Raw genomic sequence first — 72,089 nt, forward strand, 5'->3', positions numbered from 1 at the left:
TGGAGGTGACTTCAAATGTGGTAAACAAGCCACTGTGCAAAATGTCCTGGTTTCTGCCACAGACAGAATCTTGCCTAAAAATGAGCAAACTTGGATACAGACAAAATCAATGGCCAAACTCTGCCAAGACAGAGTAAGAAATTCCTCAATATTTCCTGTCTTGCCAATAATTCTGTCAGAGATATTGGGATAAAAGGCTGAAGATGATTTTTCAACATGATAGAGAGTGTTGGGTGACTGTTCAGGCAGTAAACTGTCTCTGTCATCTTTTCATTTTGGAAGCTGCTAACTTGTACTTCCTGTTCAGTCAAGTATTTAAGTTTTATCACTTTTCAAGTCTCTGATGTGATTGAAGACCAGATAGTCTTACAATTAACCTTATTTGGGTAGGGGATAAGATGGTTTTAGATCAAGATAGGTGTTTTAAGTTAATAGAGATGAGATATGATAGATATTGATTTTCATTCAGATATTGAGACCTGACAAGTTAGGAAAGATGCTTTCTTCCAGTTTGAAAAATACAAATAAGCAAATCATATGAATGTAACATTTATATAACCCTGGATTGTCACATTGTTCTTCCTCCTGTTTGTAGTTTCTTTTATTCGTGTGTAATAATATAAATGTATATTTTAAAATTAATAAAAACAAAAATAAAATAAAATTTTTGGAGCTCATTGGAGAGAGAAAGAAAGAAAGAGATGTCCAATATTCCAATTCATCAAAGAAATGCAAATCAAAATGACTCTGAGATTCCATCTTACACTTATCTGAATGGCTAACATCAAAAATTCAAGTAACAGCACATGCTAGCGAGGATGCGGAGAATGGGGAACACTCCACCATGGATGGTGAAAGTGCAAACTTGTACAACTACTTTCAAAATCAATCTGGCACTTTCTCAGGATATTGGGAATAAGTCTACCTCAAGACCCAGGCCATATACCCTAAGGAGGGTCCACCATTTAAAAAGGAAATTTGCTCAACTATGCTCATAGCACCCTTGTTTGTAATAGTCAGAATCTGGAAAAAACCAAGATGTCCCTGCACTGAAGAATGGATAAAAAAAACTGTGGTACATTTACACAATGCAATACTATTCAGCTATCAAAAACAAAGCATGAAATTTGCAGACAAATGGATGGAACTAGAGACAATCATTATGAGTGAGGTAGCTCAGACCTAGAAAGACATATGGGACATATACTCACTCGTAAGTGGATGTTAGCTATTTATTTCAGGATAACCACATTATAATACAGAGACTGATATGCCAAACAAGGTCCATGTTGGATGTGGACCTAGACTTTGTGCCAAAATGTAGTAGTTAGGCAGCACAGTCTCCTTTTGGGTCCAACAATAATGAGAGTAGGAACTACTTCTGACATGGACTCAGGCCTCCTAATATTAAATACTACCCCCCCCCCACTGGCAGGGTAGCCTTACCAGGCCACAGAGGAAGACATTACCAGTAGTACAGATGACACTGGATGAGCTGAGATCTGATGTTTGGGGAGGAGGCCTCCCTCTTTCTAATGACTAGGGGAGGGAGGGAAAGGGAATGAGGAAGGGGGTGGGATTGGGAGGTAATGAGGGACGGGACAACAATTGGGATGTAAATAATTCAAGTTGCAGAACAAGCAGGTAATTTATATTGCTAATCTCACTACATGGCAACAGTTGAGACTGGATAAGATACTAATGTCTTTGCATAGATAAGGCTTCCTGTTGGTCACAGATTACCTGTAACTTATTATTAGATGACATTCTTTGAATGGAATGTATGAATGTTTGCAGATGTCTTACTTCTGCTCATACAAAAAGTAGAGTACCAGCCTTAATTGTTCTGTGCATCCCACACACCTCATACAGTTATAATTTTGGAATTGCATAATACTTGTGAGAACCTATGTCTTCAGAATAAACAGGATCCAGATAATGATGCTGGATCAGACCGGACAAGAGTCATTCCTCTCACCTTATGGGATCCCTCATGTTCCTGCCCTAGGCACCTTGTTGCTGTTACCCATCAGAACAGGACAGCATTGTAGAAAGTTTCTGATCCCAATTGGTCCAGCATTTCAGACTTTCCCACACAGGATACCTGCCGCGCCTCGCTTGACCTGCAAGAAAGACATGACCACTGGTTCTTCTCCTAAGCAGCTTTTATTTATTTATTTATTTATTTATTTTTGTTTTTTTTTTCGAGACAGGGTTTCTCTGTGTAACCTTAGCTGTCCTGGACTCTCTTTGTGGACCAGGCTGGCCTCGAACTCACAGCGATCCACCCGCCTCTGCCTCCTGAGTGCTGGGATTAAAGGCCTGTGCCACCAAGCCTGGCCCCTCCTAAGCAGCTTTATTCAGGCTTTTCTTCTTTTTTGGAGAATCCCCCAAGCCACTCCCCTCATGCTCATTTATACCACCCAAACAGCCTATTACACTAAGCCACGTCTCACGCGCTGATAGCAGTGGGCCTTTTTCAAATAAGGCGTTGTTTATTAAATCGAGGTGGCTCCAGCTGCATGCCAGGCGCCATGTGGAGGCGGGGGTTCACAAAGGGCTCTGTGGCTCCCCACAGATACCTAAGCCTGGAATTTCTCAACATTTAGAAACTGGACCACAAATGCTATCCCTGGCTTACTTAACCATTTAGCCTCATTTTTATTTGGGCCCCCTTAAAGTTATTATTTTTCCTTAAATGAGCCTGAAGAAACCTTAAGAGAACAATGTTCCAGTTCCTCTGTTGGGGATTGTGTAAGTTTCTGTTTACTCCTTTGGTTTTCAGATGCTTACTTTCATCAACAGTTGTTTATAAGATATTATTGGCCTTATATATAGAGAAAACTCGGTTAGATTCAGGTAAGGATATAGGTATTGAAAAGAAAGAAAGATTATATAGAAATAAGGTGGGAAGTTAAAACAAAAGGTAGACTATTGAATATACTCTCTAATTCAAGGCCTTAATGGTTATCCACAAATAAGGTTGTTTTTGATTCATTGATATTGGATTTCATATTTGGATGCAAAATAGGTGTGATTTTCATACATTGGTGTGGCGTTCGTGTCTAGGATTATTCTTCATATACAATGTCTATACCTATATCATCTATATCTATATCTAATCCCTATCTAATCTATATCTATATCATCTATATCTATATCTATTTCTGCTCTGATATGAGGTCTTGTGCCAATCCATCTCAATTATATTTCAAGGTTTGCTTCCAAACTTGGTGGTGGTGCTGCAGGATATTTGAGATATTTGGGTAGTTCAAGCTGATTGTTATTTGAACAAATTATAGTCATGTCAAAAATTAGTCTATTTTTATCACAAGATTATACATCCTAAACCTAATAGATAGATATGATTCTATAGATACAAAAGGTAAAATAGTTAAATAAGGTCTTCAAAAGCCTCAGAGATGTACAGAATATGGCATTTAAACATGTTTTTATTATTCTAAAAATTCCTTGACAACAAGATAGGTTAACTCCTGGCAACACCAAGCCTACCTCAAAGAATATGATGAGTATCAAGGAACCTCATTATGGATATGGCTTCAAATGGGGCAAACCACCCACTGGGCAAATTGTCCTGGTTTCTGACACAGACAGAATTCTGCATAATAATGGGCAAGCTTGGATGCAGGCAGAGTTGATGGCCAATCTCTGCGAAGATGGGGTAGGCAAGTCCTCAATAGTTCCTGTCTTGTAGGTGTATCTGTCAGATATATTGGACTAGAAGGCTGGATTTGATGCACCAATATTATAGATAATGCTGGGTGACTGTTCAGGCAGTAAACTGTCTCTGTCATTTTTTTCATTTTTGAAGCTGCTAACTTTCATTTCTGGTTCACTCAGGTAATTAAGTTTTGTTCCTTTTCAAGTCTCTGATGGAATCGAATACCAGATAGTTTATTCTTACAATTAAGCTTAGTTGGTTAGTGCTTAAGGTGTTTTTAAATCAAGATAGATGATTTAAGTTAATAGAGATGAAATATGAGAGATTTTGATTATGTTTTAGAATTTTAGATTTCACAAGATATTAAAGATGTTTACTTCAAGTCTGCTAAATATGGATAGCCAAATCATTATGAATTTAACATTTATATGATTCCAGATTGTTTTGTGGTTATTCCTGCTGTATGTAGTTTATTTTATTCATCTGTATTAATAGAAATGTATATGTTAAAAAGAAACATAATGTAACAAATGGAAAAGTGTTAACAGCTGTAATTATCACCATTATGCAGTATGCTCAATGTACAATCAATATAATTGCCAAATGGAAATCATATAATAAATATGATTTCTATTTCAAAAAGAGTTCTTCAGAATAGTATGTTTATTTTAGAATATCTACAGATTCTAAATGACATTTGACGGGAAGGACAAAGAAATATATCGGAGTAAGGGCCATAGTAGCACATAGTTCCTATGAAAAAACATGGAAGAAATATACACACACTTAAATTATTACGATTTCCCTGAACAGGGTATTATGCTCAGCACTGAAACCATAGGTTACCAACTATATCCCATAGAGAGGTATATAATTATATATATGTCTGTGTTTATGTTTATTAAGGTATATCACAAAGATGACTTCACAGACTATGAAAAATACAAAATTGATGAGTGCATGGTAATGATACTGAAAGAAGTATCAAAAGTTAATTTTACTATATTAGTTACTTTTATGTTTCTGAGGTGAAAGGTAATGACAAAAGCAAATAAAAAACAGCTTATTTTGGATAATTGTAACTTATGAAAGTTAAGTGCTATCAGGGAAAGCATTTTGACAAGAGCAGGAAAATGATCATATTTTAATTCATACACATCATGCAAAGAAGAAGGTTAAGAAGTGGGGCAAAGCTCCACGCTCTCAAAGTTTGGTTTAACCCTCCTAAATAGTGTCAACAACTGGAGACCAAGTGGTTAAGAACATAAACCTATGGGGGACATTTGTCAATCAAAGCACCATAGATTGTTTCCACATATCCTTTAAAAATTCCTAGAGCCTTAATTATAAAGTGGTTGGTGACACCTGCAATTAATTCATTAGACATACAAATTATTTCTATAAGCCAAAGAGGGCAACTATCTTACCAGAAGCGTAAGAAAATTCTATTGGAACTGTAATTGACATCTTAGTTTACCTGGTTCAAAAGTATGCCAAGCACATATTTACTTTTTTATTTGGTCATGATCTCACAAAATTTCTGGCAAGCCATCAGTTGAGAAGCAAATTTTTCTAGTGTTTGCAAGGTTATTTCAAATTTCTGTGATGTTTGTTCACATTTTATACTTAATCTATAAGTTACTTATTAATGATATTCACATTTTTCACATAGTGAAACTATCAATTAAAAGTTAAGGCATCCATATTTAAATCTTTTAGGAAAGAAGCTATTATAAAAATAGTATTACAGATGTCTGGCATCCTACCATATAGGACATTTCATATTGCCATCTCCATTTCATAAAATATTGTTTATTCATGACAAAAGAGGGTGATGACTTAGTAAGTCTCCATTATGCGTATTAGATATTTATAATATAAAAGTTTGATTGGAATATCTATGTTTTCCTTTATATCAATAATCAATCTGTCTATATCTGGGTTATAATATGATCCACTTGTTTCTAAAATACTGACTTGGTGACTACAACATTCCATTTGTAGGTGATATCATTTATCAAATCAATCACATTTATTCCAAATTCATATTGGTTTATAAAATACTAAACAGTTAACAGTAATGCAAAAAAAATAAAGATTTGTATAAAGGTAAACTAAAATTAAAGACATTCTTTACTGGAGTCATGATACATATTTTCAGGTACTTTCCAAAAATATTCCTTTTTATACTTAAGATCCTTGAAAATAATAAATTTTGTCTGGAACCTTAATTTAAGTTTCATCTATAGGAAAGAGAAGTATAAGTTTCTATGCAATGTAGATTAGGTTAAGTTTATAATGTTCTTTTTTCTAAAATATTTACTGTAATATCAGACACAAAAATTCAGCTAGCAGAAGACATGGATGGACAACACAGCAGTAGCCATTTATTTGAGGGAGAAAGATTGCACCTCAAGGTTTCTCTTGTCAGACTCCCTGATATGCTCTCCACAAAATTTAAAGATACTTGTTCTTTGAAATGGCCAGTGAATTGCTTTTCAACTTTCTGCTGGGAACTGCATTCTTAAGAATTACTTTACATACCATCCAAATTCTATCTTTGATTAAACAATATCACTTTCCAGATTGTATCATACTGTTCTTTCTGTTTGTAGTTTATTATAAATAAATAAAATCTGTATGCATTTGGAAAATATAAAGTCTCAAAATCTATAATTGAGAAATAAAATGATTATGTATTCGTGATTATATCTCATTTTCTATTGGTAACAACAATCAACCCATATTTCATGTACTAACTTTATTTCTGTGATTATATGGAAAAGCTTCTTATTATATGTAAATTTATTTTTATTATATGCCTCTTGTCAATCTTGACCTACATTTAGGTATCTGTTCATTCTTATTAAGGATTCTATATTTTTCTATCATTTCCAGTAGTAAGATTTTAAAGTACAATTAAATGAGAAAGTAAGATATTTTCATTTTAGATTAAATTGAAGGACCTTAATCTTGAAGGGCCTTATAATGTTGGTGAGTTTATGAATTTCTTATGGTAGGAGGGAAAATACTCAGATTTCTAGGATGGATCTGCAATACTCTAAAACCAACACACACATAGCAAGCACAGCACATATTTTGATATTCATACTAGATGAATGAGATGCTGATGATTAATAGAGCACATGGTGAAACAAAATGGAAAGGTTTGTCTTGGAAATTTATTTCTTTTTTACTTAAAATTTTATCTATAATCTAACTTCTTCCTAGTTTTAAATAAGAGATTCATTAAAATTTCATTCTTTTGTCACTTATTTTAATTTTATTGCTGACATTAGAATAAGACAACAATATCCAGAGCACTATAGTCCAAATTTGATGATGATTAGAAAATTTTTAAATTTTGTTTTTCTTTTAAATTAATTTAATTTTTAAAATTTATTGAATTTTGAAAGTATATGCATTAATGTATGTGTGCACCATTAAATGGAGTTAAACACAATCCTACTCATTTCCCTTTCTCATTCTTCTCTCATTCCTAATAATGTCTTTGACAGTGTGTGTTCAGATCCTTCGTTTATACATAAATGTTGAATTAAGTATTTCCACAATATCATAATTAAAATGAAAGAATGAACAGGGAAGAACAAAATTATCAAGTAAATTAAAAAACTAAAGTTAGTTTAAAAAATGAGAAATTTTGTCCAAAATTCCTCCTATGAGATGTTCTAGATTTTCCTATACATGGATTTATATGATAGCAAACCAAATACAGGTCATCTATCAACATAATGTATTAAAGATAATCTATTTAATATATTTGAGAGAATAAATACCTATACTATTAGCCTGATTTCAACAAGAAACACACTTAATCAATAATGGAAATTTGCAATTAGAATTGCTTTAGTAGTGACTATTTCAGTATTGAAATAAAATAAAAGAAACATAAATAATGGACATTGAAGTGTGAGAATAAATATAAACCAGATTCTGAAGTGTTTGAGCCACATAATTTAATATCTGGGGTACTTGCTAGTATATATTACAATGAATGAAAATTATTTGGAAAATAACACTATTTCTCTAGACATTGAATATTCCTAATCATTATTTTCCCAATTAATTTTATCTCCTAGCATTTAAAAATATTCACCAAATTAAAAGTGAAATGAAATTATTTTTTAAGTGTGCTAAATAATAAAATTACTCACATGTAAACAAGTTCATAAAACTTAAGATATTTATTTATTTGATATAAAATTGAAATGGTTTACATTAGTATCCTGAATATCTGTGCCCCAAATATTAGGACACCTGCATTCACAAAAGAAATACTTTTAAAGTTTAAATCACTCATCAATCCCAACAAAATGATAGTGGGAGACCTCAACACCTGACTCTCACCAATGGACAGACCCTCAAGGCAGAAATTAAATACATAAATAATCAAGCTAACAAAGGTTATGAATCAAATGGTCCTAAGAGACATCCACAGAACTTTTTACCCAAACAGAAAAGAATATACCTTCCTCTCTGTGCCACATGGAACATTCTCCAAAATAGACCATCCAACTGATCACAAAACAAGCCTCAATAGGTACAAAAAATTCAAATAATCCTCTGCCTCTTATCAAACCACCATGGACAAAAGCTGAAAACCAACAATAATGGAATTAACAAAAAGCCTATAAACACATGGAAACTGAACAATATTCTATTCAGTGACAACTGGGTCATCGATACAATAAAGAGAGAAATTAAAAGACTTCCTAGAACTCAATGAAATTAAAGGCACAACATATACAAACCTTTGGGACAAAATGAAGGAAGTACTAAGAGTAACTTTCATAGCACTACGTGCCTTCATAAAGGAATTGGAGACATTGCATACAAAAAACTTAATGGAACACCTGAAAACTCTTTTTAAAAAGACATACTCAAGAGGAGTAGATGGCTGGAACTAATCAAACTCAGGGATGAAATCAATAAATTAGAAACAAAGAAAACAATTCAAAAAATAAATGAAATCAAGAGCTGGTTCTTTGAGAAAATCAACAAGATAGACAAACCCTTAGCCAAATTAACTAAAAGACAATGAGAGAGTACTCAAATCAACAAAATAAGAAAAGAGAAGGGAGAAATATACTGAGGAAATCCAAAAAAATTCTTAGGTCTTACTTCAAAAGGCTATATGCCACAAAATTTGAAAATCTAAATGTTATAGACAATTTCCTTGATAAATTCCAGCACAGAAATCTACCAGTCCTTGAAAGAAGAACTAATACCAATATTCCTCAAACTATTCCACAAAATAGAAACAGAAGGAATATTACCAAACTCATTCTATGAAGCCAGCCACCATAATACCTAAGCCACACAGAGACCCAACAGAGATAGAAAATTTTAAACCAATTTCCCTTATGAACATAGATGCAAAAAATACTCAATAAAATTCAGGAAAACCGAATCCAAGATCACATCAAAAATCTCATCCATCATGATCAAGTAGGCTTCATACCAGGCATGCAGGAGTGGATCAATATATAGAAATACATCAATGTAATCAATCATATAAACAAACTGAAAGTAATAAAATCTGCATGATCATTTCTTTAGAAGAAAAAAAACCATTCTATAAAATTCAACATCCTTAAATGTTAAAAGTCTTAGAGAGTTCAGGGATACAAGGCACATATCAAAACATAGTAAAGGCAACATACAGTGAGCCTATAGCCAGCATCAAGCTAAATGGAGAAAAACTTCAAACAATCCCAGTGAAATCAGTGACATGACCAGGCTATCCACTCCATTTCTCTTCAATAAAGTACTTGAAGTCCTAGCTAGAGCAATAAGACAACAAAAGGAGATCAAGGGGATACAAATAGGAAAGGAAGAAGTTAAAGTTTCACTTTTTGCAGATGATAGGATAGTATACATCAATGACCCTCAAAATTCTACCAAAGAACTCCCACAGCTAATAAACAACTTCAGTAAAGTGGCAAAAAGCAAAATTTAATACAAAACACTCAGTAGCCCTCCTGTATACAAATGGTAAGTGGGTGGAGAAAAAAATAAGGGAAACCACTACATTCACAATACCCTCAAACAATATAAAGTATCTTGGTATAAATAAAACCAATCAGTGAAATAATTATAAGAAAAAAAAAACATGTCTCTACAGAAGAAAATTGAAGAGGATATCAGAAAATAGAACGATCTCTCATGCTCATGGATTGGGAGAATCAACATAGTAAAAATGGCCATTCTACCAAAATCAATCCATTGATTATGGATTAATGCAATACATATCAAAATACCAACATAATATTTTTTAGAACTGAAAAGATAAATTTTTAAGTTAAAATGGAAAAACAAAAAATCCAGGAGATATAAAATAATCCTGTACAATAAAATATCTTCTGGAGAAATCTCCACCCTGGTCTCAAGCTGTACTATAGAGCAACAGTAGTAAAAATGGCATTGTACTGGCATAAAAATAGGCCAGTTTACCAATGGAATTGAGATGAAGTGCCAGAAATAAATCCACACCTAAGTCCATTTAATTTTTTACAAAGAAACCAAAAGTATACAATGGAAAAAAGATAGCATCTTCAACAAACGGTGCTGGTCTAACTGTATGACTACTTGTAAAAAATTCAAATATTTCCATATTTATCACCCTTTACAAAACTAAAGCCCAAGTGGATTAAAGACCTCAACATAAAACCAGATACAATAAATTTGTTAGTAGAAAAAGTGGCCCAGTGCTGGTGGCATATGCCTTTAATTCCAGCACTTGGGAGGAAGAGACAGGTGCATAGCTATGAGTTCAAGGCCAGCCTGGTCTACAAAGTGTGTCCAGGACAGTCCTGGCTACAGAGAGAAACCCTGTCTTGAAGAACCAAAAGAAAAAGTGAGAAAGAGCCTAGAACTTACTGGCACAGCAGACAACTTCCTGAACAGAACACCAACAGCTCAGGCTCTAAGATCAACAATTAAGGAATGGGACCTTATGACAGTGAAAAGCTTGTATAAGGCAAAAGACACTGTTAAGAGAACAAAGAGACAGCCCACAGATTGGGAAAAGATCTTTACTAGTCCTACATCTGACAGGGCTGATAACCAAAATATATAAAGAACTCAAAAAATTAAACACCACCAAACCAAATAATCCAATTAAAAATGGGGTACAGAACTAAACAGGGAATTCTCAATAGAGAAAGATAGAATGGCAGAGAAACACTTAAGGAAATGCTCAACATTCCTAGTCATCGGGGAAATGCGAATAAAAATGATCTTGAGAATCCATTTCACACCTATCCAAATGGCGAAGATCAGTAACTCAAGTGACAACATATGCTGGCAAGGATGTGGAGAAAAGGTAACACTCCTCTACTGCTGGCAAGAGTGCAAACTTGTACAACCACTCTTGAAATCAATTTGGTGCTTTCTCAGAAAATTGGGAATAGTTCTACCCCAAGATCCAGCTATACCACTCCTAGGTATATATCTGAAAGATGCTCCACCATACAACAAGGACATTTTCTCAACTATCTTCATAGTAGCCTTATTCATAATAGCCAGAACCTGGAAAAAAACAAGATGTCCCTCAACTGAAGAATGGATAATGAAACAATGGTACAACTACACAATGGAATACTGCTCAGTTATTAAAGACAAGGAAAATTTTAAACTTGCATGCAAACTTGATAGAACCAGAAATGATCATCCTAAGTGAGATAAGCCAGACACAAAAAGACAGTCATGATATATACTCCATTTTTTGTAGACTATAGCCCAACGTAGACATCCTCTGAGAGTCTCCACCCAGCAGGGGATAGGGACAGTTATGGAGACTCAAAGCTAATCACTGACCAGAGTTCTGAGAGTATACAGTTGCCCTGCCAGGCTACAGAGAAAGAGGTTATATGTAGTACAGGGGACACTAAATAAGCTGAGGTCATATGTTAGGGTAAGAGGGCTCCTTTCTAAGGACAAGGGGAGGAAGTGAAAAGGCATGAGGGAAGGGATGAGATTGAGAGTCGATTAAGGAGTGGTTTGGGATTGTGAGGTGTTGAGGGAGGGGGCTACATTTGAGATGTAAAGAATTCAAACTACAGAACAAGCAAGTAACTTATATTGCTAATCCCATTTTATGGTAATAGATCTGAAACTGGCAGAGAAACAAATGTAAATACATAGAGAGGCTTCATGTTGGCCACAGATTCTCTGCACCTTATTATTAGAGGCCATTCTTAGTATGACATGAAGGAAGATTTGCAGATGTCTTTCTTCTGCTCATACAATGAGCAGAGAATTAGTCTTAATTGCTGTATACATCTTGCATACCTCATACAATTATAATGTTACAACTCGATAATGCTTATGAGAAATTATGTTTTCAGAACAAAAGAACTGGACACTGATGCTGGATCAAACCTGACAGGATTCATTCCTCTCAGCATGCTGGACACTGGCATCCTGCATCCTCCTTGTTCCAGCCCCAGACATCTCAATCGCTGTTTCCCATCAGAATTGGACAGATTCCCGGACAGTTTTTTAGAAAGCGTCTGTTCTCATTTGGTCCAGCATTTCAATCTCATATCAAGTCTGGAATCTCTCAACATTTAGAAACTGGACCACAAATGCAATCCCTGGCTTGATTAACCATTTTCCCCAATTTTTGGTGGGCCCCTTCTAAGGTATTATTTATCCCAATTCATCCTGAAGAAACCTTAAAAGAACATGTCCCATTCTCTCTAAGGAGGGTCGGGTAGTTTCTGTTTGCTCTCTTTGTCTACAAATACTTATTTTCATTGGGATGTGGTTATAAGTTATTATTGGTCTTATACAGAGAGAAAACTAGACTGGACTCAGGAACGTCTCTCTCTCTCTCCCTTTAGCTTTCTTCCATAGGTAAGGATATAAAAGTTGAAAAAGAAGGAAAGGGGGATATAGAAATATAGAGGGAAAATAGAACAAAAGGTAGATGATTGAACGTACTCCTTAACTCAAGGCCATAATTGTTACTCACAATGAAGCTTATTTATAAGTCATTGGTATAGAATTTTGTATATCGATGCAAAGCATTGGTATGTCAAATACTAGTCAGATTTTAGCACAAGGATACATATCCTAAGTCTAACAGATAGATATGATTCTATAGATATATGAGTTAAAATAGTTAAATAATGTTTTTAAAAGCCTCAGAGACTCACAGAATATGACATTTAAAGAAGTTTTTCTTATTCTAAAGTTTCTTTGACAACAAGACAAGTCAAAGCCTCACAACACCCAGCCGATCTCAAAGAAGATGATGAGCATCAAAGAACCTCTTTATGGAGTTGGCTTCCAATGTGGCAAACCAGCCACTGGGCAAAATGTCCTTGTTTCTGCAACAAACAGAATTCTGCTTAAAAATGGCAGATTAGATGCAGGCAGAATCAATGGCCAAACTCTGACAAGACAGGGTAAGCAAGTCCTTAATAGTTCCTGCCTTGCTAATAATACTGGCAAAGTTATTGTGCTATAAGTCTGAAGATGAGGCTCCAATGTTATAGAGAGTGTTGGGTGACTGTTCAGGTAGTAACTTTCTCAGTCTTTTTTTCTTTCATTTTAGAAACTTCCAACCTGTACTACTGTTTCACTCATGCATTTGAGTTTTATTCCTTGTCAAGTCTCTGAGGGGGGTTGAAGGCCAGGTAGTTTAGTTTCTGAATCAAGTTTAGTTGGTTAGGGGATAAGATCTTTTTAGATCAAGTGAAAGGATTTAATTCAATAGAGATGAGATATGATAGATACTAGATTTCATTCAGAAATTTAGACCCAATAAGATAGGAAAGATGTTTATTTCATGTTTGACAAATACAAATAACCAAATAACTATGAATGTAACATTCATATAGCTCATGATTGTCACATGGTTCTCCCTGCTGTATGTATTTTGTTTTAAGCATAAGTAATAAAAATACCTCAGCACAATGAAAATAAGCCAAACTCAAAATTAGTAGATAGAAAGGCATAATAGAAATACTTTTCTAAGAATTAAGGTCAATAATTGATAAGCTATATTTCATAAGACTTATAAACTTATGTATAGATAAAGGAATGATTAACTGAGTTAAGAGGAAGACAAGAGAATTGAAAAGATTTTTGACAGTTATGCATATAACACATTACTGCCCAACATATAGAAGGAACTCAATAATTAAAACACAAATAACCCATTCAAAGGTGATCATGAGATCTAACAAAATAGATAAAATGTTCATCATCCATGATAATTAGAAAAATAAAAATCAAAGCAATTTTGATATTTCATCCCAGAATGAATGGCAATATTGAAACAAACAAACTTTAGTATCAACTCTCTTAGAGACTGCTAACAAGAAATACTCTATTACATTTATGTAGAACTTCTTTTATAAGCTATGTAGACCTGGGAAATGTTAGTTTCTATTACTGTTTGTGTTAATACTTTGTTTTTTCTATATCTGCCTTTTTTTCCACACACACAATTTCTCTAGTGTACATGCACCAAAGTACACATGATTGTTTTTGCAGATCTGGCAAACAGTGAATTAGAATATAAAACAGAATAAAAGCTGCAACTGAAATTTAGAGAGGAAAATATGAAATCAGAAAATCATGAGTAATATGCAATGTCCAATTTAATATTAATCATGGTTTTAAAGAAAATTGAAAATTGAGAAAGGCCTACATTTAACTGAGTACAGCTGAACCTTTTGCAGATATTCTGAAAACATCTCACTCATAGTTTTTAGCATCCCAGTGAACCCACAGTTATTCAGCATTGTGAAAACTCAGAGTTTCCAGGACAAAACTATAAAAAAAGTTAAGTGAATTATCTCAAAGGGACATAATTTAGACTATTTTATTTTTTATCAATAATAATAGACCCCTGTAAATACAGGAAGCCTTTCCCATTTTTGAAAAATAATTTCAAGAAAATGGAAGCTTATTGTCAGTAATTGAAAATTAAATCATATGACAAAGTATAGCCTTTATTCATAAACAAACTATTCCCAAGCTAATTTGGGTCTCAAATTTGAGAAGCAATGAACACACAAGAAAATTAATATATGGGTATAATTGAAATTCAGTAATTGTATTCATACTAAAAAATTGTTAGATTCTGGACAGATACTTCATATAAGAGAGAAAATAATTCTTCAAAACACTTTGTACCATCTCATAGGACAGAAGAGATAATTAATACTTGTTATATTCTGCTATTTAAATGTCAGGTAGTGACCTAAACATTGTAAGTGAAGAAAATAAATAGAATAATATAAACATAGAATCAGTACAAAGTGAGGTTAATAAGACAAAATGTGGATAGGGAAATTGAATGCAGAACACAAAATACAGTGGTAAATAGACAAAATATATTAAAGATATAAAAACAATCAAGATGAATACAAAATATTAACAAAATGAAAATTACATTTGAAAATAAGGACTAGATCAGTATTACTTTGTTGGGAACCAGATTAGAGATGAAAGTAAGAGTAAGTGTCTGTGTGACTCATTGTAAATTCTTTTTTCTTTTTTTATATTTTATTAATTGATTCATATTACATTTAAGTTGTTATCCCATCCCTTGTATCCTCCCATTCCTCCCTCCCTCCGATTTTTCCTTACTTCCGTCCCCTATGTCTGTCATTGTATATTCTTAACATCATTCAAAGTTTGTTGATTTTAAAATGTTTACCTTAGCTTTACCTTTTTAAAAATCATACTAATATAGCTTTTGCAGATTATTAAGATTTTTGTTTTCATCTTAAAATTTGATCTCAGAGCCTCTCTAAAATTCCTGATTTGCTGAAACCAAATTCCTAGACATTAAAGAATTGTATTAAGTCTATATGCTATGCTTGGCAGCATAAAGAGCAGAATAAGAAGAAAAAAATTTCTCTTTTGTCTCCACCCAAATATTACATCAGTGTGTCTGCTTGGCTGAATCTAAATTCAGTTCAGAGGATTTTTAAGGAAGTCTCACGAATGCATGATTTTACTTTCTAGGATCTTCTCAGGAGTAAGACACCCCAGAGAGAAGGCAGAATATATACTGACTTCCAATATACTATATCTGATACAAATAATTTAGTATTTTATGCTTTCTTTCAATATGCCCTGTATTTCTTCTCTGTATTGAACCCTATTATAGTTTGTTAAAATATGTGTTAAATCATATTTAACTTTAATTTTAAGTATCTTGATTTCATTAATTTTCTTATTATTTTCTATTGAGTTATTTTTATCAGTAATGTTTTTCAACTTTTTATTAAAATTAAATTTACCTTAGCAATACATATATGTATACACATGTACACACACACATATACACCTACAGATGTATCTACACATTTATGTATGTATGCATATTATGTGGCATTTCTGATTACATTAAAGTAATCAGAGTTAATAAAATGAGCTCATTATTCTTGTGATTACATTACTAATTGATTAACTCTTTTGCTTTGGAGAGACTGGGAAAGATGAAATATGTATGTCATAATAGAGACCATGGTAGGAAAATTGAAAAACAGATTGAGTGAATGAGAGGGAGAGAGAGAGAGAGAGAGAGAGAGAGAGAGAGAGAGAGAGAGAGAGAGAGAGAGTTACTTGATTCTAAGATAAATTGACACTACATAAACATTTCTATTCCACAATGTAGAATTAGGAATAGAGAGCCAAATGAACAGTTCAAATCAAGACTAAAGCCATCAATCAAAATGTTATATCCTAACTGTCCATGTTTAGTATCTTGGGTACAATATGGCAGAATGTGGGCTTCTAAGGAGTTATGAAGTTCTCACATTGTAAGTTTGCTGGTTCCAGTCCACATAGCCACTTTAAAATGGTACGATGCCTCTAGTTGTTGTTTAAAACTCTACTTTGAAAATATTTTACAATTTTAGCATCTCTAATTTTATAGGTCCCAATTTAAACTTTGAATTTATTTTTATAGATTTACATTTCATGATCTTCCAGAAATGTCTTGGTGCTTTCCTACTGTGATAAAAATGCGGCATGGGGAAAAGAAAGTCCTTATTTGCTACCTATTTTACAATTACAGTCCATCACCAAAGTACATTAAGGCAGGAAATCAAGGAAGGAACTTGGAGGCAGAAAATAAAGTAGAGACAGTGGAGGCCTGTTGTTTTACTGACTTACTCCTACAGTTTGTTCAGTCTGTGTTAACAGCAACCCAATATATTCTGCTCAGAAGCAACACTGCTCACAGTGATATGGGCCCTTCTACAATAATTATTCATCAAAATTATGCTTCCGCAGATTTCCTATAAGCGAATCTGAAGTATATATTATCTCAGTTGAGGTTACATAATCCCAGTTGACCCTAGCTTATGTCATGTTAGAAAACAACAACAGCAATAAGAAAAAAAAAAAAAAAACCTCTAATAGGCACAAAAACTTCATTCCCATCACACACTTCCTGTGTTCTGCGATTTTTCCTTTGAAATCTAAATATAAGCCTATAGGACCACATAATATGCAACTCTACAAAACTTATGTAGGCATATAAAAAGATTTTTTTCCAGTCGGGCATGGTGGTGCACACGAAGGTGAGTTCGAGGCAAGCCTGGTCTACAAAGAGAGTCCAGGACAGCCAAGGCTACACAGAGAAATTCTGTCTTAAAAAAACAAAAAAAAAGTTTTTTTTTTCCTGGCTGTAGTGGCCTCCTTACAGCTTGAAATGTATCTAAGAGGAATGATATTTTAAGTGCTCTTAAGATGGGAAGGATTTTCTACATCATTCCCCAAAAGACTATGTCTTGAAAAGTCTTTAAAACAAATTTTGCCTTTACCACTTTGAGATTATTTTAGGTAGGTCATGTCAATTTTTGAGTTATCTTTGAGTCATATTTGCTGTTTTGTATAAACCACTTAGTTTTTCATTAAGGTCCCCAGGTTAATATCCTTCTTGATAACACTTGTAATAGTATTGACAAACATTAATCCAGAAACATTTCTGCTTTGATCATACCCAAAGACCTTCTAGGTCTATGGGCTATGGCTGCAATGCAACATGCCCCTAGTACACACCTTTAATCTCAAACAAAGAAGGTAAAGTTAGTTAATAAAAGGAAGCATGCACATTTGAAAATGTCTGAATGAGAGGGAGAGAAAGATTTGACAGATGAGGGTATGCTCAACTCTCAGGAGCACAAAGAGGAAAGAAAAGTTATTTCAGAGAGCAGCAAGCACAGGCCTGTGCACCCAAACACACACACACACACACACACACACACACACACACACACACGGGGGGAGAGAGAGAGAGAGAGAGAGAGGAGAGAGAGAGAGAAACAGACAGACAGACAGACACAGACAGACAGACAGACACAGACATAGAGAGATACAGAGAGACAGAGACAGGGCCAGATACAGACAAAGAAAGTGGGGGGGGGGCAGTTTTACCAGGAGAATTTTAGAAACAGGTTGAAGAGAGGACAAGCTAGACATGGGTGAAGGCAGAATGGCCCAGAGAAGGAGAAGGATCCAGAAGATTAGAACAGATGCTAGAATTATTCTGAGGTCAAGCACAGCAATTAAGTCAGAAGGTGAGAGAAGCCAGTTTAAATCCTTCAGCTTACTGAAGAGTTTTGAGCCAGAACAGCTGAACTGAACCAGCTAGTGAGAGATTAGAAAGAACTAGAAAATATGAGTTTATTCAGCAGTGAATAAAAGAGTTTGAAAACAATGCAGGCCTGGAATAGATTGTATGGAGGCTAGAAGCTTCCAGGACTAAGCCTACATTAGCAGACAGAGGCAGTAAGCTGCAGAGATGATAATTACATCAGGTGGATAAAAGATATTTTTACAATAAAAACAAAAAAACATAAATGGAGAAGAAAACTTAACAATTTTACAGAGAACAGAACACATCTGATATAAACATCAGAGAGAAAAAAAGACAGCTGACCGAAAGCTAGAGAGGAGAAATTTACCTTGTATTGTTTTCATAGGAAGCATCAGTCCTCAAGTTTGGCTGGATGTCCAGAGAGATTCTGGAGATTCTGAAGCCACAGGAGCTTCAAGTCCAGATCAAGGAACAATATAGGAGCCTCTGAGACAGCAAAACACACCAAAAGACAATATTAGTTATATAGACAGAATTTTCTTGCATTAAAAAAGAAGTGGAAATCATCATTTTGAATCCCTTAATCCATGGATAGGAGTTGAGGGGATAGAAATGATACTTGAAAAAGCCATCGTCCTGGTGGCACTCAGAGGAAGGATAGCAGGTCACCAAGAAGAGACTTGATACCCTATGGAGCATAAAAAGGGGGAGGAAGTCCCCCTCAGTCACAGTCATAGGGGAGGGGAGTAAGGGGAAAATGGGAGGAAGGGAAGAATGGGAGGCTACAAGGGATGGGATAACCATTGAGATGTAATAAGACTAAATTAATAAAATAAAATTTAAAAAAAGAAAAAAAAATGTAAAAGCCATCGCAGTATTCATTATAATTGTGATCACCAGAGTGAATTACTTTGTACTTTCAACTTCAGTCTTTATACAATTCCTCTCAAAAAAGGTTGGAAAATGTAGCTATAAAAGAAAAAATATTTATGATAATATAAAGGCTTGAGAGACTAAAGACAGAGGAAGTAAGCAAACCGGAAATTCTTAATTGTCTAAAGACCAAATAGCCCATGTACAATGAGTAGAAACCTGGCTTCTCAGGGTGGAGCCTGCCTATTGTGCCTAAATGTCTAGTTTATATGTGGATTAAAAAAAGATCTAATTGCAGCTTATTAAAAAGAAAAGGGAAATAAGAATTCCCATAAATAGACTGAAAACACTTTATTTATTTTAAATTCTTTCCAATGCCAATGAAACAAGAACAACAGCTTTTGAAAGACAGTGGATAGTAGAAAAACTGCTGAATTGGATCAACCTGTATACACTTAAAATGTTTTAACATCACAATGGAAGTCAGGGAATGTGTTAAATTGGGAAAGAGGTGTTGCTGATATTTCCACAGGTGATGAAAAACTACGGGTTCCATCAAAAGATATTATCAAGCCGGGCGTGGTGGTGCACACCTTTAATCCCAGCACTTGGGAGGCAGAGGCAGGCGTATCGCTGTGAATTCAAGGACAGCCTGGTCTACAAAGGGAGTCCAGAATAGCCAAGACTACACAGAGAAACCCTATCTCAAAAAACCAGGAAAAAAAAAGATATTATCAAGTTCTACATGAAAGGATTGACTCAAGGAAGGGACAGAGAAAATTGATCTCCCCTGTAAATAGACAACTCATCAAATCAGATGAAGGACAGATTAGACTGTCAGATTAGAAAACAATGATGCTGAAATGTACTGTTACTGAAGACCGAGGATCTGGACTGCAGTTATGAAGGATTATCACGTCAACTGATCTCCATAAAGACATTCAGTCAATTATATTTTGGATATTGTTTTTTATGATATAACAGTTAAACTGTGTACAATTTTTTGCTTAAACTGAAAGGGAGAAAATGTTGAGAAATCTTAATCCAGAGACAGAGCTGCTCTAATCACGTCCAATGATCTTTTAGGTCTGTGTGATCCAGCTGGAATGCAACACATCATTAATATACATTTTTAATCCAAAACAATAAACATAAAGTTAGTTTACCAATAATTACATCAGGTGAATAAAAGATACCTTTATATAATAGTTTTCTTTTATTTTCAGTAGTTTTGGTTCTTGTTTTCAGAGATGACAGTCCATAGCAACTTGGTTACATTGTTTCTTGGCCTTTGGTACCACAGAAAATCATGGAGGAAGGATATCAGAAAAGGAAAAATAAAGGCTTTTTACTTACTAGAAGCCCAGCAAGAAAAACAAAAATTAGAAGGAGTGATAGGTGATATCCTTCACAAGCACATTACCAGTCACTCATTTCTTCAAGTCAGGAACAACTTCAAAAATTCCTGTGATTTCTTAGCAGTCTAACTTTTAAATTTAATTTATTTTTATTTTGTATCAAGTCTTTATGTTTTGGTATGGAATATGGAATATGTGCATGTGAGTGTATATGCCTTCAGAGGATGAAGCATTGTGTACCCCTGGAGTTGAGGTTACAAGTTAGGTAATTCACATGGTTACAGGGAACCTTACTCAATTCTTCTTAAGATGGACCCATCTCTGTAGCCCCTTTCTCAAATTTTTAATCAATCAGGGCTTAATGCATTAATGAAAGTAAATATCTTATCGTAAAATCATTTTTTTCCAAAATTTTCCTCTAAGCACTATTTTTATCTATGATGTAGCCCTCAGTACATGGGAATTTGAAAGGTGGGTCAACATTTTATATAAAAATCCTAATATTATGTTCCTGACTTGTAAAGGATCAACATATATCTCACCATGCAACATTAATTTAATTAGCCCTCAATATGCTATATGGTTTTTAAAAGTTCAAACTTGCTCAATATATTGAATCCAGTGACATCTCTGAAACTTATGGAAACTCTCAGCTCTGACATAACTCTCTCTCTCCCGCCCTCTCTCTCTCTCTCTCTCTCTCTCTCTCTCTCTATATATATATATATATATATATATATATATATATATATGTGTGTGTGTGTGTGTGTGTGTGTGTGTGTGTGTATGTGTGTGTGTGTGTGTGTGTGTGTGTTTTAAATAGTTTAAATAGTTTCTTGGTTATGGGCAGGATTTTGTGTCCACGTCTCCTCCTTCTCAGTGCTGGTATTTTTCTATTTTGAAACTGTGTAAGTCTTACTCATGCTGTCACAGTCTCTGTGACTTAATATGTATATCAGACATATTGTGCCTGGAAGCCACTGTTTTCCTGGAGTCATTCACCACCTTTGGTTCTTTTAATAGTTCCACTATCTCTTTAACATGTATCTTTAATCATTGGGGGGAGGAGTTCTGGTAATAAGAAAATCAGTTTTATCCAATGTAGTGTCATTGAGTTTCTTCAACCACACTCCAGAGCAAACCACATGTTCCCGCATAGTTGGCCAACACAAAATTGAGTCAATCTTTGTTGGGTACCTTTTGTTTTGTGTGTATAATATTTGCCTTGTTGGTTTCCTTTCCTTTTGTTTGTTTGTTCATCAACTTAGATTTTTCTTTTTTCTCTTGAGATACTGAACAAGAATGAATATGAAGTTATGGAGGTATGGATCTGGGAAGGGTAAAGGGAGGGGAAAATACAAAGAAAAAGAAATTTGAATTTCTTACATTCTTTCAATATATAATAGCAGAGAGTAAACATTACCACTACTAAAAAGATGAATGAATGAAAAGAAAGGAATGACTGCATAGAATCAAAGGTAAAATCCATCAGGAAAAGATAACTAAACACTCTAAGTCCACTTTTAGTACCCAGAAAGCATGGTGCTATGATATAAATTCTAGCACAGAAAGAAAACCCCACACCTACCCCTATATCCTACATGACAAGTCACTCAAGCTGGTTTTACTTATGTTTTGCTTACCTTGGTAGATGTTGCTTGTTCTTGGCAAGTCTAATGTGCTAAGGGTACCATTAAATTTTTAGATACACTCTCTCCACTTCTTATGGACCAATCAAGTGAATTTAACTTTCTTACATAATGAGTAGTTTCCTATGCATCTGCATAAAATATGCATGTAAGCCTTCATAATCTCAAATTTCTTATGTGTTGCCTTTATACATCACTAAATGCATAACATCTAGTTATGCTACTAGCAAGAAAAGATGCCATGAAACATGAAACTTTGAATCTGTCTTTAATGAGCAAATGAAATGAAACAAGTTTTTTTTTTATGACATGAAAACACAGAACACTCCAGATCTGTCTCCTCCAAAAAAAGTATTGAAAAGGAATTACTTTTTATAACATTGTACTTAAAATGCATGGGTTCTAGACAACTCCAGAAATATCATCACAGGATCTTTCCTATTGTTCTGGTGCAAAGTAAGTGGCTTGTCTGTAGTGTTGCTAATCTTGTCTGGAACCATGCATTCATTAGATTCACTTTCATACAGTTTTTTTTCCTGGCTTACAGAAAGTTACTCCAACATCCATTCTATGTTTATGACACAGGATTATCACCATAAACCTGAGTAAATGATGACAACAATATTCATATCATAACCTGAATAATAAGCTGCCTTAACATTCTCTCCACAAAGTAATTGTTCAGTGAGACTTAACCTGCATCACTCACTAAGTTTTAAGGTTGTGTCAAAATACATATTCTGCCACAGTATTTTGATAATGGATTCTTTTTCAGTTCCCATAAAATCCTTAGTTTTATTTTATCTCCCAGTATGCATTCTAATCAGTGTTCTAGTCTTTAGAGTAGCTACAGATATAGACTATAAATCTCTTCTTGTACAATTCTAGGATTGTTCACTCATGAATTGCACAACCTTCCAATACATATGACTTACATATTCACAGCAATGATAGAACTCTTAGAATAATTATTTTAGCATTATTCATATTTTTCCTGTGATAAATTATCTAATGAGAACATTATATGGTTTAAAATTTTATTTCGGTTCATAGTTCATAAGACATCAGTCCACTACTTAATTGCATATATTGTTTTTGTGCAGGCAGAGTATCACAGTTGAAAGGATGTTGGCCACAAAATTGATGCCACAATATGAAAGTATGATAGTGTTTTGTTTAAGTAACTCATTTACTTAATTAAGGCGTTAAAGTATGAATAGTGCTGCTGCTAATTTTGTTATATATTAAAAATATGCTGTTTATTATTATTTTAATTATTCACAACTTAAATTTTATTATGGATATGTATGGGTGGTGGTTATTGTGAATTGTTAGCTTAATAACATCTAGAAAAATGTGGGGGAAGTCTCTCAATGAGGTTTTGTCTTGATTATGTATGCCAGTGGTCAATTCTATGAGATATTATATTGAGGATACTAGTTGAGGAAGAAAGAACAGTCCACAATTCATGGCACCATTCCATTCCTCGTTGTATAAGAATGGAGAAAGTTGGCTAAGCACCAGACTTTATTCATTAATTTATTATTTTCTGTACTCAACTGTGAACATAAGGTTGTCAGTTATCTTAAGCTTCTACTGCTGTGATTTCTATGCCATGTTTCAGTGTCGCCTGGAACTGTAAGTCAAATAAACTCATTTTTTTATAAGTTACATTTGTCAAAGCATTTTATAACATAATTGGAAAAACAAACTAGGAAAATATTGAGATCATAACTATAATAAACTTGTGTAGGACAAGTTTGAGGTCATAGCTATAACAAACTTGACTAAATGCAGACAATAATAAATGTCATTAGGATTCTCAGTCATAAATGGGCCATGTTTATCAAATAAACACTCATCCCAAAGCTCAAGGATCACTCTAGAAAAGGGGCAGAAATATTAAAAGTGCAGCACCTGAGGGTGACCAGAATTAAACAATGTCTTCCAAATATGACAGAACTATTACACTCATAAACTTAAAGCAGATACAGTCACCTACAAAAAACCTATACAATGTAAATACTATCAACTTTCCAGCTTGGAATTAAGAAGGTCTCAGTTCTTAACTAAAGAACTGTTAAAAGTTGGTGGCTTCTATAGTGATTTGAAAGAAAGTAGCCCACATAAGTTCATAGAGAGTAAGTGGTGTGACCTTGTTGGGGTAAGTGCAGCTTTGATGGAAGAAGTGTGTCACTAGTGGGTGGGATTTCAGGTCTCAGAAACTCAAAACCAGGCTTAGTAGATAAACAGTTTTGTTCCTGCTGCCTGTGGACCAAAATGTAGAATTCTCTGATCCTTCTCCAATGCCATGTTTGCATGCAAGATGCCATGTTTCCTCCCTCCCATGATAAAATGAACTACATTTGACTTTTAAGTCAACCCCAATTAAATGTATTCTTTTAGAAGTAATGCCATAGTCATGCTGTCGCTTCATAGCAATACAAACCCTAAGTCAGAAGTTTGTGCTAGGGACTAGGGTATTGGTGTGATAGGCCTGACCATGCTTTTAAGGAATGTGAGATTTGGGATTTTGTATTGGAAAAAGAGTCAAGTGCTTTATGTGGGGCTTAATGGCAATTCTAGTAGAAACATGGAAGAGAGTGGTACTGAGGATGATTTGAACTATCGGGGTCCCAACTCAAGAGGTTTCAGAGGAGAGGAATCTTAATATGTAGTTTTAGGACTGTAATGGTGATATATTGGCTATTAATGGCTACTTTTTCTCCTAGTCTGAAAAGTCTGCCTGAGGCTAAAGTGAAGACTTTGGGATTAATTGCATTAGCAGAGGAAATCTCATAACAGCCTAGTATTCAGTCTGTCCTGTGGTTATTAGTATTCTCTCTTATGAAGATTTATAATAAAAGGGAGAGAGCTGACCAAGGAAAAATACAAGATGCACAATTTAAGTAGAAAGGGGTAACCCAGACATGATGTAGAGCAAAGTCTGTGTTCAAGGAGATCAACACATTACAGAAAAATGAAAAGGAATGAAATAAAAGTTTAGGGCCACACGTGGTGATGCACACTTTTAATATCAGAACTCTGAACACAGAGGCTGGAGTGTATCTGAGTTTCAGTCCATCCTGGTCAACAGGGCAAGTTCCAGGACACTCAAGATTTTGCAGTGAAGGAAAATATTGAGAACAGAAAGCTTGTGAATATATACTTGAAAACAGGGTACATGTTCCAGCCCCAGTAAGCAAAAGAACTTGGGGTCTTTGGCCATTTATTTCTGGCTTTTGAGTCAATAATAGAGAAAAGGGTTTATGGAATCACCATTTGTGACTAAGTACATTACTGAGGCCAAGAATATGTTGGGGTATAACTTCATGGAAGTCTGAAAAGATCATTGGATGAAGTTGTACAAGTGAAGCCTGAGTTGCCTTGAAGACACCAAGATGTCAATGCCAGAGTTGTGGGATAGCTGCTGAAGAAAGCTGCTAAAACAGAGAATGTAAACACATAAAGAGAAAGTAATGTGTTATAATCAACAAAGCTGAAAGGAGTTGGAGATCTGAAGTGTAATTTGACATCAGACATGGTGACCCAGAGATTAGAGTTTTTCTATTTGATTTTCAGGCTTCCTTGGTTCAGTACTTATTCACTATGCTCCCTTTCCTCTTATTTGGAATGGTAATATACATTCTGTGTATATGTTGGAAATATGTGATTTGCTTTTTTAATTTGATTTTACAGGATATCAAAGTTTAGAGATTGCATGAGTCTCAGAAAAGACTAGAACTTGAGCTTTTAGACTATAATAGGCTATGGGAAGGTTTTTATTTATTTTTTAATTTTTATAACAAATTTATTTTTCATATATTTTTACATTCTTTTAATTAAAATTTTTTACATATTCATTTATATTATTATGCATGTAAGCAATAAACTACATACTGCAAGAAGAACCATGAAACAATCAAGAATTACATAAATGTTAAATTCATAGTGTTTTGACTATATGTACTTGGAAACCTTATGGAAACATCTTTCCAATCTTGGCGAGTTTAAAATTCTGAATGTAAACCAATATCTATCATATCTCATCTCAATCAACTTAAAATATGTATCTTGACCTAAAAATCTTAACCCCTAACAAGTAAGCTTAATTGTAAAACTAACCGATCTGGTCTTCAACCTTATCAGAGACTTGAGAAGGAATAAAACTTAATTACCTGAGTATACAGGTAGTGCATGTTAGCAGCTTCCAAAATGATAACTTAAGAGATACCTTTTGCTGCCTGATTGGTCACCCAAATATCTTTACAATGTTGGAACATCATCTTCAGCCTTCTAGCCCAAATATCTGACAAACATATTTGTAAGGAAGGAACTACTGAGGACTCGCTTATGCTGTCTTGGCAGAGGTGGGCCGTTGACTCTGCTTGCATCCAAGCTTGCCCTTTTTTAGGCTGAATTCTGTCTGCACTATAAATGAGGACATTTTGCCCAGCGGCTTGTTTGTCACATTTGAAACCATCTCCATAAGGAGGTTCTTTGATACTCATCATCTTCTTTGAGGTAGGCTAGGTGTTGCCAGGCATTAACCTGTCTTATTGTCAATGAATCTTTAATGTAATGAAAACATCTTTAAATGTCATATTCCGTATGTCTCTGATGTTTTTGAAGACCTTATCTAACTACTTTATATTGCCTTTTCATAGAATCATAACTATTACATCTAGGATCAACATTCTTGTGATTAAAATAGACTAGTAATTGATATGAGCATGATTTGATCAGCTAACAAGTAATTTCTATAATGTCTACTAAACTGCCTGCAATAGCACTTTCAAAGTATTGGAAGTAAGCCTTATATTATAATTGAGTTGTATAGGTATACCACTTAATAGAGTAAAAATATATATAATGTTTGTGAAAAATAATATTAAATTTGAATTCTATACCAATATATCAAATTTAAACTTATAATGAATCTATATGCAAAATTCTATACCAGTGACATGAAAATAACCTAGTTAGTAACAGTTAAGGCATTAAGTTGAAGAGGAGATGCACTAATCTACTTTTTGTTCTATCGTCCCTATATATTTCTATATTCCCCTTTCTTTCTTTTCAACCCCTGTCTCCAAACCTAAGAATGAAAGATAAAGGAAATAGAAACATCCCTGAGTTCAACCTTGTTTTCTTTCTAAGTAAGACCAGTAATAAATTATAACCAACCCCCATTGAAAATACACGTTTATCACCGAAGAAAGCAAACAAAAACCTACCCAACACGCCTTAAGGGAAACGGGTCATCATTCTCTTAAGGTTTCTTCCTTTGAAAGTCATGGATGCATCCTTTGTATCTAAATTTTTATTTTGTTTCATTGATAAACTATAATTATAAAAATTGTGGAAATCAGTGAAAATGTAGTTCATACAAATGTTTCCAAATTTTGAGTATTTTGTAATATTTTATTATACTTATTATTCTACTAAATGCTCTTTTTGTCTTTCTAAGTTAATACATGATTTTGTATGAGGTACTCTTTTATTTCTTTCTTAGAAATTTCCAAGTACTTTCTCAAATAATATCAAGTACATTATCTTTTATCTCAATGTTGCTTTAAAATCATGCTAAGTTGTCCAACTAAGAACATTCCCTGAAGTGTTGTACTATCATGAATAGAATATTTCCATTGAACTATGTTAGAATCTAAATTCTGGATCCTTAGTACATGCAGTAGAATAAGGTTTGATTTACATTCTCTCTTTACATTTTGTGTAATTTTGTCAGTGGGTTTTCTTTTCATTATAGTATATATAAAGATCTTAGGGAAAGAAACATATAAGATAAAGGGGCATGAAATATATAAAATCAGTGTAATGATTAGATATACTAAATCTCATCTGAACCACAGCCAATGAATTTTATATTAGACATTCCTTTGTGTTAAAAATATGCAAAAGGGAATGTCTGACTTCCCTTTATTGTCAGTCTTAATTTCAGTGTTCCAATTGCACCAATATCTATTCATTAAAATGATAGTTTATTCTGACTTCAAAAGCGTATTACATCATGCATTGAATTGGTAAGTAAAACTCTTATCTACCAACTGATCTGAAAGTATTCATTCAAATTATAAATGTTTTGCATTACAAAATTTAACCAATAAATTAATTTAGTATATATTTGTTTATATTAATCATAATAATTAGGTATTTATTAAAATATTCCCTCAACATTCATATATTTTAATAGAATTTATAAACAGCCTATTTAAGTATTAAACTTTACCAATCATAGGAGATAAAAGAGGAATAATTTTTGAAAGTATAGATTTAGAAATATGCATGTTAAAAATACCAACTTTATTAATTATTTTGGACATTAAGTAAAATAAAAATTAAACTATTAATAAAAAGGAATCCAAAGCTATGAAAATTTGGTACTAAAAGTCATTATGCTCTTTATTATCAATATGTATTAAATAGAAAAAATGCCAACATTTTAACCACACATGTTTAGTAACTTTTATTGTTTTGCTATAGTTAACTTTTAATACAGTAAAATGTTTACTTAGAAACTGAACAAGTTTGATAAACTTTCAAAAATTAAAAATTTCTCAAAAATAATCTATGCTAGTATTAACATTAGCTTGCAGCAAACCCCTTATTACTTGATCCTTACTTGCTTAAAATTGTTTTTTCTTCTTACTCCTTATACCCAAAATAGTAACCAATATAATGTCTTTTCTTTATATACATTATTTGCACCTGTTAGAGCTTACTTCTATCTTGTACTGGCACATAGCCTCTATGCACATGCATATTTGGTCATGTGTATACTCTATATTACATATATACATTTATGTTTGAAGCTTAGTAAACAGAATGCTTTAGTTTACCTAAAGAACTAAACATCATAGTAAACTATAAATTTTGAGCTGTCTACTCTTATTGAGCACATGATTTTGTCCTACTTTCCAGGTTCATGAAGAATTAGTATATTGAATATCACTACCAAGAAATATTTTAGAAATCAAAATTAGAGGTGTGATGCTATCAAATATATATTGCTTATAATAATTGTAAAAAAAGCAGTAGAACCTTCCTATCCTGAAGAATATTTTCATTTATGCACATGTATCTATTATTTTACTTAATGTTAATTTGTGTTATTCATCAGCATTACTGTGTGCAGCTGTAGAACACTTTCTTTATACATTGTCTTAGACTGCTTACCTTGATAAATGAGTTGCAGTAATTGTTTTCCTTACACTCCTCATACATTGAACTTGGTGTTTATCTAATTGTTAGCCTTTTTATCATTTTTCTGAGTATCACAAGGCCTCCCCACCAAGAGGAAATGGATAATGTCCCATCCATTGGCTAGGTCTGAGTAGGGGTTCAGTGTTTATGGATTGTATAGTCCTTGGTTGGTGCAGTAGTTTGAGCAGCAATGGAGGAGTGTTCCCCTCTCTCCACATTCTTGCCAGCATGTGTTGTCACTTGAGTTTCTGATTTTAGCCATTCTGTTGGCTGTAAGCTGGAATCTCATAGTCCTTTTGATTTGAACTTCTCTGATGACTAAGGATGTTGAACATTTCTTTAAGTGTTTCTAGGCCACTTGATATTCCTCTATTGATAATTCCCTTAAATTCTGATCCCTATTTCTTTTTTAAATATATTTTATTAATTTATTCTAATTATATCTCAATTGTTTTCCCATTCCTTGCATCTTCACATTCCTCCCTCCCTTACATTTTCCCCTTACTCCCCTCTCCTATGACTGTGACTGACAGGGACCTACTCTCAATGTATATGCTCATAGGGTATCACGACTCTTCTTGGTACCCTGCTATCCAGAAAGCCTCAACATCCAGGAGACATGGTCAGACATGGAGCACCAGAATTTGTGTTAAAGTCAGTCCCCACTCTCCACTCTAGTGTGGAGAATGTCCTGTCCATTGGGTATATCTGGGTAAGGGTTCTTCCAGAAAATCAACAAGATAGACAAACCATTAGCCAAATTAACTAAAAGGCAGAGAGACAGTATCCAAATCAACAAAATCATAAATGAAAAGGGAGACATAACAACAGAAACTGAAGAAATACAAATAATCATAATATTCTACTTTAAAGGCATATATGCCACAAAATTTGAAAATCTAAGGGAAATGGATAATTTTCTTGATCGAATCCACTTGCCAAAATTGAAACATGATCAGATAAACAAATTAAATAGTCGTATTTCTCATTTAGAAATAGAAGCAATCATTGATAGTCTCCAAACCAAAAAACAGCCCAGGACCAGGTGGTTTTAGGGTAGAAATCTACCAGACCTTCAAGGAAGAGCTATTACCAATACTCTTCAAGCTACTACAAAAGAAAGAAATGGATAGAAGATTACCAAGTTCATTCTATGAGGCCATAGTCACATTGATACCTAAACCTCATCAAGACACAACAAAAAAAGAGAATTTCAGACCAATTTTTCTTATGAACATTGATGCAAAAATACTCAATAAAGTACTTGCAAAACAAATACAAGAACATGTGAAAGATATCACTCACCATGACCAGATAGGCTTCATTCCAGCCATGAAGGGATGGTATAATATATGGAAAAACACCAATGTATTCCAGCATATGAACAAACTGAAGGAAAAAAAAACTGCATGATCACCTCCTTAGATGCAGAAAGAGCATTTGACAATATCCAACACCCATTCATGTTTAAAGTTTTGGAGAGATCAGGGATACAAGGCACATATGTCAATATAATAAAGGCTATATACAGCATGCCAATAGCCAAAATTACATTAAATGGAGAGATAATCAAGGAAATTCCTCTAAAATTGGGAATGAGGCAAGGATGCCCACTCTCTACATATCTCTTCAATACAGTACTTGAAGATCTAGCCAGAGCAATAAGACAACAAAGGGAGATTAAGGGTATCCAAATGGTAAAGGAGGAAGTCTAATTATCCTTATTTGCAGAAGATATGATAGTACACATAAGTGAACCCCAAAATTCCACCAGAGAACTACTACAGCTGATGAACACCTTCAGCAAATTTGTTGGATACAAAATTAACTAAAAAAAGTCAGTAGCCTTATTATATACAAATGATAACCATGCAGACAAAGAGATTAGGGAAACTACACCCTTCCTTCACGATAACCATAAGCAATATAAAATATCTAGGAGTAACTCTAACCAAGCAAATAAAGGACTTGCTTGAAAAAAGCTTCAAATATCTGGATAAAGAGATTGAAGATAACATCAGAAGATGGAAAGATCTCCCTTGTTTGTGGATTGGGAGAGTTAACATAGTAAAAATGGCCTTTAGTCCCCACAGAAATGGGCACACAGCCATCAAAGTCTACTGTCACACACCAGGCTGGTGAGGAGCTCTATGTACTCCCTAGTGCACAGAACTAGCTAGAAACTGATGAACCACAAGCATCTGTGTGTCCTAGCACCCAGAAGATCCCACAGTTTAGATTACAAATCGATCTGATCGCAGGTCACCCAGAAAAGCCACAGAGAGAGCTCCTGGGTTCCCAAGTACTCAGCTGTCACATGCCCGCTTGCCCACATGCCCAGCCTGCAGGCAGCTATTGAACTTCTTACTGCCACAGTACTAGCTTGAGCCTGCAAAATCACCAGTACCTGTGGGGTCTAGCACATAGCAGACCAAACAGTCATGATCACAAGTGTATTTTATCTCAGGTCTCCCAGAAATACCAGAGAAAGTTCCAACATCCAAGCAGGCCCTGGTCATATACTCCAACCAGAGACATCACAATGTGAAGAGGTCAGCATAAGAAGCCAAGCAAAAATCCCAAGGGCTATTTGTTACCACCAGAAACCAAAATCCCCAGTCCCATCACCACAACAAGCCCTGAAGAAACTATCTCAGCTGACACACAAGAGAAGGATTTCAAATCTGAGGTTATGAAAGCAATAGAGGCCTTAAAGGGGGAAAATAAATCTCTCAAACCAAAACTGGATTACACAAAGAAAGAACTGAACAAATCACTTGAAGAAACTACGATCAAACAGGAGAAAGAAATGAATAAAAAGTTTCAAGACCTAAAACTGGAGATACAAGCAATGTAAAAAATACAATCAGGGATAATCAAGGAAGTGGAAACCTGAGAGAAAAATCTGGGACACTATGAAAAGACCAAACCTAAGTATCTTAGGGACAGAAGAAAAGGAAGACTTCCAACTGCAAGCCCTAGAAAATATTTTTAATATCATGGAAGAAAACTTACCTAACCCAAAGAAAGAAATGCCCATGAATATTCAAGAAGCCTACAGAACTCCAAATAGAATGGATATTAGATCTCTGTCAGATGGAAGGTTGGTTAAAATCTTTTCCCAGTCTGTAAGCTGCATTTAATATTTTTCTAGAGATATTTTAGTCTCTTTTCTTGTTTTTTGAGGGAGGACCTAACTTTATTGTCTCTGTTGTGCTGATGCCCACTATGTAGACCAGGCTGGCCTCAAAGTAATAGAAATACACTTGATTCAGGTTCCCTAGCACTGCAATTAAAGGCCTGTGCCACTCCACGTAGTTGAGAAAGAGTTATTTTTTGTCATTTTTGTTAATATTTTGTGGAGGGCCAATTTCAAGAGTGTTCAAGATTTTAAAATTTGTTACCATCTCAATATGTTTGTCATGTAGCTTTGCAGGGTATTTGTATTATGATCTGTCCTTGGGTTATTAAATAACTTACTTAAGAAAATTAGAAGAATTACCTCATATGGATATTTTATTCATAACACCTAAGTTTGGTTTTAGAGATCTGATACTCAACATGGTGCCTGCAGTTCATAGTACCACATTGTAACTCCTCAATTTCATTTTTCTTACTAAAATAAGAAATGAAAGCAAAACTAATGAATTAATAATCTAACCACTGTATTAAATTAAAATATTGGTGTTATAAATGAAATTTACATGAAGCCTATTGTTGCAATATATTTTCCTACTGCAAATAAGTGCCAAAACAAGATGCAATATAACAAACTTTAGTTGACAAACATGATTTTCTGAATATATAGATGACAATAGTATGTTTACCTGTTACTTTTGCAAATATAAAATTTTTGTCTTTAAGCAGTAAGTTAAAAATTGTTTTATTCTATTAATGCCTCTTTTTTGTATCAGATCCTGATACATTTGTGAATAGTTATTTGTCAAATCTCTTTGTAAAATAGGACATAGGAAAGTCAGTCTACTTAAGTATATTAATTCTTCATGTGAAAGGAAAATTTGCTTGATATATCCATGATACAAATGCACACCGAATAACCATTTTCTCATAATCCATAACCCAAAGACACAGAGCTACTTTATCAATTTGAAAAATGACTTAACTTTATGGCTGAGATTTATATTTTTTACCTTAAATTTCCTTATCCAGACTACTAAATATTTTACTTTCCTAAATTCCAGGAATAATAGTTGAATGCTCACAGTATAATAATTATTTTCCAAATGAAGTCATATAAATTTCATGTTTTGAAAGGCCATCTTTTAAATGCTATGTAAAGAAAAATTCCTATTGAACAATAACATGGTATTAACAATACCACTATAGAATATTTTCCCAAACTATGTGGTTATTTGATTTATTTTTGTTCTGTGAAAATTAGGAAAGCAGGTCTCAATCATATAACTTGAAAATATTGAGATAATATAAATTAATTTGTTTACTTACATTAACATATATGAAATACATAAATGTTATATCTAGAAGATAATTGAAAAACAGAAATGCCTCTGATTTACCTTATACTTTCCTTAAAAATATATAATATTTAAGTCTAATTTTGTTCTTGTTTAACTACTGAAATAAATAAGATGGACTTTGATTCTAAAATGGGGAATGAGGGGAAAATGGGAGGGAGGGAAGAATGGGAGGATACAAGGGATGAAATAACCATTGAGATGTAACAAGAATAAATTAATAAAATAATATATATCTTGGAAAAAATAAAATTTAGTATTATAGCTTATAAATGAAATGCTTTAGGTGAAAATGGGATATTTACAATATAACTGAGTGAAAGTCAATGGATTAGGTTGAAGCTTTAGAGTTTTTAGGGTTGCTGATTAGTACTTCATTCCTAAATATTTATTAAGAAAAATAATTCAGTAGAAACAGCAGCGGTATGGAGCTCTTCTATGGCTTAAATTAGGAGAAAGTTTGACTAATATGAAAACCATTTACACCACAGCTCAGTGAGTCAAAACAGAAAGCATTAAGAGATAAAGGAAATCAATAGTTTAGAAAATAGCCTGCCACTGCTCTTCACCTAGATGCATTAATATGACTTGTGAAAGGTTGCAAATATACCTAGTGAGGATTTTGAGTTAATCTTTAAGCCTTTAAGCTTACAGAGCTTTAAAACTAAGATTTGGAAAAATCCTCCAAACACAACAAAATTAACAACATTAATTTTCTTTTTCCTTTTTTCTTTTTTCTTTTTGGTTTTCAAGACAGGGTTTCTCTGTTACACAAAAATCCCTGGCTGTATTGGGCTCTCTTTGTAGCCCAGACTGGCCGAGAACTCACAGAGTTCCCCCTGCCTCTGCCTTCTAAGTGCTGGGATTAAAGGTATTTGCCACAACAACTGGCTAACATTAATGTTATTTTTCAAGAAAATCTTAACTTTACCATTTTTTACTTCTCAAAGTTTGAAGAAAATTGTTTTATAGCAACTTTTAAATTAATGTTGACAACTGCACTGTATTACAATATATTTTTGGTAAAATTCTTATTTTACCAATTATACAGTAGCACATTAGCAATAAGTATTAAATCTCATTTTATATATTTAATTGGCTATAATCTGTAATTTAACAATTAAATATTTTATAATTAAGTTATAATCTCTTACACTGTATATATTTTCACATAACTTTTTGTAGTTGGCCAACATAATTAGAAATTTTCTTTTCTTTTTTTTTTTTTTTTTTTGAGAGAGGGTTTTTCTGTGTAGCTTTGGCCATCTTGGACTCACTTTGTAGACCAGGCTGGCCTCGAACTCACAGTGATCCACCTGCCTCTGCCTCCCGAGTGCTGGTATTAAAGGCGTGTGCCACCACGCCCGGCTTATAATTAGAAATTTTCTATTGAGTTATTTCTAATTTGGAAGCTTCTGATAAAATGCATGTAAGATTGTACCCATGGACTACAATCCAAAGATCATAAATGTTACAGTGTAATTAATAATTAAATGGCAATATAATAACTGAAAAAATTATTTCTTGCAGTAAACTATCCTGCAAACTAACTTGCAACAACTATCCTAGTTGTAAATTTGAAAGAAGATAATTATAATAATTAAAATTATTTTTGTATTATGATGCAATAAATATTATTATTAATAAAAATGGACTCAATATAATCCTATATGTTATTCACATTCATACAGATTCATCTGATTCACAAAATTCTATTAGCTTAATTAACTCAACATAATATAATCTTGTTTCATTTACATTGTCATGGGTTCACAAAGTTATTTTTTATAACTTGCCTATACCAGTATTCTTGGATTTATTATAAATTGATTTCTATATATGCAATAATAGAGGATGTTGTACTAGTTGTGTTTTGCATTAATGAGACCAAAAATCTGACAAAACACCACATATGGAAGAGATAATTTATATCAGCTCATAATTAAAATGATATAGCAAAAGTGATTCACAACTGGCATTGGGATACGTGATATTAGAAGTGATTCATAGCTATGGTGGCAATATGCTCACATTTGAGGATATCAGAAAGCAGAGAAGAGAGGACACTAGCATTCAGGTAACTTTCTTTTTTTATGCTGTTGACTGAATTCAGGATGTAAGTTTAGATTATGGTGCCATTCATATACAGGAAGAATCATCTCAATGAAATATTTCCTGGAACTATTTTATAGACATACCAAATGTATTCTTTACCAATGTCCAAGAAATTTCTTTACCAAGTTGGAAGTAAGATAAAATATCAGATCAACTTATAGTTTGTTGCATATGAATATCACCCTTTCCAATGATCCATTTTAGTGATTGGTTTGTAGTCTGCATTTCCACGAATATATCTATTTCATTAATTTGATATAAGCCAAACACAGAAAGATAAACACCACATGATCTCTTTCACATGCAGACTCTAAACTCATAGAAAGAAAAAGTAAAATATTTCTAAAATATTCTAGTAGAGGAGTGGAGAGAGTGGGATGAATAAATGTTGAACAATACACATAAAGCTAGTTCTGGTTCTGTATTTCACAATAGGATGATTATGGCAGGGAATACAGTATTAAACAATTCTAAGTATTTAGCAAAGACAATTTGAGTGCTCTCTTTAAGAAATGATACATTTTGGGTGCAGTACATGCTAGCTGCTCTGATTTTTTCAAAACACAATAAATAAATGTATTGCTATAGCCATTCACTCCATAAACTAGTATTGTTCTTCCATGAAAACTAAAAATATTTCAATAAAACATTTGAAATTTTATTTGACTGTATTATTATGTGTAAATCTGTCTAAATACACAGTTCACAATAACATATTCAAACAGATAGACAGACAGATATATGGACATACATATACAGCATTTTGATGAAAATTATATGTGTATGATAAGTAGCTTCATACAGACTATCTTCTCTTTATAGGTCGAATGATGGCACAAATTTGATGATCAATGCAAGTATTCCATGGTCAAGCTTATTTATTTTGCAAAATCTGTATGATCTAGAAAGTTAAAAGAAATATAAAGAGAAGCAAGGCTTTAGTTTTAAAATAAATTAAATTATATAAATTCTACTTGTTAATAAAATTAGAATTTAATTTAAAGAAGTGTTTCTTCCTATTTCTTTGAGGCATTTAATTATGTAGTAAGATTATCATATAAAATATATTCTTGATTTTATAACAAATATTCTGCCAATTCCGACAAAAAATTCAGATAGGAAAAAATAATGAAGGAGAATTTACTTAAAATTTGTAATGAACTCATTTTATCAGGTGGGTTATTTAAATGATTCTAGTCCCCTTAGCCTTTAGTTTAAGGGCAGGGCCCAGATGAAGCTTTCCTCTTTTGTTGTAATTTCTGAGTAATGAAAAGTTAATGTATTCCTAAAGGACTACACCTAAAATCCTATCTGCCATAATTAGTTAAGTCATACCTGTCTTATGTTTGAATATCATCTTCTCTGTTGTGCATACTCATAGCAGATCTACTGAGGGCTGCAGTGAAAATTTAACTAAGTTCTCTCTCCAAGGCATGCCATGTGTTCTGATGGGCTGTATTCCCACTAATCAACAAATGAGCATTGGAAAAAATATAATCAGACTCTCCTATAGATCATCAATTATTATTTTCTTAAACTGAAAATATAGTTATACTAAATATATGTTTAAATATAAACTACATTTTATGAGAAATATAATGCAGAAAATTATAACTAAATATGGAGCTATAAACAGATGAAAGCATATAAGCAATTTGTAAAAATGTTATTATATATTAATTATGTTAGATAGTAAAAAGACATTAATGTAAGGCATAGCATGTAGTTTATTTCCAGCTTTTCATGTCTTCTTTAATTTTTTTGAAACACAGGAAACTATAACAAAAAGAATGTTGATTTTTTTGTCAATAAATTATGTATTGCTACTTAAAAATAAGGTAAACACTGGACTAGATGAAAAAATCATACAAGGAGAAAAGAGGAAATTTAATGTAGTGTGGGAAGGGATGTAATGGAATATATGACAGAATATACCCAAAGAATTATATAAACTTTGTAAAAACAAAGTAGGTTATCAGCTCCTGCAACTGGGTGCAAAACCACCAGTTCCCAGAAGTCACAGCTCAGCTCATGGCCCACCAGAGCCTGTTCGTCCTTTGGAATTTGGTTTACTGTTCCACATACTGACACACTACTCTCAGTGAACAAGACTATTCCATTGTTACACAAACATAAATCATCTGATAAGACATACTGATGATTTTCTGTGCCATCTTGCAACACCAAAAATATCAAAGTCTTTCTTTGCCTATGTAACCTGTGAACCCAGCCAAATTCCTTCACTCTAAACATTTTCAATGCAGAAATCTTTATATTTTATGGCGCTGGCAGGCTTGGGTCATTTCTAATGATAATTTTGTTTTCAGGTTCTTTTCCCTTAGTAAGTTATCTTCTTCGTCTTCCTTCTGAGAATCATTTGTCATCTGTTCATATTGATACATATTTTTAATGTTCTTCATCTGTGACTTACACATAACATCCTATCTCTCATTTTCTTTTTGTGAATCCACACCAAATGTGGAAAATAGCTCTTTTCCAACCATCGTTGGGACCTTTAGAAATGTTTAAATGGTTTCTACTTGATTCTATCTCCTGTTCTGTCATTTCCTTTTCAATCAGAGATATATAGCTCTGCTAGTACCATCCCTGTAGTCTTCATGATCATGTACAAGGATAAAGACTCTGTACTACAACTGCCTGGTCACCCCAATGCACAGTGATTTGATGATATTTTGAAGGAAGATAAGAACACAGAGAAGATACTCACAGTTCTTTCTGTAAAGGAATATATAATAAGTATTTTCAAAAGGGTCTGTAATAATCTGTCACAGCAACTCAACACTAGTTTTCTAATAGGAAATCAACAATATTCAGTAGAAAAATAAATAAAATTGGTTATATATTAATAAAACTTTATATAAACTAAAACATGATTTGTGGACAGTTTTCTGTCTAGCTAGCTGCTTTATTATAATGTGAACTGTACTTAATAGAGTAGTTTTCATGGATTCATAGGCAGCCCTCTTAGGAACTCAAATACTTTTCTTTCATTGTAAATTGAAATGCCTAATGCTTTTTTAAGAGCAAGTTAAATGGGAATGACAAATCCTATCCCTTGCCTTTTTTTTCTTGTAGTTCATCCTTGAAATCTCTGGAAAGCCATAGAACATATTTAAAGGAAGATTTCTCTATTACTCTAGAATAAATACACTTTGGTAATTAATATGGGTCAAGTTTACTCTGTGAAACATATCAAATAATTTACAAAGATAAATATTGCCTAGTGTTAATGAAGACACACTATCATCTCTTTTTGCCACCTTACATAACTCTCAAAAATGTTCCCAGCTTTGTACTTTTGTTTTTTTGAAGACACTCAGTTAAAGACTTAGATCATTATTCAACTGAAAATAAATGGACACATAGTATCAACAGACATGCTGCAAATATACAATGATTGCTGGATATTAAAATTAGGACTAATAGTATAGATCAGGTGGTATAATGCTTATCTAACATACACAAAGTTCTAGGTTTGTAGAGTCCTTCCTTGAAAGTGTTATAGACATATTTATTAACAAAGGCTAGATAATACAATATATTTTAAAACATTGTAAGTAAAATAACCTTGGAGAAACTCTACTAAGTAAGCAACCAAGATGATTATCAGCATAGTAAATCATATGTGATAATTGCTGATGCAATGAGAATGACAGGCAGGCTCTGTAACCTTTCTCCAAAGAAAAATTGAAGACCTTAGTATAATCCTTATTCAAATATCAGAACTTAAAGGATATTCTTTCAAACAGATGATGAGTAAATTTTCAATATTACAAGAAATGAGGAAATGTTGATTAAGATTAATATACTGGAGGACATTAAGAGGACACAGTGATTACCTCTGTTTTACCTCATTACATACTAGAAAGTGAAAGAGCTCGTTTGCAGAGATACTTGGGAAATGTGAAAAAAATTACAGTTTAATTAAGACAGTTAAATCAATGCTATTTGTTTTAGCTTTGAAAATGTAAGTTACATTGGGAAGTTAAAAGAATTAGTGAGATGATAACATGTAAACTTAGATAACAATTTTTTTAATATAAGTACTACCTTCACAGTTTCTGCATAAATGTAAAATATTTTTAAAAGAGAAGTATGCAAGTGAGTTCAACTACATGAATGGTTTTTCACTTATAACATATAAAAGTTTACTTTTATACATTGAATTATTTAAAAGTATTTGAATTACGTTGAACTATTTGAAAGAACATTGTGTGGCCAGGGAGCAGTGGAGCTGGTCTGGAGCAGGAATGAGTTCAGGTCATGTCCAACCCTGGACATCTTGTCTCCAGGGTGATAGGAGTGAGGACCACTCTCTCCTCTGCCCTGGGCTTCCATGTCCTACTACACATAGTCCTTTGTCCCCCACCTTTTTCCATACCACTAGAGGTGGCCATAACCAAGTTAAAATTCCTCTCTCTTTATAAGGTTATGTCCAGCAAGCCTCTGGAATTCCTCTTCATTAAAATAGGGCATTCATAGCACCTTAGCCCCAGCCAATGAAATACACTTATCTCAAAAGCCTCTACCCATTCCCCAAAGGTTTAACTTGCCTTTGTTCCCCAAAATTAAGCAAGCTTCTCAATGAAGCTTGTCCCCCAAGAGTCTGTTTTCATCCCATTCACCCACTGTCTGTGGTCTTCATCATCCCCAAGCTATTCTTGTCTTTCTTTCCCTCTCAGGCCACTGATCTGATTGCAGCCAGTTACCCAATTAAGGGCGGCTGTGATTAGAATGGGAATGACAGAACATTTTTATTTCAATGTTTATTTTTTTTAAGATTCCATAAATGAGTGCTGTGTTCACATCATTTCTAACTATTTCTCCTCTGCCTTGTCTCCTCCTGTGTTTCACTATACTCAATATCAACTTGTCACCTTCTCTTTTTTAATTATTTACTGAAAATATTGATGTTGCCCATATGTTTGTACATATGATTAGGTCTAACCACTTTTTATAAGATTACCTATCTTGATTGATTATTGCCTTGTCAATTGCCTTTGATTTCTCTAGTGGTGGGATATTAGGAAATTTCACAACTCCCTTTCTAAATTAACATGTTGTCTGATATTGTCATGATTCAGGTCTTGTTTAAGTAATGATGCTATTGATATTTCATGGGTATGGCTTCCTTGCCTTGCATAGAAAATACTATCCTATACAAGACATCTGGGTTCTCTGTCTCATAGTCTTTCTGCTCTATAATTTTCTGTGAATTTTCATGAGATTTATATACTGGGGTGGCATTGCATGTTTACCAAGTATATCTGAGTACCTTGTTGTCACTTATTTTCTCCATTTTACAAGTCTCAACTCTCTATTATAATCTTCATATGTTACATAAATAAGCATCCTTGATGAGCAACATAAGCTATAGGTATCTGTGAGTATAAGAACATATAGAATATAGATGGAAATTATATTAGCTTAGGAAAGTAGCAGCAGTAAGTTATTTAGGATCTATGCCTTCTCAGGCTAGGCTTATAGCACTAGGCAGAGATTCCCTATTTGGTGAGCCTTAAGTCCTGCTAGAGAGCTATGTATTACTTCCAATGTATCAGTGTCATTACTTCAAAATTGAGTACTGTGGTAGTTTAAATGAGGTATTTTCCCCATGGTCTCAGATATTTGAATATTTTGTCACTTACTGGTGGCTTCATATGGAGAAGCTATAAGTGGTACAAACTTGATGGAGGAAATATATCACTGGGGGCTGGATTTTGAGAATTTATTACCTTGTGCCATTCACATTTTCACTTTCTACACCATGTTTGTGTTTGAAGCTCTGATGTCTCATCTTCATGTTTCTTTCTTAATGTCTACCACTTATTGCAGTGCTTTCCTGTCTCTAGAAGCACATTCAGAAATAAATTCTTTATTTCATAAATTTGGGGTGGCATAATGCTTTATCATATTATTGAAAAAGTAATTAATGTTGACGTTGGCATCAAAGAGTGAGATATTGCTTTCAATAGCTTAGTCATGTTGTTTTCAGGAAAAATGTGGAAGACTCTGAAACTTTGGGCTGGGAAAGCCCTTTAGTACTATAAGCAAAACTCAAGGGTCCATTTTTCAGAAATCTAGAATATAATAGTTCCTGGAGCAAGAAAGACTTCGGAGACCAAGGTCAAAATTATATAGAAGGGTTCAATATTAATAATTGTGATAGAAGTGGTCTCTGTGATATTTTAGTGAAGAATCTGTCTTCTGCCTATCTTTTAAGATATTGCCTGATGATAAATTGAAAAGTAGTAGGCATTTTTTACTAGTAGAGGAAATTTCCAGATGGCATAATATTAAATCTGAGGCATGGTTATTATTAATGGTGGTTATATAGATATACAGTGAAAAAGAACTATCAGAGCAGAAAGTAATATAAAACATACTATTTGAAGAGAAAAGGACAACTAGAAAGCTTAGTATTATAGCCAAAGTATATATTGGAAAAGAGGTTAAAATTAGAGAAATAGAAAACATTTAAAAAGCATGCAAGTGCCATGTGCAGACCATTCAGCTTTGCTGCAGGCTGACTGTGGAGTTCCTGCAGTACATCATTGCTGCCAGAGCTCTGTACAAGTTCATCCTGTCCAACAACAGCATTTATTATCAGGCTGAGGTGCTGAGCAAGCCCATCATATGGATTGCACCCTATGCTTTCTCTCATGATCATCCAACAGATGTGGACTACAGGGTTATGACCACCTTTACCAAGTTCTATACCACTCTCTTCGGTTTTGTCAACTTCTGTCTCTACCAGTCACTTAACCTTCAGTACCAGCCGAAGCTTGAAAGTCAAGCCCAAGCTGAAACAAAGTTCAGTGAGGACATACAGGCATTGGACTTTGAGAGTTCTATGAAAAAAACTGACTTCCCTCACTGGCAGCCTGGCTTGAGTGGTGGTGTCTGCTGCAGATAAGGACTAGGCCATGAATTTCCTACTGATGCAGAGATGACAACACAGGAGGAAGCATGCAGAAAAGAAAGTAATGGAGTCATAGGAAAGCACAAGAACCTCTTCAAAGGCCTGAAGTTCTTCATGAACCATGAGGTACTCTGTGAAGAATTAGCCTTCATTATCAGGAGTTTTGGTAGGGAAGTATCCTAGGAGAAGTCTTTGTGCATACAACCACCTATGATGTCATAGACTCTTGCATCACTCACCAGTATGTTGACTGACATGGGCAACAAACCCCCATCATTGTCAAGTACAGCCCCAATGGGTGTTTGACTGTGGGAGTGTCTGAGTACTCCTGCCTGTGGCAGAGGACTTTCCCTGGGTTCAGCTGCCCACTTCCACCTTTTTCCCGTCATATATGAGAAGGAAAGTGATTACATTCCTCCTGCAACACTAAAGCTACTTGCTCTATAGCAGGGTGAAGACACAGGAAACTTGAAAGAGGAAGAGGAGAACAAAGATGAGAATGAGGATGATAAAGATGATTATAATGAAGGTGATGATGATGTTATAAGGGAAAATGGGGAAGAGAAAGATGTGGAAGCTGATTCAGAGAATGAGGCAGAGGTGTATCTGTCAACCTTGGATCAGCAAAGCCTGGAAGGAAAGAAGCCCCGGGCAGTGATCAGCATTGTGAAACTGGAATACAAGCAGCAGATGGCCCAGGAGGAACAAAAGTGCCTGGCCATCATGGTGATGAAAAAGTAGGAGAAGTATCTATACCAAAACATGTTCAACAGCAGCACAAAACCAGAGGGGCCAACAAGCTATCAGAGGAAAGGAAAGCCCATTAATAAGCTGTGAAGTCTGAGAAAAAAAGCCAAAAGGACAAGGCTTGTGTGCTCTTGAAATTCTTCACTGAGATTTGGACATGAAGAAGCAAACTAGTGAAACATACACATCAGCCAACTCACTCACACTTTTGTTGGTATGAGGAAAGCCCTAGCCTGCCATGGCAAAAAGGCTGCTACTCAACCCAGTTCTTACTCTAGCAGTCTGTCATTCTCATTTTCCTTGGCTTTCCACAGGCTCCTATATAGCTTGTACACATCCTCTGGGATTGTTTTTTAAGTGACTGGACTTTCCGCGCCAGTGGGGGAAAAAAAAACCTCTATGTTGGAACAAAAGAAAGCATGCCATCAGAGCAACATTCTACCTAGGGAAGCTTCCAGCTTGGGCAAGATAGCCTAAGTGTGTGTGTGTGTGTGTGTGTGTGTGTGTGTGTGTGTGCTTCTAGAAATACTACTGAAATGCTGAAATGTGACTAAAGAGAGTGAGGTTTCATCTTAAGCTGACAGCTAAATTTGGTAATAGTATCCACATTTTACTGGCTTTAGAGGACTTAAACAAAACTTAAAGGATTAAGGATTCTTGCTCTCAGTTTCAGTGTGTTGCTGAGGCCAGAGAACATGTTTTCTGAGAGACTGTGTTAAGGCCTTGAGAGGGTAGGGGACCTGAGAGGCCATTTGTGAAGAAGTGAAGGTGAAGCTTGGGTTGCTGTGGTAACTAAAAAAAGATTTGGATTTTGGAGATGACAAAGCTAGAGAAAGGTGACAAAGTTGGAGAAAACAAAGATGTTTTCCTGCCATGGAAAGCTGTGTACAAGGAGTGAAACAGGCCAAGAGAAAGATGTATGCTGTTGCTAGCAAAACTAGAGGGACAGAGAAATCTAAGCCCTTTGACAGCGGACATAGATTTATAAGGTTTGGTGTTTGCCCTCCTGGGGTTCATTCTTACTTTGGCCCATTATTTCCTTACTGTGGCCCCATTCTTTCACTTTGAAATGATAATGTATATTATGTGCCATTTTTGTAGGAACTACACAATTTGCTTTTGAAATTTACAATGTGCTACAGTCTTAAGATTAGCTGGAGTCTCAAAAGAAACTTGTAATATTTTTGAAGGTAGAAAACAATATATTACTTTATTACCAAGATAACAAAACAGAAAATATCATCAAAACCAAAATGAATATAGTATATGAGGGGACCTTCACAAATAGCTCACAATAAAGAGGTGGCTGGCAATAAGCATGTAAACTTCTTCTCCACAATAATGTCTCATTTTCCATGTGCTATCACTCAAATGACAAATAATGTGACCAGATTTTATATTTCACCTTGACCAATTGCATCTTACCTTTAAATCATTTATCTCTGGATACAACTCCATTTTACATTTCAGTAGAAGAAAAAAGTTTTACATGAAAGCGATGCCCTTTAAAGATGATTAACATTCAGCAGGCACAATTACAGCACAAGAATGAAATTGTGGTAAGTGACTTCATTTAAAGCAAGTGTTTTTTCATAAATGCACAAGGGCTAGTAAAGATAGTCACATTTTAAAAATTACATTTATCTATGTGTGTGTATTTGTGTGTGTGTGTGTGGGTGTCCAGCGCAATAACATGTGTGTGAAAGTTGGAGAGTAACTTTAGGGGGGGAGGACTCTCTCCCTCCATCAACTGTGTCCCTGGAATTGTGGTTGACAGGCTTGACAGTAAGTGCTCCACCTGCTGAATCCTGACCTCACATTTTCTTAAGTGACAAAGCTCATTATCAGTATTAACAGAGACCATTCTTCAGCTCCACCTTCTCTGGAGATACTATGGGTGGTTTTATTTTACCTTCTTTCCATTAATAACCCTACAGATGAGATGAGAGGAGCAGAAAGACAACCAAGTTCTTAGAATTGGCTTCCTAATAATCATTAACTATCTTAAGGTTCATTATGTCATCTGCAAGATGAAGGTAACTAGAGGGGTTAGAGGGAGCTTTGAATTAAATGAGACAAGAAGGAGCCAGTGGGGGCACAGGAGGCTTTAGCTTTTGTTTTCTCTTTACCCCTGGTCTCTGGACAAATTTATTGATAAATAAATTACTGATCACTATGGCCCAATGTAATATATAGCTAGGCCAGGGTATGTGTGAAGTGTAGCCATCTTGTAGGACTCTAGAACAGGATTTTTGAAAGCTGATAACACTCCCAAGAGTCTAACATTGGAGAAAAAAATATCTTTCTTGTTTCCTTCTTGTTTCTGTCATCATGTTCTTGGAAGATCAGAGTCATTCCGCCTGCATTTGCTGAATGCAGGCTGAATGAATGGATGGATTAATGACCAAGTGAGCATGTGAAAAGTGACACAGATGTCCACCTAAAATCATAAGCTTACTCCAGCTGCTCCTGTCACCACAAATCATTGCAAGCTACTTGTAGGCTTTCCTCCTGAGGTTAAAGGTAGGTGTCCACAACAGAACTGGGTCCCTGTCTCTCATGTAGAAACCAACCCCAGAAGTGAGTCATTTATAGGCTCTAGACCCATGCCATAGCACCTTTCCTGTAGAAAAGAAAGAATTCCTTCATTCCTATAAGGATGCTGCAGTGTTCTCATTGGGAAAGTGTACTTTCTGGGATAGAACAGGGAATGTCTGGCATCCTTGACTTCTTCCTCTTGCAGCCACATCCTGTCTTATAGTACGTTGCTGGTCACTTGTTAGTTAATGGCTTTGTACTGTATGAAGTACTTTAGACACAAGCAAATTGAAAGTGTCAGTGTTCACAAGACCTGCTTATGATGCTGAAGAGGGAGCCCAAGTCTGCACAAATGTCAGTCAAATGCTTGGACACTGAATTATGTAGTACCACAGCCCTTAAATATCAGTTCATGATTAAATAAATTGCTGAGTTACTAAAAGTCTATCTGTATTCCTACATGTGACTGAGTACATAGTTGCTAGGAATATTATGGTATGAAAGCTTGCTTCTCATATAAGCAAGATTTTATTTTCTTAGACAGTACTATCTGCCATTCCCCTTTCTAACAGGATGTAACAGGATATGATGCATATAAGTTTATAATCGACCACTGCAGTAGACTAAGATGGAGACCAGTTTCAAGTGGCTGCCAGACATCAGAGCCAGTGTGGTCATACACATGTATAGTAGTAGCACTTAAGGGGCCAAGGTGGGATACCTGACAAGCACCAGGCCAGCCAGAGATATATAGCAAGACCTTACCTATCTTTAAAAAAGAAAAGATGAGGAGGAATAGTGGGAGGAGAAAACAAAAGACATTCAAAAGAAATGGCCAGCCAGGCTCAAATGCCAGGACAGCTGTTCCCAGCCATCCTGTCAATGTAGCAGCATGTCCAATAGATATTTTAAGCAGAGCCCTGTAGCAGTCCTGACCTTTTCCTGAAACCAGTTTTTTAAAAAACCTTTAGCATAGCCAAGGCAAGAGTCTTTTGGAGATGAAGGCTCTACTTTATGCCCTCCATTTCTCTTCAGACCAGAGCTGATTTGGATCAGAAATACAAGCTGGGCTGAATGGCAGTTTCACTCTGATTGACCATCCTCTCTCAAAGCCTCAGTTCCAGGCATTCCATGGTAAGAGAGTATGTGTTGAGTTAAAATTTGTTTGCAAGTAGGCTTTGCGAATTAATTAGCCAGTTCAAGTCTCCATTCCCATAGAAGCAAATGCCACATACAAAATGACCGTGGCAGCCTCCATGTTTACCTTCCATATCCATTCACTTCACAGCTCAGAGATTACTCATCCAGGATGCATTTGGCAAGGCTCCAGGGACTCAGATTACAGTCCCTTATGGATGGAAGTCAAAGCAAGAAGCTGGAGGTCGGAACTAAAATACAGATCATGGAGGATGATCATTAACTTTGCTCCTAGGCTGGAGTTTAGTCAACTTCTAACTTTTGTCACTAGTGCTAAAACTAAGAATGATTATCATTGTACATCATGACATTGTAAAGAACCTCTGGGGGCCACAGAGGGCAATATGGTGGATTAACTGAAAAAAGAAAGTCCCTAGCAGGCTCAGATACTGAAATACTTCATTTGCTGTTGGGAGTCTGTTCGGAGATGTTGTAGGAGGTACACTGTTGTTGAAGGAAGTATGTCATTGGTGACAGGATTTGATAGTTCATAGACATACTCCACTTTCAGTTTCGTCTTTGACTTTGTGCTTGTGTTTAAAATTATGATATATACTTTATGTAATTAGAGTGATATTTAAAGTATTTATACTTCTCTAATATAGTCAATGATTGTTCTATCAATACTTTTAAAATTGATCTCTAAATCTAAAGTATTGTTTTCTTTAGATTTAAAATTGCTGATATTATACAAATTAATTTTTGTGCTTATGAAACTGAAGTTCACTGGTTTTGTACCAACTGTACTGAAATAACAAGTAGAGTTTTCAGGGAGGCAATATATTAAATTAAATGTCCTATATGCTATGAGGCGAGCGTTATATCACTCATCCCCAACTCAAAAGATCCTTTTTTAATTTTTAAAATTGTATTTATATTTGAAGTACTAAGCATTGAACTCAGGGCCTCATGCAGATTGGCAAATAATCTACTACTAAATTATTATACCACAGAACACAGTTATTTATAATGAAATCATTATAAACATTTGTGGAATAAATATAACATTTTTATAAATGTATGTGTTAAAATAGCAAAAGAATGGTCTTTTTACATCAATTCTTCTTTCTCTCATTTTTTTCTTTTTCTTTTTCTTTTTTTTTTTTAGACAAGGTTTCTCTGTGTAGCCTTGGCTGTTCTGGACCCACTTTGTAAAACAGGTTGGAATCAACCTTACAGAGATCCACAGACATCTGCCTCCCTAAGTGCTGGTATTACAGGCATCTACCAAGAACTATGTCTTCCTTTTATTGTTTCTTTTTAGATTATTTATGATTTTAATTTGTATGAAGGCATATAACATGTTTTAATCACATCTTCCCATATTCCTTACTCTTTAAATCTTTCAATACCTTTCACTTTCACTTTATCTTCCAAAATTAATGCAATCATTTTAAATCTATTGAGTTTAGTAGTGTCAGTACAAACTGGAGGTAGAAGCAGGGCCATTCACTCAATTACTGAAAGCCTATCAGGCTACACAGCTGGAAAGAAAACAGATACTCTGTCCTCAGGGAACCATCAATTGCTATACATCCTCAGCTTTGTGAGTTCTTTTATTATATACACTAGAATTTTGTCTGTTATGATCTTGTGCATTCATTTAGTAGTCACAAATAGTTTGAGTTCAAGTGTGGAATGGTTTTGTCATGGATTAAAAATAGTTTGTACATCAATTCTCAGTTACTTCAGGTTTTACATTTATTATTACTCAATGGCAGAAAAAAATATTCAAAATTCTCTCTTAGAGTTATTTTAAAATATGCAGTATAATGTCTTTCATTATAATCACCATGCCATATTATAGTCAAATAAATTTGGCTCATAAGACTAATAAATTTCCTAGCATGATCTGCCGCTCTAAAATGTTCCCACCATACCAAAAGAAACTCAAATGTCAGTTACATTTTCTCCCTAAGGAATTCTTTCAAATTTTGTTTAAGCTCTTCTTATATCTTTTATAGTTTATTAAAAACAATTATCCAATTATTCTTTGGGTCATGTACTATGTATATAATAGAGACTTTCAATAAGAATCTCTGTCTTCATAGAATTTACCAACTGCTGGGCAAGATTCTAAATGGACAAAAATTAAAACACCATTAATTATAATAAAATCTGAGATGTAGATTGAAGGATACTTGGATATTCACAAATATGTCAGAATCCTATTGGACAAGAGGCAGTAATCCAGGCAAAGAGGCATGAAGAAATCTAGATTGTAAAATTTGAATGCCCACAATAGTAAATTGGTTTAAAATACATGCTTGGTGATTTGAATAAATTATTGATAAATAATATATTGTGGATTAATGTAGGTAAGAGAAATTATAATTTGGAAAATAAAAACTATGCAAATTTAAATTTGATTTTAGCCCACAATATCTCAAAATTTGTTTTTTTTTTGGAAATCATTACTCTAACACCCTAAAGATAACTATATAACTTCAACTTGATACCTGTAACATGAAACAATGCAACCAATTGCCATGCAACATTTGTTTAATAATAAAAATTTAAAGTGTGCTTTATAGTAGACCATTTTAATACCTCCTCATGGGTATTATTCTTCTGGAAAATATTAGAGTCCTTGATAGGTAATACTTTAAAATAAATACATATAAAATTAAGGAATCTTTCTGATATAAATTTTATTACATGTCTTCCTCAAGTTAATATGTAAAGCCCTTAATCTTTATGATTCATACTATGGCTGTATTTGGAGATAGGACCTTTATGAGGTAAATTACAACAAATTGTGGTCATATATATAGGTCTTTCTTCAATATGACTGTTGTTGTTTACATGGAAGATGGTAGCTATCCACAAGCTGGAAAGGGGTATTAATAGATTTCAATCATGACAATTCCTTATGATGGCAGCTCCAGCAAGTATGCATGCTGGTAGAAGTAATTTCGTAAAAAGTAAAGGCACTTCCACTGACCTTGAATTATATATACTATTCACAAGTTATGAGATAGTGCCCCTCTTTCTGTGATGTCTTCTATGTCCTCAAAGCTGTCCTTGAACTTATATTTTCCTGAATCTGGCTCTCAAATACATAGATGACAAATGTGGATCATATGTCAGTGTAACAGTGGAATTTTTATTGTTAGTGCACTTAAGCTTTCAATCACTAGTAACCATAAAACCAAACCAAAATACCAAGCCAAAAGAAAGACAGTGAAACATCTTCAGACTTTGAAATTTCTATGTAGTTTGGAACACAGGATATAAAATCCAACATTTCATAGGAATTAATAAAGTTACATAATTATATTTCTAAAATACTCAGATATTAAGATATAATACTTTAAAGTAAAATGTAGAAGCATTGATTTTTTTCTTTTCTAAAAATACTGTACTATGTAATGGAAAACAAGAGTATGTCAAAGAAAACGCACTTAAACTTAATATATGTAAAATGTATTTGATTATGAATATTATTAGCAGAAATTTTGGGGGTGACACTTTTATAGGTTTGTATAAAAATAAAATAAAATTAACAATCATGGCATAATATAAGTGCTATAGAGTCTGAGGCAGGATAAATATGAAATATACAGCAAAACCAATCAAACCTCCCACAAAAGTGAAAACAAAACAACATATAAAATATGAAAAATACTTTCCATTTCTGATATTAATTTACTCTGACACTTAGAATGTTTGAATTTTATAATTTTCCTTTAGTGCCCTCTGATCAGTATAAATAGTTTCATTTAAAAAACTATTAGTATTTATTTCATCTCTAAACTTTAGATATAATAAGGTTGTTGCCCTTGAAATGCTGATATTATACTGGGTTTCATAAGTTTCTTTGATTTTTCACTCTGTTTTTTTTTTTAATTGTCTAAACCTCCCTTCTTACCTCAAAAATGAATTCATAATGGTATTTTTGCAGTGATAAGCTGTCATTTAATGCTTGAAATGATTTTGATATAATCAGCCTTGTGACTTCAAAACAAGATATGAGGTACAAAGATAGTAATAAGATGGAAGAAGAAATCTGTGATGAAATTAATATTCTGGCATCTGATTCTCAGTGAAGTTAAACATATTAAGGTTAATACTTGCAATGAAATCAGGCTGAAAATCCTTGAGGTTTAGAGACTATCTTAACTTTTTCCAAAAGTTGCATAAAGATTTTAAACAGTTCTTATGACATATATGGTACTAATTAAGGAGTCCATTTTCAGAAAATGTTTGTTCTTAAAAAGTTTTAATAAGCACAATAGGAATAAGAAATATATAGATATTTGTACTTTGCATTATTTGCTTTCTTTATCCAGTGACAGTAATTTTTGTCTTAAATAATCTATTTATACTTTTTGAAAATGCCTTATAAAGATAATATTTTTTACAAGTATAATACCACTTTCCTTAGGCTACACAATGGACATTTAAATAATTTTAGAAACTGCTCATACAAATAATCCATTCCAGTCCAATTAAAGTAGAATATCTGGGGTTAAGCAATCTATATTTTTTATTGTTTACCACGTTTCTGATTACTTGTGAATATTGGGGAAGAGGACTGCAATGGCTATTCTTGTTTGAACTGTCAACTTCATTACTAAACTTCATTTGGAATTAATTAAAACCAAAGCTTCATCCAGCAATTGTGACACATGCCTGTAATCTCAGCATTTAAGAAAAATCAGGCAGATCTCTGTGAGCTGAAGGCCAGCCAGGTCTACAAAGTGAGTCCAGGATGGCCAAAGCTACACAGAGAAACCCTGTCCTTAAACAAAGAAATAAACAAAACCTTCACCAAAAACAAACAAACACACAGCCCCCCACAAAGCTTCTGGGTACATCAGTGAGAGATTTTTCTTTTTCTTTTTCTTTTTCTTTTTCTTTTATTTTTATTTATGGCATCGTCTTAAATGTGGGCCACAGCATTTGGTGACAGCCTATGGAAATGATATCAAAGAAGGAAGTTTAAATTCTTTGCCTGCTTACCCTCATTCTTACTGGCAAGTTGTTTTTCTTCACTGGTGTGAGAGGATACTTCCTTGTGATTCCAAATTTATCCTGAAGAACAGTTTAGACACCTGGTTTCTTGAACCAAATGAATATTGGATTATTAGAATTTCCACCAAGATATAAGCACTGTTGCAGTAGTCAGACCACAGCCTGTAAGCCAGTATAACAAATCCCGTGTGTGTCTGTGTGTCTGTGTGTGTATGTGTGTATGTGTGTGTGTTCACTTTGTTAAACTCTGTTTCTTTAGAGAATCCTGATGAATGTAAATATGAATAATTCAATATTCAACCTCAATCTTTAGTTGATTCACTAGCTAGCTATTTCTACTTCCATCTATAAATGCTTATTAACTCCTTCCTATCCATTTTGGACTGTACACATACCATTAAATGAAGTAACTACAGTCTAAGAGAGATATAGCAAACTGTTGACTGATAGGGCACATCTAACTAAAACATATATTAGGTGTAGTTATGCAGTGTTTGGTCTTCCCAAAAAAATTTAACTAATAAAGATAAAACTATTAGGTTAAGATGTATTATTTCTTCAACATATCTTATGTAATTTTCTCCAACAATAATGAAATTTTTTACATCTACTTATGTAATAGAGACTACTTTAAAGCTTTCTTACAAATAACCTTGTAATGTATTAGAGAAAAACTGATATTTTTCATATTTAGAATCACAAAGGAAATATTTCTAGGATTTTATTTTCGAGAAAGATTCTTTTTATTAACTATCCACTAAGTCTAAAGGAAATTTTTAGTCTTTTAGTTTTAATTCTTTTCCAATAAGAACATTGAATATTTCCTAACTGAAAAATAATTTTATCCTAAAGATAAAATAAGTTGTCTCCAATAACAATAAAGTGTTTTATTCTTTTAAAAGTGTGAGACCAAATAAAAACTAAACAAGTTGTATAAAACAGTTTGTCCTTGGCAGTCCTGTTACTACTATAGGATTCAGATAGGATGGAGGACACCAGGAGAACATGGGCCACTGAATCAACTAAGCAAACCTAACACAGGTTCACAGAGACTAAAAAGGCAAGCATGGGGCCTGGACATTTCTGGACCAGTGCCAGGGACCAAACGGCCTGTGGCCGACTCCCACCCATTCAGCATCTGCAGCAAACATCCTGCTGGGCCACTCATTAGGCATGCAAGGCATCTGGCTTAGTCCTGAGAAGAGAGCGATCCGATCCTGAGATAACCACAGAGACATCCTGCTTTGTCTCACCTAGGAAGACCCCTCCCCTTGCAAATGTTCCCGGGGCTCAACCCCAGAAGATTTTGTACTTTTCCATTTACTCTCCCCGCTTACCCCGCCCTCCCTAAAGCAGGTTTTAAAAAGCCTGCCCCCACCCTCAATAAACGGCTCTTGACAAGCTACTGTTCGCTTGAGCCCTGCGTCTCTCTCGCCCATATCTTTAACCACAGGTTGCGACCCCCCTCGGCCCCCCAATAACTGACCAGCTGGACTGGTTATGTGGACTAATTACATGGACTAGTTATCTGGCGCCCCACGTGAGGCTCGAGGTGCAGGTTTCTCCCCAAACGGATTAAGGGACCGGTCCACAGGATTTTTCATGACCAGCCGAGTTCGCCCGGCCGGCTTTATCATTAGGTGAGTCATCCGTTCGCATATCTCAAGAATGGGCCATTCGCTGTCCAAGGAAGCAAAGTTCATAAGAGGCTTAAAGGACGTACTCAGAGAGAGGGGTATTAGGGTAAAAAAGAAACATTTGATTGAGTTTTTTGTTTTTATTGAACAGACCTGTCCCTGGTTCATGATTGATGGACCTACTATTCATTCTGAAAAGTGGCAAAAGGTGGGGCGTGAGCTTAATGCACTTATTAAAAAAGATGGTAATGCAGCGGTGTCGAACAGTATTTTTTCTTATTGGGGCCTTATACGGGACATAATTGAGTCCGGCGAAAACGAAAGTGGACAGAGGCAGCTCCTCTCCGTGGCTGAACTCTGCCTGCGCGAATCTCTCCCTCCTTCTCGTGTTCCTTCCTGTTCCTCTTTGCAGGGTTCCTCTCTTATGCTCATTGACATGCCCCCCGATTCTGTCCCTCCTACATCCTCGGAGCCCTTAAAAAATTCTTCCCCTGCACCTGCGTCCAACCCTTCCCCTTCCCCCCGCCATCTTTATCCGTCGCTTCCTCCCACCTATGAGGACCCCATTTCCGCTATGGAACGTGGGTGTTCACCACTTTGTGCCCCTGTTTTTCCCCCCAAAAAGGGCACCCTCTGTCCGGTCCGGTCCGCCAGCCTCTCCTGTCCCCCCTCCGTCGGCCGCCCCTTCACGCACCTCCCGCCATTCTGCCATCTTCTTTTCTCAGGCCCCGGATGAGCCCTTGGATCTGGATGCTGCCGCTACCCTTGAGGAGGAGGCTGCTCGATACCATTCCGATGATGGCCTCCTCTGCGCGGCGCCAACCTTTTCCTCCTCTACCTTGCTCACTCTTCCCCCTCCCCTTACTAAGCCCTACCCTGCCTCCCGGCTCACGCCATCTTGTTCCCTCCCAAACTGCTTTTGCCAGACGGAGGCCCATCTCCAACACCAGATCTCCCATGCGACGAAGATTCTTCAACTTCAACAACGGCTTTCACTTTTAACAACGCGCCTTTCCTCCACAGCCCCGTTTATTTTCCCTGTCACCCGTTCCCAGAGCCAGCCCGCCCTGAGTGGGGTGAAAACTGAGGCCACTGATTCAGGCGCTGCTTCGGGAGAGCCACCTGCCCCTACACCCTCCCAGTCATCCGCGGCCCTTGTAGATTCTGATAGTGAGCATGATTCCTCAGGTTTGGAGGGAGAACAGAAAGGTGGTGGAACGGCTCCTGACCCTACCCCCACTGCTTATCATAAACTCAAATTTAAAAAGCTAGAAAAACTTAACACGGCTGTCCGTAGTTACGGACCTAATGCGCCGTTCACACTCTCCCTCCTTGATGATTTGGCAGATGGAGGCCATCTAACGCCCAACGAGTGGATCACCACTGTACAGACTGTCCTCACTCGAGGACAGTTCCTTTCTTGGAGGGCGGACTGGGCTGATCGTTGCCATGACCTTATCCGAAAAAACGTACAGCAGGGACATCGTGAGACCCGTGAATGGTCTCTTGACAAACTCCTTGGCCAGGGCAAATATGCCACTGACGAAAAACAGCGTGCACTCCCCTTTTCCTTACTTTCCCATTCTAGTTCTGCTGCCCTCGCTGCTTGGAGAACTATTGCTTCCACGGGCTCCACCCTGTCCCCTATTACCAAGATTCTTCAGGGACCTCAGGAGCCCTTCAGCGACTTCGCTGCGCGCCTCCTGGAGGCTTCAGAAAGATCCCTTGGTCCTGGCCAGACAGACAGTAAATTTCTTACACAATTGGCCTTTGAAAATGCCAACTCAGCCTGTAAGGCAGTTCTTAGACACAAATACAAGGGCAGGGATCTTGATGAGATGATTCAGCTTTGCCAAGAGGTTGATCCCCTAACTGATAAGTTTACCAAGGCCATTATGGCCGTCAGAGCCCTCCCTAGTGGGGCCTCCTGTTTCCGGTGCGGCCAATCGGGACACTTTGCCCGCGCCTGCCCAAATGAGCGTAATCGCCCACCCTCACAGGCTGGACAGTCACCGGTCGTTCCGCCACCCACTGGATTCCGGGGACCTGTGGCCCGGCCCCCCCCCTACTACGCTCTGCCCTCGTTGCCGTAGAGGTCGTCATTGGGCCAACACTTGCCGTTCCACTGTTGATGACATGGGTAACCCTCTCCCCCGAGTTCGGGAAACTCCTCTGGGGGGCCAGTCACTGGCCCCTCACCCTATCCAATTCCAGCCTGCGTCGGGACCGGTGTCACAGGCTCCCCCCAATCTACAGACCCGCTTCCATCCACAGACCCCACCTCCCAAACCCAACCTCCTCCCATTCCAGCGGCGGCCCCTTGCCCTCCCCCACAGGATTGGACTTCCGTGCCACCACCTCCACAATACTGACGCCCGAGGATGGAACCTTGTCCTTGCCTGTCGCCCTCTATGGAACCCCCCCCTCTTCCCCTCCTGGTCCTCGGCCGTGCCTCTTCTGCCCTTATCGGGCTACTCATCTATCCCCTCGTTCTGAAACACCCGCTCTCTTCTCCTACGCTCCTCCTTGCCGCCGCTACCCAGGGCCCTCTCTCCATCTCTCCTGGTCAGATTTTGGCCTGGGCCCTTCCGTTAACCCTGGCTGACTCTGTTGTCTCTCCTCCCGCCGCCCCGACTCCCTCCCTGCCCCCCTCCGCTTTTTGGGTCCAACGCTTAACTTCTGATAGACCCCATCTTACACTAAGGCTTGATGGCCGCCCCTTTCAAGGCATCATTGATTCCGGGGCAGATTCGACGGTCCTGTCCCAATCTTCTTGGCCCTCGTCTTGGCCCTGTCAGCCCTCCCTTACTCACCTTCAGGGCATCGGAATATCTTCCAACACCCTTCAAAGTTCTAAGGTCCTTCGCTGGAATGACCCTGATGGCCAGACGGGGACGGTGCAACCGTTCATTGTCCCCGGGTTACCCGTTAATCTGTGGGGCCAGGACATACTCTCTCAGATGGGGGTCTTTATCTATAGCCCCTCCTCTCCTGTCACGCATCAACTTTTGGATCAAGGCTATCTGCCAGGCCAGGGCCTCGGCAAGCTGGGACAGGGGCGTCTCGAGCCCATTGTCCCTATGCCTAGGATTAGTCGCCAAGGGCTGGGGTATAAACAAAATTTTTTATAAGGGCCACTTCTCCCCCTGCACTCCAGGCCGATAAAATTACTTGGAGAACTGATTCTCCTGTCTGGATCGATCAGTGGCCCCTTCCTTCCCGTAAACTGGCCGCAGCCTCAAGGCTGGTGCAGGAGCAACTTGATGCAGGCCATGTTGAGCCCTCCACTTCCCCCTGGAACACCCCCATTTTTGTCATCCAAAAAAAGAATGGTGCCTGGCGACTCCTCCAGGACCTCAGGGAAATTAACAAGACTATGATGCCCATGGGAGCTCTGCAGCCTGGTCTCCCCTCTCCTGTAGCTATCCCTAAAGGATTTCATAAACTTGTTCTCGACCTTAAAGATTGCTTCTTTTGCATTCCCCTACACCCTGACGATTCCAAACGTTTTGCCTTTAGCCTCCCTGTTGTTAATCATGTGGGGCCCTCACCCAGATTTCAATGGCGGGTGCTTCCTCAGAGCATGGCCAACAGTCCCACTCTTTGTCAAAAATATGTAGCCCAGGCCATCGACCCGCTACGCCTTAGGTACCCACATTTATATATTATTCATTACATGGATGACATCTTACTTGCTGGCCCTAACACGGCAGAGCTCTTTCTAGTCACCCAGGAACTTGTTAAGAGTTTGGGTCATCAAGGACTTAAAATTACCCCAGACAAAATACAACAACACCCCCCTTTTCTTTTTCTGGGCTATGAACTTGGGACCTCTTCGGTCAGGACCCAAAAGGTCCAGCTGCGCCGAGACACCCTTAGAACACTTCATGACTTTCAGAAGCTTTTGGGGGACATTAACTGGCTGCGCCCCTACCTTAAGCTCACTACTGGAGAGCTTAAACCCCTTTTTGATATTTTAAAAGGCAACTCTGACCCTTCTTCACCACGCAGTCTCACTGCTGAAGCTTCTGTGGCCCTACAAAAGGTCGAAGACGCCATCTTCCACCAGTCCATCTCCTATTATGACCCTACCCAGCCTTTCGCGCTCATAATTTTTCCTTACCTCTTTGCCCCCACAGGACTGCTCTGGCAACGGGCCCCTCTTTTTTGGCTTCATCTCCCCTCCTCCTCCACTAAGGTCCTTCCTACTTATCCCACTCTGGTTGCGTCTCTCATTCGGCAGGGGCGGGAAGCGGCCACCAGGCTCTTCGGAAGGGACCCTCACTCTATTATCACACCTTACTCGGCCACACAAATAAGGTGGCTTTTTCAAATTTCAGATGATTGGGCAGTCTCCTGTATTTCTTTTTGCGGCCTATTAGATAATCATTATCCCCCAGATAAACTAATTCAATTCCTGCAGCGACAACCTGTCATCTTCCCGAGAGTCACCCGCTCCAGACCCCTCCCCCAAGCTTCCCTGGTTTTTACTGATGGTTCCTCTACCGGGGTCGCTGCCCTCTCTGTGGACGGAGCTATCCTGCAAAAACAAACCCCCCATACCTCTGCTCAGCTTGTTGAGCTGGAAGCTGTCGCACACACCTTTACATTGCTTCTCCATACTCCCTTTAATCTATATACTGATAGTGCCTATGTCGCGTCCTCTGTTCCACTCCTCGAGACGGTTCCTCGTATTAAGCCTGCTACTTATGCCTCCCCTCTCTTCTCCCGTATCCAACAGCTTATTCTTTTGCGCTCTCAGCCTTTTTTTGTTGGTCATATTCGTGCTCACTCTACCCTGCCACGGCCTTTGATTACACTTAATGCCCAGGTGGACTCAGCCATGCGCCCCCTGCTTTCAGGGCTGGCCATTCCATCCGCCAGCGACCCCATTGCTATGGCCAGGGAGGCTCACGCCCTCCACCACCTTAATTCCCAAAGTCTTCGCCACATGTTCTCCATCACTCGGGAACAAGCCCGGGCTATTGTTAAAGAATGCCAGGCATGTGTCACCTTTCTTCCCGAGCCACATACGGGAGTCAACCCTCATGGCCTCATGCCTGGACAGGTCTGGCAAATGGATGTTACTCATTTCTCCTCTTTTAAGAAACTTAAGTATATTAATGTGTCTATAGATACTTTTAGTGGATTTATTTGTGCCTCTCCGCACGCTGGAGAGGCTACTAGAGATGTTATTGATCATGTTTTGTATTGCCTTACTGTTGCCCCCAAACCCTTTACCTTAAAGACTGATAACGGCCCTGGGTATACAAGCTCTGCCTTCAAGTCCTTTTGTGCCCAACTGCAGATTAAACATGTTACGGGGATACCTTACAATCCCCAAGGACAAGGAATTGTCGAGAGGGCCCACCAGACACTTAAAGCAATGCTTAATAAATTACAGTTTTCCAAAGGAATCCTATATCCCTCTACAGCAGGGCCTCGCCTGCTTCTCAATCATGCATTGTTCATCCTAAATTTTCTACAAAAGGATGATCTTGGCCATTCGGCGGCCGATCGCCTTTGGCACTCTTCCACCTCCTCCACCTATGCCAAGGCTCTGTGGAAGGATCCACTGACCCACCGATGGCATGGACCCAACCCAGTCCTTATTTGGGGCAAAGGTCATGCCTGCATTTATGATCAGAAAGAACAAAATGCGCGCTGGTTACCTGAGCGCCTAATCAAACCTTTTAACCCCCCTCCCCCAGGGAATGCCCCTGAGGAAAAGATGTAATTGTGCTCTTTTTTAGGATAAAAAAGATACCGCCGATTCATCATGTTGCTACTCACTGCGTCGCTCCTTTGCCTCTGCCTTCCTGAAGTGATTCTCGCTGCATTCCTGCACCAACCTCAGCCTTATACAAGTTTTACCTGGGTCATTATTAACCAAGCGGGAGATATTGTTAATTCCTCCTCCTCTCAGGGCATTAATCCCCAGTGGCCCGATTTACAGGTTGACCTCTGTGCCCTGGCCCTGGGAGGCCCCTCTTCTTGGGGCGTGGAAGACATCTTTTGGCCTACTAAACAATCTAAGGCTCCCGAGGAGACGCCCCCTTTCTCTCGCTCGGTTGGTGGTCCCAGTCCCGGCTGCCATAATGACCTGGAGCGCATCATGCTCCACAAAACCTTACACCAGGATGGGATTGCTTGGGCCGGAGGACTCTATGTTTGCCCGGGACCCTCTCATCGGCCCCGTCCTGATAACCACCGCTGTGGTGGGGCCCAAGATTTTTACTGTGCCTCTTGGGGGTGTGAGACCACTGGCGACACGTACTGGAAGCCATCCTCTTCTTGGGACTACATCACTGTCGATTCCTGGGTTCATCCTCAGCCCTATGGTGAGGCCGTTAAAGACCTTTGCAATGCAGCTCGTTCAGTCACCAATGGCTGGTGCAACCCCCTGACCATTCGCTTCACTGAGCCCGCCCAGTAAACGAGCCATTTGGACGGGTCGTGGATTTGAATGGGGCCTCCGTGTTTATAAATCAGAGTATGATTTTGGACTTATGTTCAGGTTGCACCTCCTGAAAGAGGTACCCAATAAGGGCGCTACAGTGGTTGGGCCTAATCATATTTTCCATCATCCTGTTCCCGTTCCTGCTCCTGGCCCCCCGCCTAAACCCGCCACCCCCATGCCTCCCTCCCTGCCCACCCCCTCGGACGTCCATTTCACCCCCTCCCTTCCGACCTACCCTCCCCGTGGGCCCCCCCAGTTCGGCTGATGTCATTCTCCAGTTGGCAAATGCCTCCATATAGGCCTTAAAAAATGACTCCTCCTTGTCATTTCCTGAATGTTTGATGTGTTTCTCCCCCTCCCCGCCCTTTTACGAGAGTATTGCTCTTCTTTCCACCTTGCTCTTTACTAATGTTACCCCACCCTCACCGGCTTAGCTCCCGACAATCGCATTACCCTCCAGTCCATTTCCGGCATAGGTACTTGCCTCCTGGGTCCCCATATGCTCCCTCCTCTTCCCCTCAGCGGCGTTTGCGCCCAGACTGTCATTCCCGACCTCTCCCTCCCCTACATTCCCGCGCCAAATAACACCCATTTTGCTTGTTCCTCTGGTTTAACCTCGATCGTCTATGCCCCTACCTTCCTTTCCTCCAAAGACTGGTGTGTCCTTCTTACTCTTCTTCCCCGTTTTACTATTCATGACCCCGACTCATTTTTAAATTTTCTGGAAGGGGGAATTTCCCTAACCCTAACCTTGCCTCCCCCTGGCTTACTACCCTTCTCCCCACCCTGCTCGGGCCCCTCGTTGGTGTTCTCCTTCTATTATCCTTTGGCCCATGGACTTTAAACCGTCTTACAGGGTTTCCCTGCCGTTTCCAAGTAGACTTTGCTAAATGATATTCAAGACAATATTTTAGTTTTACAAAGAGAAGAAGGTGAAACTACATCAGAAGTCTAACTTGATTGTTTTAAAAAAGCTTTGATGTCCCTGTTGATAAAATTCAAAAATTATTTATTATTAAACATCATTTTAATTTTTATATATACATGTATATTATTATACATATACACTAAACTACCTATAACATTGGTATAAATATTTAGTCTTTACATATTTGATTAAAGTATGCTAGTATACATATAATTTGCAAACAAACATGTTAAATAAAAGCATTATCTGACAAATCTTTCATTAAGTACTCATTTAATTCTATTATACACTGTACCATCTCATACATATAGACAACAATATTTGTGTTAAAATTTCAAAAAGATGAAATTAACCGTTGAAACAACATACTGTTGGATTAGACTTACCTTTATAAAAATAATTTTCCCATTTTTTCATCATTTCTATGTTTCTTTCATGTACAACTTGACAAGCACCTAGAGAAAATAGCCTTAGATGTGTTCAGATGAGAGTACTCTTATTTGGACTCAATAGTGAATTTTTAAATGTGAGGAAATTGGGGTTAATAGCGGTTAACACAAACCTTCAATTTAGGCTTTTGCGCTCACTTCTCTGTTATTTTTTCAGAAACAAGTCCCCATGATTGCTGTTTATAGATGTCAGGAAAACATCTAACACAAATAAACACCTGAATGTGTGATTTGGTTCGACTGAGTGCTTCTTTCTTGTAAAATGCACATTTTCATTTCATAAATCCAGTGTAGTTTCTGTGGAACAAAATTTACATATAAAATGCTTTTTAAATTTATGGTTTTAAAGTAGTATTTGTTTATAAATAAAGAATAAGCATTAATTTCCTAGGCCAATTACTAACTAGGTTACAAACTTTTAGTTAAAAATTGAAGTGTGTATTATGATCAGGAATTACCTTGAGTTTTATAAAATGAAGATTTTGTTTTAAATGCTATTTCAAATAAAATTTTTAAAGGTAGCATCAACATAAAATTAATAATTTTAAAGCTATTTTATCTGGTAAATAAAGCAAGGATAGCCATCTAAACATTGTCAACAATGCTTTGACTGTTAAACATAATACAACATAGAGAGACCTATTCAATAATGACATAAAACATTAATCTGAAGTCATAATACATAAAGGACCTGGGTTCACGCTATTCAGGCACTATGCAAACTCTCTGAGTCTCTCTGAGTTATTATTTTAATGAGCTTGAAAATTTGATTTTTTATTTCTGAGAATTAATGATATTAATACTGAAGACACAGGACACTTCAGACAATGATTTGGAGGAATCAAGCTAGAGTTGACCTTGAAGCCTCCTTTCTGATAAGTGGCTGCCATACTACCACAAGTTTCAGTGCAAGTTACTAAGAGAGAAGATCTTTGGTAATAATATCTACCTGGATATCCTATGAAACAAAACAAGGACTCAATCATAAGTATATCATGAAAGGTGGAAGACTTTTAACTTGGGAGTGAACAACAGCTATCTAATTAAACTCAAGGCCTGCTCATCAGAAGAAAAATCATGCTTGGTACTATAAAGCTAGTGTAATTATTTAAACATTTTTTTTATTGGCTTATATGTTTGAATACTTGGATCGTAGTTTGGGAAAATGTGAATGATGAGAAAGTATGGCTGTATGGAAGAAGATATGTCACAGAGGGCAGGATTTGCAGTTTCAGAAAGCTCTCATACTTCCCAGTTCTCTCTCTGCCTATTGATTGTAGTTTGAGATGTGAGTTCTCAGTTGTTTTTGCCACCATGCCTTTGCTCTGCAATCATGGATCCTAAACGTCTGTAATGAGAAGATCAAGTCTATGTTTTTTTTTTTTTTGATAAGCTGCCTTGGCATAGTATTTTATCACAGAAATAGAAAAGTAACTAATACAGAATTTAGTAACAAGAAGTGTTGTGGGCTATTGTATTGTGCCTGATCACACTGCTCTTTGATAGTATGGGGAAAATTTGGGGGTTTGGGACTGAAAAATCTATTGAACACCGTGAACACAGTTTAGGGCACACCATATTAGGAGTATAGAACATAATGCTGAAAGCAATGTGGACTGTAAAGGTGTGGATCAAGAAATATCAGAGGGTAACAATATTAGTACACATATTAGGGACTTTTCTTGTGATATTTTATCAAAGAATAAGGCTTCATTCTTCCCCTGTTCTAAGAACTTGTCTGCAACTAATTTAAAAGTAATGAGCAGACTATTTGCCAGAAGAGAATTCAAAACAGTCTAATATTGACTTATTACAGTGTTATTAGTACTAACTTTTATGTAGTTGTATGACTAAAACAGTCAATGGCAGAGAAAGAAATATGAAATTCACAGTTTGAAGAGAAAAGATTTGTGCTGAACGAAATATGGTCTGATACGTAGTGGAATAAAGTGAAAGGTGATTTTAGTACAAAACCTCACACAGATCAGCTTCTAAACTGTGAAGGAAAAAAGCTTAAGAAATTTATGGTAGAGAAACAACATACTGAATAGCTGGAAATATTATCTAAATTAAAGTTCTGCAAACAGTATTCAAGGATGGAAGAGTTCACCCATAGGTAACAGCCATACTTATCAGTGTTTTACACATATTGCTAACTCTTGAATCACAAAGAATGCCAAGGAATCCTATTTTTTGCTGTTGATAGATGCCAAGATCAGGATTGTAGCAAAGGAGTCACTGCATGGAGTCTCTGAGATGTCATTGTATGAAGCAGAGATTGTGTAGGCTGGATTGCATTGGAGATGCGAAGACATGGGGATTCTAGCACCAGGAGACATATACTAGGGAGAAATGTACACATGTAATAGATCAGAACAAAAAAAGAAAAGTTGATGCAAGCAGCAAAGTTGGAAGGACAAAGCCATACAAATTCTCTGACACAAGTCATGGAGCTACGTAATTTGATTTTGCCTCACTGGGCCTATAACTGGTTTTTGAACAGTATTTTTTCACCATACTCCAATAGTTCCCTTTTGGAATGGTAATGTGTATTCTGGTACTGTTGTGGGATTTATGTATATATTTTACTTTTTGAGTTTTCAGGTGATTATAGTTAAAAGAGTATTTTGATTTTCAGAAAAGATTTTGGACTTTTGACTTTCAGAGGGTGTTTTGACTGTGAAAGACTATGGGGATAATTAACATTGTACTGACTGCATTTTGCATTATGATTTGGCCATGAGCCAATTAGGGCCTTGGACTGAATGTGATAATTTAAATAAGAATGACCCCTCCATACACTCAAATGTTTGAAAACTTAGTCCCTAATTGGTGGAACACTTTAGGAACAAATTGAGATGTGGTTCTTTTGGAGGTCATGGGTCATTTGGTTTGGGCTTTAAAGATTCAAAACACCCCCACAGCCTCCATAATTTCTCTGCTTCCTGCTTGTGGCTCAAATATGAGCTATTTATGTAGTCATACCATTAAGCTACTGTCAATGACTCCTAACCTATGGAAACATGAGCTTGATTAAATACTTTCAGTTGTAATTTGCCTATTTCATCAAAACAATATGAAAGAAATTAACATACCTAATGAACTACACATGGCTGAAGAGGACATATATCTGAGAGAAGAATGAATTATTGCTGGTTTTCTAAACCAGTAAAGTTTTTAACTCTGTTCATTTCAGATACCTTAAGGCCAAGGTAGGAATTGAGGGGAAAGAAACTTTACATAAAAAAGGTGTTGCTATACTTATTGCAATTGTGACCTCCATAGTAAGCCCATGACTAGTTTCAATTGTAATTATTATATATTTCTTGTCAAAAATGTTGAACAAAATAACTGTACCAGAAAAAAAACTCAGAGAAGTTTGAAAACATAACTACACAAACAAAAAATAATTGTATCAAAAGAAAAAACAGCAATGATAAAACAAAGCTTGAGAGACAAGAGACAAAGGAATTAAGAGAGAATGAAGCACAAAATTGTGAACCTATGGTAACTTATAAAATTGAGGATCGAGATAGTCAGTCCATTGAGCCTATGGCATTACCTCTTAGTAAAACAAATGCCAGAAAATGGTGAAATTTTACAAAATGAACAATTAGCCTGTAACCCTGTTTAAAAGCAAGATGTTAAACATTTTAGAGAATCAACAATTATTTATGAAATGCACTCACTCTTTATGAAAGAGATGTTAAATACCTGGGTAAGTCAAAACAGGATTATCCCTAAGACTAGAAAAATTTACAAGCACCTGTACTGGATGCTCGTTCTCAATCACAATGACTGACATGGTGGCAGAAAAAAGCTGTAATTATGGAAATTTGTAATAAGTGTAAAGGTCTTAATGTAGTGAGAGACAAATTGTAAGGTGAAGGTCCACATATTGATTTAAAGCAGTAGATGCAATTTGATGACTCTGTTATTATGCAGTGTCTATTAGTAGCTTTAAGAGCCTGGAGAAATGTGCCAGTACAAACAAAAAGGATTATGTCATTGAGGAAGATAATGTAGAACCCCAGAGAAACTTTGACTGATTTCTTACATACATAGATCTACATCCACTTTAAATAGGAAAATACCATATCCAGCTATAAGATGGGTATTAGTTGAAAGTTTAGTTTCAAAAATGGAAATGTAGGGTATAAAACCTTTTAGACCCTTTAAATCTCAATCACCAACTATGAATGAATAGACTAAAACTACTGCTGTTATTAACACTAATGGCTATGTAACTGGACAAGCAATATGCAATAATCTTAAATATTAAAATGTCCATTGTTTTAACTGTGGGAGATAAGGCCATTTGAAAAGGGATGGAGTTCCTAGAGACTTCTGTAGAACACATCTGCCTTCCAGGATTGTAGAAAGTATGCTAAGGGTAGGCATTGAACTAATGAATGCAGATCAGCAAAAGATATGTGAGGTAATCCAATATTGATGGGACACTCCCTACAAGATATTCCTTTAAATATGTGAAACTCTGTTGCGGAATATTTGATCCCATTTAGATCCCTGAGACTGTGAACTATAAATCCCTGTTTCTTGTGATTAAAGCATAAAAACCACCTTTAATTCAATAACTTTCGGTCTATTGTAAACACATGATTAACTTGTGGTTCAGTCACCCCTAGCATACATCTTTAATCCAAGAACTTTCTGTACATAGATTTAATAAAGTTAGCCATAATTCTGGAGTTGGAGCAAGAGACCAGCTGAGAGGGATTAAAGAATTCAAGGGACTTTGAGTTCATAGGTATTTAAGACAGCATGTAGAAGTAGCCTTTGAGCTAGCAAGCTTTTGGCCTTGAGGTTTTTGATCTTTTCCTCCTGAGATAGTGAGCCTTTTGGTAGTTTTCCATTTGCATATGAGCAGAATAGAATGGTTAGCTAGATGCTTTCTCTGCCTTTCTGAACTTGCAGGTTTTCACCCCAGCATCTGACTCCTGAGTTTTTATTGATAATAAAGAATGACTGAGTTTTCATTTAAAAAACCTAAACCCCCTAAGCAATATAGCTTGTTCTCAGGCAACAAATAAAATTAACTAGATATCTCCTGTCAGCAACCCACAGAGCAACTAGAGAAAACTAAACAAGGTATTGGAGATCTAATTCATGCCACAGAAGGAAGTACTGCCATACTCTTAGCCATAAGTCAAAATTTCACACTATCACCAAAAATTTAATTCTGTAAAATATCCACTAGAGTTCATGAACCCACAAAGAAAATATAAGCAACTGTAGGAAGAAGTAGCCTAATATTGCAAGGATTCATTGTGTACCCAGGAATTATAGAGGAAAACATCAAATGAGACATTGGGGTTTGGCTTACATAAAGAAAAAATATACATCCTGGGGCACAGTCATCAAAGGTGGACAGAATACTGAGCCCTGAACTCCATAGCCTGCCTTACTGAATAGGCACTCATGTCCCTAGAAACACGTAAGTTAGAACCCTCCTCCTGCCAGTATTCTGCCTGCCAGATCTACCTGAGGCACAGCCAGCAGAGGTGAGTGTGCTGTTCCTTAAACTCCACTGTCAGGTCCAAGGGTCATCCTTTGTCCCCCAAAAAGTCTTGCCTGCATCAGGAACATCCAGATAACATAATGGACAACCAAATGGTTTCATTGTCATCATAAAAATCAACAAGAAACAGGGCAATATGACACCATCAAAGCCCAGTTTTCTGACTGCAGCAAGCCTTGGATATCCTAACACAGCCAAATCACAAGTAGATGACATTAAATACAATATTAAAAGATGACAGATGTCTTTAAAAAGGAAATGAAAAAATGCTTTAAAGGCACAGGAAAATACAATAGAAAGGTTAGAGAATAAATAAAAATGTTAAAAACCTGAAAATGAAAATAAAAGCATTAAACACACACACACACACACACATACACACACACACACACACACACACACACACACACACACACACACACACACAAACTGAGCCAATCTGGGAGTTGGAAAACATATGGAAGAAAAGGAATTACAGATCCAAGTTTCATTATCAGAGTAGAAGAGTTGGAAGAGAGTAACAAGCATAGAAGGTACTATTAATAAAATCAATATTTTGGTCAAAGAAAATGTTAAAACAAAAAGTTCCCATCACAAAACAGTATAGATATCTGTGATACAATAAAAAAACCAAACCTAAGAGCAATAGCTATAAAAGAAGGAGAAGGTTCCCAGATCCAATGCCCAGAGAATATTTTCAACAAAACCATAAGAGAAAATACTCCAAACCTAAAGAAAGTGATAAACAGAATACAAAACAGATTGTACCAGAAAAGAAAATAATACTGCCCCATAATAATCAAAACATGAAGTGCACAAAATAAAGAAACAATATTCAAATGTGCAAGGGTAATAGGACAAGTACCATATAAAGGCAGACCAATCAGAGTTACACCAGACTTCTCAAAAACTAATCTAAAATGCAGAAGGTCTCACGCAGATATCTTGTAGACTCCAAGAGTCATAGATATTGCCCCAGATTACTATAACAAGCAAAGCTTTTAATGACCATAAATGGAGAAACCAAAATATTCCACAACCAAACCAAATTTAAACACAAGGGCACGAATTACACCCAAGGAAACAGGAGAAACAAATAACTCCACATGAGAAAAAACAATATAAAGGATGCACAGACATACACACATAAACTCATGCACACATGCACACACACACACACACTACCATCAACAGAGACATCAAATAACAGCAATAAACAATCATTGTTTATTAATATCTATCACAATCAATGGAAACAGTTGCCTAATAAAAGTACATTGGCTAACAGAATGGATGCAAAATCAGAATCTATTATTCTGCTTCATATAAGAAAAACTCTTCAGTAACAAAGATAGGAAAACTGAAGAAATAAAGAAAGAAACTAAATATTTTCTAGAATTCAATGACAATGAAGTCACAACACACCCAAATTAATGGATACAATGAAAGCAGTACTAAGAGGAACCTCTATAGCACTAAAAGTTTTCCTGAAGAAATGCTGGTGAGAATGTAAAATAAGGGGAATAATCTTACATTGCTGGTGGGATTGCACACTTGTACAAGCACATTGGAAATTAATTTGTATATTTTTTGGAAAATTATGAATACTTCTACCACAAGACTCATCTATACCAATCTTGAGCCTATACCCAAATGATCTCCACAATACCACAATGACACTTGCCCAACTATGTTCATGGCAGCTCTATTTGTAACAGCCAGAACCTGGAAACAAACTAGATGTCCCTCAGCAGAAGAAAGAATAAAGAAAAGGTGTTCATTTACATAATGGAATACTATTCAACTATTAAAAGCAAGGAAATCATGAAATTTGCAGGTAAGTAGACAGAACTAAAATGTATCATACCTAGCCAGTTGTGGTGGCACACGCAAGTAGAATTTGCTGACGGAGGTGGAAGAAAGAGGATCATGTATTTGAGGCCAGCCTGAGCTACATATTTTGCTGGGTGTGGTTGCACACGCCTTTAATCTCAGCACTCGGGAGGCAGAAGCAGGCAGATCACTGTTAGTTTGAGGCCAGCCTGGTCTACAAAGTGAATCCAGGACAGCCAAGGCTACACAGAGAGACCCTGTCTCAAAAAAACAAAAACCAACCAAACAAACCAAAATTATCATACCAAGTGATCTAACCCAGACCCAGAAAGAGATGGATGGTTTTTGCTTATAAGTAGAAGTTAGCCATTAAGTACAAGATAATCATGCTACAGTCCAGAGACATAAAGAAGCTTAGTTACAATTATGGTCTATTGTAGGGTGCTTAAATCTCACTCAGAATGAGAAATAAAATAAACATCAGAAGTAAATTGAGGGAATTAAGTGGAAGAGGAGGTGGGGAGGGGAATAGAGGTAGGGATAAAATTTTGAGAAAGCAGGGGACTAGCCTGGGGATTTGCTTGGGAGAAGGAATGGAAATTTGTGTGGGGAAAGGGCATCTCTGGGGTAGGCCAAAGTCATCAATTGGGGAGGCTTCTGGGAGTCTATGGTCATAACCCTAGCTGAGATTCTAGCAGTGGAAGATATGGAGCCTAAAGTGTCTACCTCCTGTTTCTAGGTGAGACATCTTATGTATTATGGCTTCTTTGTGTACTTAAATATGAATGCCTAAATGTCCAATTTAGATATAAGAAATGATAATTATTTTTATCTATGGCTTTATAAACACCTAATTGTGTTTTAAGAAAAAGAATAAGATTAGTTGAAAGATACTAAATTGCAGAAAAAACTACTGAATTAGATCAATTTGTACATTTTAAAGATGTTTTAACATCAGAATGGAAGTTAGGTAATGTGTTACCTTGGGAAAAAAGTTTTTGTATGTATTTCCACAAGTGATAAGTAACTATGAGTTCCAGCAAAACTGATAATCTGAAAATGAAAAGGGGAGGGTACACTAGCTCATCTAAAAAATATCTGACTTAAAATTTGTAGTAATTACAAGATGAGCAAGGATAAAATTAGAGCATAGATTCAGGTAATGGCCAATCAATGACTAGAGACTCAACCACTAACAAAAAAAAGCATTCATGGACTTGACTTAGGTCACCTTTGTATTTGTAGCAGATAAGCAGTTTGGTTTTCATGTTAGTCTGAACAACTAGAGCAGGGGATGTCTGTGACTCTATTGTCTGAGTGTGTGTCTCCTTCCTCTACATTTGTTTAGTTTCAGTGGGAGAAGATGTACTTGGTCTTTATGTGACTTAATGTGCTAAGGTGGGATGGTCCCCAAGGGGAGTCCCCATCTCTTAGAAGACTAGAGGCATGGGGAGGGCAGGAATGTGAGAATGAGACTAGGAGAAGATGAGGAGGGTATGATTAGGATGTTAAATGAATAAATAAATAATTTTTGAGAGAAAAAGAAACATGTTGAAATTAAAGCAACAGACAGGATTGCTCAGCTTTTACTTCTACTATATGTCAAAAGAAAAACAGGTTTAGTTGAAAAAATAGGATTTGGTTCCAGAAGAAACACTTTTTTTTTTTTTTTGGCAAACTGTTAGCTAGAGACCAAAAGTAAAATTAATGATATGGGAATTGGAAGTTTCGTGGATGCAAGAGCTGATATAACTATAATATTATATGAATCTTTGAATCTATATTGAGTCCTTCAGAATGTATCTACAGTTTGTAAGGAGTGGAACATTATCCCAAATAAAAGCAAAAGTGAGCCAAATTAAATGGGTACAGCCAGAAGTTCAAATAAGAAGATTAAAACCTTATGTGGGAGATATATTTTTAAACTTATGGGGGAAGAGATGTACAACAACAATATGTAGCTCAGATTAATATTTCTTCAAATTCAGAAAATGGGTATCTCTTTTTCCTGATACTGTATATTGACATCATATATATTATGGATTATTTAGGTATTTAAATATGAGTGCCCTAGTGTCCAGTTTAAAAGATAAGAAATGATAGCTCCTGATAGATATGGATTCATAAAGATTTAATAGTATTTTGAAAAAAAGAAAAGGAATAAGATTAATTTAAATACACTGGTTGTAGAATAAACTGCTGAATTAGATCAATTTGTATACTTTAAGGATGTCTTAACATCAGAATGGAAAGTCGGGAATGTGTTACCTTGGGAAAAATATTTTTCCATATTTCCATGGGTGTTAAAAAACTATGGGTTCCATCAAAATTGAAAAAGATCTAATATGAGTATGAGAAGCTTTAAACATCAATGGCATGATTCAAGGGAGAAAGATACCCAGAAAGACTGCAATAAAAGTGGCACAGAAAACTGATTTCCCTTTCATGGGGACAGCTGTCATGTTGCAAAACCACAATGTCGAAATGGACAGATAATCAGGACTACAGTTATAAGGATCATTTCATTAAGAGATCTTCATAAGGACATTGGGATTTATAATTGTTTCTGTTGTAATAGTTAAACTGTATACAATTTTTAGCTTAAATGGAAAGGGAAAATGTAATAATTCAGCCATATAACTGCTCTGGCAAGAGATAACATCTAAAGACCTTATAGGTTTATGTATTATGCCTGGAATGCAGGCATACCCTGTATTATGGTAAGATCTACCTGGATTACAGATGCAGTCTTACTTCACACCTTTAATACAAAATGATGTAAATAAAATTTTTTTATATAAGGAGGCAGGCATGTTTCAAAGTGACCTCTAATTGAGAGGCAGACAAAGTAATA

The 72,089-nt window shown here is 36.2% G+C and overlaps 1 pseudogene across 1 annotated transcript; it reads left to right on the plus strand.

Annotated features, from left to right (window-relative positions):
- Positions 1-18,155: 18,155 nt before the first annotated feature.
- Positions 18,156-43,671, plus strand: LOC311601985 (pescadillo homolog; annotated as a pseudogene). Its single transcript has 2 exons — positions 18,156-18,255; positions 42,494-43,671. The product of its transcript is annotated as a pescadillo homolog (transcript).
- Positions 43,672-72,089: the final 28,418 nt, after the last annotated feature.

This window comes from Acomys minous (assembly GCF_964271855.1).
Source record: "Acomys minous genome assembly, chromosome: 7".
Classification (NCBI taxonomy): domain Eukaryota; kingdom Metazoa; phylum Chordata; class Mammalia; order Rodentia; family Muridae; genus Acomys; species Acomys minous.